This window comes from Saccostrea cucullata, unplaced genomic scaffold (assembly GCF_032062105.1).
Source record: "Saccostrea cucullata isolate Sc308-1 unplaced genomic scaffold, CSIRO_AGI_Scuc_v1 ctg5330, whole genome shotgun sequence".
Taxonomy (NCBI): domain Eukaryota; kingdom Metazoa; phylum Mollusca; class Bivalvia; order Ostreida; family Ostreidae; genus Saccostrea; species Saccostrea cuccullata.
The window spans coordinates 10,510-82,598 of NW_026938554.1; the positions used below are offsets into that span (position 1 = coordinate 10,510).

Sequence of the window (72,089 nt, forward strand, 5' to 3'; positions counted from 1 at the left end):
CCCTCCCACTAATATTGCTTTAGAAGACTCGAAATGGGAAGAATATTACCCCATTTCCAGTACTTTAGATTCCGACACCGCTCCCATCGAATTTGAAATTAAAGGACAAGGAGATCACTATCTGGATTTATCTCAAACTTATCTTCAATTGGTATGTAAATTTACCAAAGACGATGGAAGTAATCTGACTGGGGCTAACAGCACTTCGAGTCCAGTGAATAATATCTTACATTCCATGTTTACGGAAATCGATGTCAGTCTGAATGGAAAAATAGTGACTCCAGGGACGGATACTTATCCTTACAAAGCTTATCTGGAGAAATTATTGTCCTACCAACCCAGAACTTTAAAGACACAGGCGAGGGCCTGTAGTCTGTGGGAAAAAGATACGGCAGGACACATGGACGAAGTGGGGTTAGAGGACCTTGGTGTAGCTCAAAATAAGACCTTTGATGTAACTAAAGGCACAAGTGGTGCGGCTGACACGGTGACCATTAACGAACCCATCCTCACAGCGTTACCAGCCAATTCTAAAAACGAAGGATTCCGAAAAAGACACCAAGCTATTGCTGACAGTAAGAAAATCAGTTTGCTGGATCGTTTACATCTGGATTTGTTTCAACAAGATCGATTTCTACCTAATGGAGTGGACGTCCGTTTGCGATTTAATCGAGCTAGACCTGCTTTCTACATGATGATCAAAGGAGGAAGTACAGGAAAAGTGAAAATTTTGAGTATGGTCTTGTGGGTGAGAAAAGTCAAACCCACACCAGTCATGATGAATGCCATTAATCAGAGTTTGAATACCCACAGAGCCAAATATCCCTTGAGAAGAGTGGAAGTGAAAACCTTTACCATCCCCACAGGAACTCAGTCTAAGATTACGGATCATCTGTTTCAAGGTCAGATGCCTAAACGTCTCATTTTAGGCTTTGTGGAGAATGCGGCCTTTAACGGAGATAAAACTAAAAATCCCTTTCATTTCCAAAACTTTGGGATCAAGAAATTAGATGTCAGTATCAACGGAGAGACCATGAGTACTCGTTGTTTTGAGCCTAATTTCAACGACGATTTATATCTGAGATCATATCTCAGTCTGTATCAAGCTCTGGGAAAATTAGGAGAAGATTGGGCTCCGGACATCACCTTAGAAGAGTATAAAAGCGGCTACACTCTATGGGGCTGGGATTTCACTAAAGATCAAGAAGCGCAATCGGATAAATTCCACATCATAGAAACAGGGAATCTGAGAGTAGAAGTGCACTTTACCGGAAATACGGCCGCTAAATTAAATTGTGTGGTGTATGCAGAATTCGATAACCTATTAGAAATTAACAAACAGAGAGAAGTGAGCATTGATTACTAATGGATACGGGACAATTGAGAGAAGTCTTATCCAGAGAATTCAAGAGTTCTTTTGGAGGCGTGTATCCTGTAGATTTATTACCGGATCAATTAAGACCTGGAGAAAAAGCTGTTGTGGTCAATACGGATCCTCAAGATCGACCTGGAGAACATTGGGTGTGTCTGTATGTGAGCAATCCCGTGGTGGAATATTTCGATTCTTATGGATTTCCTCCCTTACAAAAAGAAATTCAAGATTTTATCCAGCGTCATGCTCAACAATGGATATATAATCCGTATCGCTATCAAGACTGGAATACCGATGTGTGTGGACAATATTGCGTGTATTATTTACATCAAAGAGACAAGAAAAGAAAGAAAACCGACGAGTGGCTATTCCCCTTTGACCAGAGTACGGCTTTACAAAGGGACAGATACGTAGCGAATTGGTTTAAAAACACTTATCATAAATTACCTACGGGTCATGGACAAAAGTGTCAATGTTTTTATCAAAATGTATTGTAAATGCATTGTTTGTTGTTTGTTGTTGTTTGTTGTTACAAATAAAATTGAAGAAAAAAATGTGGGTTTTTGTCATTTTTAAAAGTAGGTTATCTCCCTTTAACCATAGATTTTTTTTCTTTCAAAACACAAAACAAAAAGTGTTGAGGGGTTTGATTTTAAAGATTGGTAAAAAATAGATACAATTTTAAAAGAAGTATAAAATAGTAAACATGGTACAAACACACTTCAGTTGTTGACTGGCTTTTTTATGGCAATTTATCTATTGTTGTGTATGACAGAATATGAAAGATATGAAGGGGAGAGCATTTGAACTTTTTTTCTCCCTTCATCATAGTTTAAAATATATATTATACTGGTCTTTATCTAAGTAGTGAATATAGGATTTTTACAGAAACCCTAGGTATTACATAGTAATAGTCATATAAACACCCTTGAACATTGTACATTTGATTAACATTTCAATCCTTTCCTAAGAATTTGCACCTAATTTTTATAAGTTTAAAGTCTATAAATTATCACACAATGTTTAAGTTAATGCATGACAGGACTCAAATCAGTAATCTCAGTAAGTAACTAACTTTTACCCAGGAGTAAATGATCCAAAAAATCTATAGAAATATCTTATTGATTCTTCATCTGTGTACTTATGATGTGAAGTTTGTAAGTTACAAATTATTGTCAAAGGTAGTTATCTCAATAATCTTATGCTTTGACCTTGACAAAGTGCCCTAAACAACAAAGTGTATTCCTACAACCATTCTATATGTAATTAGTATGATGAAAATGGTATGATAAAGATATTCAAGATATTATTAAACCACAGATTATGGGACACTTGCATCTTTATTGGGGGTCTGATTGAGACCAATTTTAAATTCAGAATTAAACATGATACATACACAAACAAAATATATTTACCATTCCAGGAAAGTTAAATAATAATATTAAATCCAGCATCTGAATATCTGTGTTATTTCTAGGGGGTTATAGAAATAATATGAAAAATAAAAGGTTTAAATGTATACTTCTCATACATAACATCAGTCTTCAGTAGGAATTGGTAAAAATAAAAGTCACATTCAGATACTTTGAGGTCTGTGAGAATTAATTTTTAAAGAGTTCATGCTATCAGAAAATCATATTTTCAATACAATTGTACTTGATTTGACTAGATCTCAGTTTAATAAATGGGTACATCTTATCCATAGTCAGTGTCTGACAGTAAAAAGATACAATCCTGGGTCCTTTCTTTGTCATCCTGTAAACCACAGTCTATGATAATACTGGTTAAATTCGTTGGAAATCATATTTATCTATGGGCTTCTTGAGTCCTCCATCCATCTCCGGTTTTATTTTCTTGTATCAGTGTTCTAGGAGAGGATATACTGTATTCTGTAAGTCTTTGCATAATCTGATAGTCTTTCACCATTCTAAGAGTAGACATAGATCATTTCCATAAGCCCTCACTAGAGAATCCTGAAAAATTAAAAAAAAAAGTCTTAGTTGATAAAAAAATGTCAAGGTATTTGTGTTCAAAGAGCTGAAGAAACTGATCTATGATTTTGGAAGCATACATATTATTGAGGTTAAAGGAGATATAATACTTGAATTCATCACTACATTATTAAAAAGAAAGAAAGAACACAAACTCAGAGAAATTATATTGAACGTACCTTAAATGAATAAAGTGTCATGCTCCAAGGTATATTTTTATAAACAGGAGAAGGTTTACAGCAGTCCCTATGGATTCATAAGAAGATGTTGGGTAGTAGAAGCACCAGGGAATTTTAATTCAACACAATCAGATCATTCTTACATCAGTTATAAGGTACAATCTTTATACATAGTTAAGAGGGTCATTAAGATTTCTTTTCTGGTCATCCTAATGAGCCACATTATAGTATTCTTTCCCTGTGATATAATGTTAATATTAAATGGAAAAATCAGAATTCATCAGCAATTGAAGTCAAAACTTCCTATCTTTACTAACTATGCTATTAAGGAAGTTGGGGGTTAACAAATTAGCCATATTTAACTTATTCTATAGATATGCTATTTTCAGCTGTTAACTAATCATTTGGCAAAAAAAACTTTCATACATTTTAGTTTCAAAATTTGATCATGCATTTTTATATGTTTTTATATGGAGCTCTTCTTCTTCTAAAGGAGATCAATATAGTTTAAACATGACCATGACCACCAAGCCCTCTTAATTTAAAAAATCATATATCATTTACTTATCAATTCAAAAATATAAACATGCATATGTAAAATAAATAAATAAAAATTACAATTGTATCTCATTGAATCTTTACCTTCAAGTTTGTGTGTTTCTGTGTTGATTTCCAAAGGAAGGGCAGACAGGCTGAACTTCATAGAGAATGGATTATAGATGGGTAGGAATAAACCATATCTTCCATGTTGAGGACTGCAGAAAATAAAAATCATTTGGTATTATGACACAGTACTGCATGAAACATTGCATGTTTAAATACAGAGCCAAAAAGTTCATGAAAATAGCTCATCATGTTATCTTTAGATAACAAAAGAAGCACAGTTACTGTATTAATATCAAAAATACAAAATGATTATTAGCGTAAATTTTAGACACTTACAGACTTTCTCTTAACAGCATATTCAATTATGTTTAATACCTGTCAGTACAGCATTCAAAAAGACATATACAACATGTAGTCCTACATTTTTTGAAAAGCTCATTACCAAGAAACAAAAGTGAAAATGAAATGATTATGTATGCCATATATAGCACATATTTAGAATCAAAACAAGGATAAACCTTTTGTAGATTCTTACTTTTTCTTTTATTACATTCCTTATAGATCACAATTTATTAAGTCTGAATTTCAAGGGTAACAGACATAATGAATTATGACATTATATCATAATTTATGCAAAACGACTTATTTACATTATGAAGTTTCCTTAGTATATTTTAGACAAAATAAAACTGTGCTTATATGAATGTTAGAGATATGAGATCACATAAGAATTACACAGTAATTAAATTAAACATATAATCATAATTAAATGCAAAGATGACCTTCATAGGAAATGTAAACAAAACAAACACAAACTTACCAGAATTATCCAATTATATGCCCAACTAAATAATCCAGTGAAACAACATCTTAGCTGATCCTGAAAAAAAAGCATACAATATTCAGTGATACTCAATTTAATCTTATTTTACAAAGGAAGTAAAGCAACAATTGACAGACAAACAGGACAGAAATGTAAAAGATACCAGATGTATTTTACTAAAATTTAGTAAACAATTTTTTTCTGATTTAAATTCAATCATGGAATGACCCATCATAGTAATATTAAATACACTCTGGGTTACATGCAAATTATACCTTACATGAACTGAGAATAAATACCCCATTTACATTCATATAAAGTGAATTTTACATAACTAATTACTCTTTTAACTGATGTCACCTTAAGTATGTCAGAATATTCAGGGTGTACAAATCATGCATATTCACTTTTAAAGTACTCAATATATATTTTACATGTTGATGTTTGAAATCACTGACTAAATAAAATACATACATGTATATACATGAAGGTTTAAAAAAAAAGGGGGGGCACACATGTTTATAGATTTACAGAGATGCTCAGACTGAGTTTTTCCCACTTTCATTGGGCCACTGTTGCACCAGAATGTAAAAATATGAGTGACAAATAAGGCAAAAGATTCTGTATATTTCATTAAAAAAGATTTGAGATAAAATATTTATTGGCATAATATGATCTGATTGATTATCTCCATATCCGTCTTTTGGTCACTGTGATTAAAGATTCATAGAAATATTAGAAATAACAACTGAGAATATCACTTTAGTTGTTTTAAAAGCATGTATCAGTATTTTATAAGATATGCTACGAGTCTCCTCATAAGAATTTTTAGAATACTGATCCGATAAAAGGTATGTGAGACAATATGATAATAACTCATGCAAAAAAGATTTATAAGCATTTTGAGGATCTTTTAGTGTCCTAGTGTATTTCAGGGTAAACAATGATAGTGTTTATATGAATGTTCTAAACATTAGGTATATAGCACAGTAATATTGGATCAATACAAAGATGACCTTCATAGAAAATGTATAAAGAAAAGTTTGTTAAAACTTACCATGTAACCAGGTACCTCAGTATAGTAATATTCATTAAATAATCCAGTGAACTGATATCTAAGCTGATTCAGGATTCAGCTGTTCAGAACTTTCTTGGAAGAAAAAGGGTAGAAAATCAGTTTTGGTACTGAAATCCATAGGACCATACTGTTATTACATGAAGTCTTAAGCGCTGTGAAAGTCTGTGTTATTGTGTCAAAATAAGCAGCCATCGCGGCTTGTGAAGGACTAACATGACGTTGCTGCCAAGTTTATGACGTCACAATGCATAGGTAAGTTTATCGTATTTTTTTGCACACGGCACTTACAGATGATGCAACAGGTATATAAGAAAATGTAGGTAAAAGGTATATTTCTTTGCACACGACCCTAATTTTTTGCACACGGCACTTTACAGATGATGCAACAGGTATAAAAAGATGATGCAACAGGTAAAAAAAGATGATGCAACAAATAAAATTGCCTTGTTATTGTGTGTTAGTGTTATTGTTTTTCAGTAAAAAAAAAATCCAGGTTGTTATTGTTTTCAGAAAATCCAGTTTGAACCGGTTAGGCTGTCTAGACTGTGAATGAATGCGTGACGTCATAATGACATTCTTTTGAGTCGCTGCCAAAAATCGTAGTACCAACGTATAGTATAATGTAAACACAATGTTAATACCCTGTATTTAGGGGCTATATGTAATGAATTGACCCACCTATCCCCCACCCCAAGGATTGTACTGAGTTGACCCCCTTATCCTCCCACCCAATCAGAATACGCCATTTTTTGACCTCATTTGCATAATGTCCTAGATATTGACCAGGCTATGCAGCCTGCTTCCGGCTAGGGAGATTTATGGATAAAAAACCACTTCCGCTTCCGCTAGGGCCCACTTCCGCTTCCGCTAGACCACTTAAGGTTAAACCACTTCCGCTTCGGCTAGGGCCCACTTCCAACCACGTCCGGTTAGCCCACTTCCGGCCATTTCCGGTTAACCCACTTCCGGCCACTTCCGGTTATGACGTCACTTCCGCCTTAGCCAGACTCCTTATACTACTTTCATGGCATATTTTGGCACGGTTTCATTACTTGCAATTACAAGATCACATACTTAGTATAATTTATTATATATTTTTTACAGTTATGCATATAATAATTACAAGTAACGCATCATAAAAATTCATTCCAAAAAAATGCATAAATGTTAATTAATTAAAACACAATGCAATGATTTACAAGAAAGAGAAGGCGAAATTTATTCATATTACATGTATTTATATTCTTTTTTTTAAGAAAAACAATTTCAGTCAGCGCCGATAAAATGATTTTTTTTTTCGGGAAGGGGGGAGGGGGTCCGCTCAAAAAGAAAAAAAAAATAATCCCGCTCCTACTTCCTTTTACAGCAATATATAAAACAATCGTTGAGGCTCCTCGTGTCTTGACAAATTGCTATTAGATTCTTATAGACAACAGGGTTTGAAATTTATTGAGGGTTAAGGGTCAAAGATAAATTGATATCACAGCACTTTTTTTCTTTATATTAAATTTGATTATTCTGAAAATTAAAAAAAAGGGGGGCTCCGGACACTCTAGCCCCCAGTGGATTGTACATCTACCTTGCAGGTTATTTTGTTATTATCAGTACATTTTATAGAAAAAATACACCTTTTGCTTTTAGAATGTATTCTGTAATCACAGGTACAAAGCAAGTACAAAGCAAGCAATATACAAGTATGAAAACACAGTTATCAAAGTTCTGCAGTGCTGCATGGGCAGGCGGGACGAAAGTCTCTGTCTATAATTTAATTATAGAATCGGGAAAATCCCTTAGTACATAAGCTCTTTCGTTACTACAATATTTCCCATAAACCTTATCAGAAGACTGTGATCAACTAAATTCAATATGTTAATATTTTTTATTCAGGTAAATTAATATATATTAAAATCATTTTCCCCATTAAAATTAGGTCATGATCCAGTCTGGTACAATTGTACAACCGAAGAAATGAGAGCCTATCTGGGCTTGCTGATTAATATGGGTATCAACAAGTTACCCGACTATAAACTCCACTGGAGCAAGAAGAAGTTTCTTGCGAATTCTGGATTTATTGAAGTTATGCCTGTAAGAAGATACGAAAAGTTAACTCAGTATTTGCACCGTGATTCTGTGGATACCGATGACCCCTTGTGTAAAGTTCGTCCCATCATGAAACTGGTATCAGAGAACATCTTAAAAAGCTACAAACCACGACAACACCAGACAATCGATGAAGGCATAATCGCCTATAAAGGACAACATAAGATACATCTTTTAGCATATACATGAAATATGTATACAATGTAGGTATAAATTGAGGCAATTGAAATAGTCCTTCCCTCATCATTCATCACGGAAAAAATCGAATAAGTTTGACTAGACAAAGAATCATGAAAAATAAAGATAGATTGAAATTCGCTTCTTTACGTGTTTAAAAAGATCTCTTTCTATTCATACAGTGCATATTCTGCAATTTGAGATTTTGCCCATGTCAAAATGCATTCAGTATCATCATATTAGAAAAGGGCGTAGGGAACATCTAAATCTCAAACATACAATGCCATAATTGGTTATATTTATAGAAAAGCATCTTCAGTTAGTGCAGATTCAGTTTGTTCGAATCATGATCCCCGGGGTAGCTTTGGACAACAATGGGCAATCAAACTTCAACATAGAATTATGGAAAAAATCATTTGAAAAATCTTCTTCTCGAGAACAGCAAAGCCATTGTTACTCTTATTATTTAAGTTTTTTTAAATCATGACACCTGTGACGGCACCTTTTGTCGTTCTGTACATATTGTCATTTAAAAATTACTGTGATGCCATTACTATGTCTTTGCAGGTTAAATATTTTCCTTTGGCAGTCTAATATTAGTGAGCAGTCTGATATTAATTGTAATATCAGGCTGTCACAGTACTGATATCCTTCAAAACTGGACTGTTACTGAAGAAAAGAAATTAAAACACGATAATTTAGCAAAAGGCAATGTTGATCTGTATTTGTATATACTTATTTTAAAACAGAATATTATTTACTTATACGTCATACAGATTTGGAATGTTTACAAAAAGTCATACTGAAATTAGAAGTGATAAAATAAAACGATTCAAATACGAGCTCCGTTTTGCTTTTTAAAAGGTTTTGAAGCTTCTCTTTTAAAACCGTTGCCATAGGCCTGTTAGATTATTCTGAATGCCAGTTCCCGCTTAGTGGTAGGGCGTTCGCTTTGTGATCGGAGGTCCGGGTTTGGATCTATTCGTCGAGGCGCGTCAAACCTAAGACGTAAACATATATAAATGACTAATGCTGCTCCTGGTTTTTTGGGGCGAGATCTTGAAACTAAGGTCCCTTGTCACGATAGGCGTTGGCACGATAAAAAAAACCTTACTTCTCAATGGCCCTGAGAGTCGAGTATAGGTCTAAGTTTGAGCCCTTAACGGGTATATGATGACATCTCCATAGTCTTGAATGGGACCTTGAATACAATCAATCAAATTATGACCCTGGGTCTAGGGTGGGACCACAATGGGCGATTGAAGTCTTACATAGGAATGTATGGGAAAATTTAACATTTTCTAATGAAATGCAACGCAATGATTACTTACATTTATATGGAAGCATTGTCATGAATTGTTTTGTGACTCGTACCGATAGACGAGTAGGTACATACTGTCGCCAGCGACGATATTAACAGGACGACAATATGTATCATCACAATGGCGCTGCACGAATTAGCATACAAGGCATGTCAATGTGATTTAAACATCGATTACATTCTGTAAATTCACAAAACCACAACAACAACAAAAACAATAAAATCTTTAAGCAACAATATCTGTGGGGTGACAATAGGTGCAGTGAAGTAAGGTAACATGTCTCCAGTGACAATATGCACATGCGTAACTTTTCAGTCGGTGACAATATGTACCGATGGGCGGTAAAATATGCAGTAAAAGTAGGTACATATTGTCGATGACGGCAATATGTCCAAAACAACAAAATGTACCGTCGCAACCCTTGGGGTTAGGGCGAGATCACAATAGAAAATTAAACTTATAGTAAAAAAATCTTTTAAAATCTTCTAAAGGCCATGATTAATCAAAGAAATATGGAAGCAATATTAATACCAGGGGGTTTTGGTTCAAATTTGTACAAATCATGAACACAGGGAGTAGTTGGAGGCACTTACATCTCCAGACTTTTAAATATTGAAACTGATTTCTGTTTTTTTTTTAGCTAAAGTGCTCAGGTGAGCGATGTGGTCCTTGGACCTCTTATTACACATGTATCCACATTATTTTACTTCATTATTTTCACGCAAAAACCATTGTGATGTCACGACAATGGTATATAAAAATATCTATTGAGTGATATCTATGTTAAAGTCACGTATAAAAAGATTGAGGGGCAGTATGAAAACCATCTACTCTTCTGTGTTCAGTAATCCAGAAGCGAAAAAAGAATTACATAGATTACATGATCAGTGCGTACTGGTACCTGCCGACAAAGCAGGCGACAATATTGTCTTTGTTTGTAAGGTTTGTTATATAAATTGTATTTTAGAAAAACTTGGATTTAATTCTACAAGTGGTAATCCTACTTATACTCATACTTAATATCTTAATATTCCACAGAGCCAAACGGAATTTGAATTACCCTATATCAATATTGGATTCCGAAACTTCATAAAAAATCTTTACAAACAAAGATACATTGTGGGTTCCAGTAAATGTTCAACCAAGCCTCTTTCGTTACTCCCCAATAAGATATTGACAGTAGTGAAAGAAAAACTTCAGTAGTACTGTGCAACAATATATTCAAGAAGTGGTGTGAATCTGATGTGGATACTCAAAAATCCCAAAGAACTTTTTGAAAATTTGAAAAAATCAAGATTTTACCACAATCAACAGTTTAAATACGACTTTTCAACTTTATATACAACCATTCCCTACGATAAATTAAAGCCAAGGCTTTTTGATATCATTGACAGCTGCTTTTTCAATAAAAACGGAACTCGTAAATTTACTTACCCGTCATTGGTCATTTGTAAAATTATTTTATTAAAACACATTCTGAATGCACACACAAGTACTCTGAAGTTGACATCAAAGAGATGCTTGAGTTTCTGATTGACAATATCTATGTAGATTTTGGAGACCAGGTATTCCAACAATCTATTAGAAATTCCATGGATACCAATTGCGCTCTGTTTTCAGCGGACCTATTTTTATATTCATATGAAGCATATTTTGTGCAAAATCGTACGCATGAAAAGAAGAAAACACTTGCTGTTGCCTTCAACTCAACATTTAGATATGCCGACGACGTATAGTCAATTAACAATAGTAATTTCCATTCCTACGTCGATACGATATATCCTGGAGAGCTTGAAGATAAAAGATACCACAGGGTCTTACAGATCTGTTTCATACTTGGATATTTTACTGTAATAAGACGTTATTGGTAATCTATCAATCAAGCTATATGATAAACGTGATGACTATAACTTTTCTATCGTCAGCCCCCCTTACTTATGCAGCAATATACCTTCATCACCTGCATACATAGTTTATACATCTCAGTTGATTCGATACGCAAGAGCTTGCTCTACGTATGAACAATTTCTAAAACGAGGTAAATTACTGACAAACAAATTAATGAAAGAAGAGTATCACCAGTCTCGTTTAAAGTCATCATTTCGTAAGTTCTATGGTCGATACAATGACCTTCTCAGCAAATAAAATTTATCAATGAGCCAAATGCTGACAGACGTTTTTCATACCAATTGTTAGTCCATTATTTATACACTGAATTGACGACGGATTTTTCCGTTATTTCCTAACGATGACAAGGAACACACAGCGGGTGTGACCTGTCAGCAGGGGATGCTCACTCCTCCATAACAACTGATCCGACCGCTGATATATCGGAGGTCCTTCTTTGCTCTGCTCCTGTTTTGTATTGTTTTATGGACTTTGATATTGAATACTGTTCGTTATCTCCATTTCCTTCTTCATACACAGGATAAAGGATTAATCATGTGATAAAAGAAGACACTCAATAGAATGCCTCTGTTATTGCTTTTTAAATTAAATTCTTTTTATAACGTGGGAGGGATTCAGGAAGGTCCATATTTTTACGGATTCGGCTATAATTTTACACATCAATATAAAATTATGATTATCACTTGTCTATTGAAATAAAATCTTTTTGGATGACTGAAACTAATTTTCAAATATATATTTGTTTATTATAGTGTCATTGTGCATCTAAAGCATTTAACATAGATTATTTTTGGAAATTAACACTTTGCACTCTGTCCAAAGGATCTACATGTAATTTAGTACATACACGGACACAAAATTTTCAATTGCTTGATTTCTATTGATTTTAGACTATATCATCATTTTAAATTTTACTTTTTGTCTGTCGTCGTCGTCGTTGTCGTCGTTTTCATCTTCTTCTCAAGAACCACTGGGCCAATTTCAACCAAACTTGCTACAAAGTATCCTAGGGTAAAGGGGATTCAAGTTTGTTCAAATGAAGGGCCATGCCATTTTTCAAGGGAAGATAATTATGAATTAATAAAAAAAATAATGGCATTTTTAAAAAATCTTCTTCTCAAGAACCACTGGGACAGTAAAGATGAAACTCATGTGGAATCATCCTCAGGTTGCGTAGATACAAGTTTGTTCAAATCAGGATCCCCATGGGTAGGGTGGGGCCAAATTGGCCGATCAAAGTTTAACATAGGAGTATATAGGAAAAATCTTTAAATATCTTCTTCTCCAGAACCATCGAGACAAGGAAGATGAAACTCATGTGAAATATCATCAGGTAATGTAGATTTAAGTTTGTTTAAATCATGACACCCGGGGCTAGGGTGGGGCCAAAATTTTACGTAGGAATATATAGGGGATACTTTTTAAAATCTTCTTTTCAAGTACTTCAAATCCATGATTAGTAATATTTATATGGAATCATCCTAAGATAGTGAAGATTCTAGTTCGTTCAAATCATGATCCCCTGGAGGGTTAAAATTCAAGCCCCCCTGCTAACCTCTGTAAACTTTCAGTTCTGATCTGATATGTGCTTTTTCCAGCTGTTGTGCTCAGGTGAGCGCTGTGGCCCCTGGGCCTCTTGTTGCTAACTTTTGATAAACTTCTTAATAGTTGTAAAGAAAAAGATGGTATATAAACATTTAAGATTTTGATAATTATAAAAAATATAAATATTTTGAGATTTTTTCCTGAAAGACTTAGATGGATTCAACATCAATTTGTAATGTTATCTAATAAATATTTCAAATATTTTCATTTTGTGTGAAAATTAACCGTATTAGTTAATTTTTTACTTGTTCAAGGTATTCAAATTAAAAATGTATCAGTACTACAGAAAAATTTGAAAGAACGGATCTACCTTAAAGGAAGTGAAAGTCATATTATAGATTACCTAGATTAAGTGAAATGAATCATCGCTTCACAAACTTTATTTACAAACAACAAAAACATGATTAGGATTCCTTTATATATTTACATAGAAGATTGTCATAGGAACCAGATAATTTCTCCATTTCTTTTGAGAAAAACAAAAACACATTTCAATAACATACTAAAAATGAAAAAGAAATTTATAGTGAGGAAAAGAGGGAGATCAGAGTTTTTTCTCTTTTACTCAACTCAAACAAAACTTCTGAAGTGCTGATCTCCGACAGGTAACAATCATGATAATTAATTATTTCTTATTTATATGCATGAGTCCCATGATTTCCTGTATTCTTATCAATGTAGCACTTTGTATATTGTTGTATGTCACTTGTTTGAGAGATTGTTGGTAGGAGTACAGAGCAGCTTGATGGTTTCCTGTAACCTGTTGACAGATCCCCAGAATCTCCCAGTATATGTTTCTGTAATTTACAGGTACATATTTCCCCTGTTCATGGTGGACAAGGTCTTGTAAGACATCTAGTGCTGTTTGTGCTTTCACTGGGTCTACATGTCTGTAACACAAGATCTCTAACATGTGTAACAGAACATACAGTGGGATTTCTAACAAAGAGTATCCAAACTGGTACCCAGACTGTTGTTCTGGCACTAATTCATTTATGTAACAGACTGCATTGCACAGATTAATATTCCATGCTACAGCATGTCTCATCTTTGTAGACAAAGACTGTCCCCTTTTGAAATTACTCAACATGTTCCTGTCTAGTTGTATGTTATCTTGTGAGACATACATTACGTGTGGTTGAGCTAACTTGACCTTTGTCATTTCTACAACTGATAGGGCTTCTTCATATCTAAATGACTTGTAATAAAACATTGCAATGTACAACATATCAGAAATACATCCAAACTTTTCTGCCATTTTCAGCATATAAGTAGATATTTTATTAGCCAGATATGCCCATTTGTTTACAACAGAGCTAGTACAGACATCGGGTGGTGCAAAAACTTATAAACAGTTGTATAACATAAAAGCTATGTTCTGGAGTACAGTGACTGTAAATTTCCGTAGTATGAGAATCTGGTTCTTAGTCAGGTGTGAACTTATCAACTTCTCTAGAGCATTGAAGAACCTCATACATCGGTGCAGGTTAAATGCCGGTAGATTTTTGACAAACAACTCATGGAATAGAGTTACTTCCAATAAAACCCTAGAGGTCAGAATGTGTACATCTGTGGCAACAAATTGTCTGGGATTTAGATGGACACTTGGAAAACTGGACCTGATAGATGGAATACGAAGCAATGATGTTATACCCTTCTCATAAAATTCATGAAGGTGAATGAATAAATTCTTTTGTGCTTCACCATGGATATTACTCAGAAACATGTTGTTTTCTGGAATAAAAAAGTTTGGACATACCCCTTCATACACCCATTTAAGGATAAGCTTAAAACAGACCCAAAAACTCTCCAGGAGATTTTGTGGATGCCAATGAGGTATTGTGTTTTGTTGAATCACCCAGAAAACTGCTGTCTTCATGTGATAGGAACATAATAATTTATCCTCGTCACTGAATTTTTTATCAAAATCTTTTAAAAACAATTTAAGCAGACATAGGTTAAGAATTGACAATGATTCATTGAGTAGACAAGTTTTTGTTCTGCCAAAGAGAACGAAATTCTCCATTCTTTGTCTGCGTTTTTTCCTAATTTGTGTCCTATTGCCACAAAGTGGCAACCATTTCTGACTATGTCATCAACAATATAAGACGGGGGCCATGACTGACATCTGTCTATCCATTGGGATGCAGGAGGAGGCCAAAAATCACAGGCAAGACAGTGGGCATGGTCATACTCTGTTCCCCATTTAACACCACTACTACATGGACCATGCTCCTTAGAATTGGGCACATCTTTTGAACATGTAATCTGTCTATATTTTGAACTCGATACATAGAGTCTACTGTTTATTCTTATACATGCATTTCCTAAATATTTCCTATGTGTTGGTGTCAGTAATTCAAGTAAAGAAAATCCTGGTGGGCTATCAGAACAATCACAGATAATCAATGTTTTTCTACTTAAGTCGTAATTCTGAGCCTGGTTTAACTCCCATATTACCATGTGGTCATTTGGCCAGCGCATAACGTCTACATCTGATTCTTTTAGCCTGAATCCTTCTCTGCTACTACCACTGGCCATCATCCTGTCTTCGTCTCTTGAAAGTGTCATTTGGTTTCTCAATATCTGATCGATGTCCACGATCTCCCTCCTCATAATCACTTGTTGTGGGAACCCAAGTTTGTAACACAGTCTCACAAACACAGACTCTGAAGCATGCTGTATACCGACTTTCCTGTAGAAAAAATGAAAATGTAATTGTGTCAAAATATAAGTGTTAGAAATGCATTTGAAGTTTCATCATAAATACGTACAAGTTATATCAAGTTATGTAATGTATCTAGACTAAAATCTTAATGTCATTATTTGAATGGCCCAACACTCAACAGATTGCGTAGTGGTTATTTGTAGAATATGAAAATATGTACCATTGTGCATTTATTATATATAGAATATGTTCAAGTATGCACTCAATATGCATAACCTGTGACATCAATAATACAATTCTGTGTTTGATATGAAATATAGCTAATTTGGGTTTTTTATGTTCTAGGATTGCCACAAGCACACAACAGTAGTTAAATACAGATCTTTGACATAGTTAAGATTAACTAACATTAGGGCCTCTTTCAACACTCTTTCAACTACTCGTATCTATAGCCTACTGTAAACTTCCTACAAAGGAAATCTCCTAAAATATTTTTAACCTGTAGAATAACACAAGGTATCTAGCTCCAAAAGACAGGGTGTAACCCCTACCCAGTCATTCACTGACAGAAAAAAATGCATTGGAAAACTATAACAAATTACCATTCTCTCCTACAAGAATTTATCTGCAAAACCTCATATGGCATGCTTGTCTTAATTTTTGTATACCCGAAAACAGCATTAAAATTCATGCCGACTAGAAAAATTCACGTCATACCATGACGTGGTATGTACTGATCTCGTAAGAGAGAGAGCAAAATTGGAAAAATCATTGGCTTTAACAATTCAATTTCAATGTTAAAATATTGCAGTAAATAAAAAGAATTAAAAATTTTATTTCCATCAAGAAATAACGATATTTTTTTCCGGTGTAACAAACTTGTTTCGTTAAAAACAAACTTGATCAATTCAAATCAAGAATCAAAGTATTCCACTCGAGCTTAGTGCATACTACATCGCATGGTGAGAAAATATTCCACCAGTGCTTAGTAAAAGCAAAGCCCGTTATGCATAAATTATCCCAAGTTTCCAACTATCGTGAAAGAGTTTATGTCCCTGGCATACCAAACAAACTAGACAGTGGTTTCTTATATTTATATTTATAAGTGAGATAAGGCTGTAAATATAAATTGAAAAGTGTTGTCTAACAGATTCAAAATACAGTAGGCCTCCCTAAATTCAATTGTCTCCGCCCATGGACTGCAGATACAAAGACAGCCGCATGAGATGCATAATAGGCTCCCGACCTTTCAACTGGCGAAATTAACATTCAGATTGAATTATCAAGAGACAATTTACTCACGCAACTTTCAAAGAGTTTTTAAAGAGAAAACATTAAGAAATGGAAATATTACGAGGGGCATTTCGAAAGTTCTGAGAACTGTTTAATAAAAAATTAACCGTTTCACGGAAATTATCGAGGTGATATCATTGGAAAGATCAGAAAAATATACACTTATTGTGACGTCACTTTGTTATTTTTATGACGTAATAACTCCGAAAATGACGTCATAATTCCGTATGCTCACGATACTGGCCATACAAATGACGTAACAAAAGACACAATTTGATCAAATCAAAATTAAAAAAAAAAACTTTTGCTCATTACTCGGGCGCAAGCTATCGGACGCAAATGCCAGTTGGTGGAATGTTTACATAGACTACAATCTATCATTTGGTGTTCTATATCGCCGATCTTCTTGTTCTGAAATTGTTTAAGCGATTGTCAAACATCGCATGTTTTTATCGAATCTCGCTCAAAATATTGCGTAAAACAGACCTAACTGTGAGAAAAAAGCAAAGTTGACAATCAAAGAAAAATAGACGATCGTGTTACAAACGTTGATGGCATCAATTCGTCAGGTGTTTTAACGAGATTTGAGGGATTGATGAAGGCTCAAGAGAAGTTAAGTTTGTTGTGCCCCATATTTTCTCGTAAAATCCAAAATGGCGCAGGCGCAGTTGTAACCCCGCCGTACCTCCACATATTCGCAAAATTTAATTCATGGAAATTGAATAAGATTTTACATGTTAAAGTAACTTATAAACCATTTTTTGGAGTCAAAAGTCAAAAGCAGTAGTGAGTTCTTGGGCGCCGATTTTAATTCAATTAGAAACAATACGCAAAGAAACAAGTCAGAGGCAAGACTTTTGAACATTTTATTTGAAAACGGTAAGAGTGCTGTTACTCAAAATATATTTGTTGAAAACTGCATTAATATACTTCAGTTTTATACAAAAAATGTATAATTTCATACAGTGGAGAGCTTCATAAACGACCGAAAATCCAGTCGTATCATGTAACTTAAAATCCTAAATGAATGCCGATGATAGCATAACCGGGCATAAACCGTACTAGTAAACAAACCATACAATGAAATATGGATTTCTTGATAAACGGTACCATAGTCCTACTCTACTTCTTTGCAAATAAAAGTTTTCTTTGAAATATTTTTTCTAATAAGCCTTTGGCAAAACTTTTAAAATTGTTTAATGTGGATAAAAACGGGACTTTTCAGTATGCTAAGCATTCTAAACTATGACGTCATTTTCGCAGATATTACGTCATAAAAATTACAAAACGACGTGAAACGGTTAATTTTTTATTACACAGTTCGCAGGACTTTGAAAATGCCCCTCGTATGATATATACCGAGCATATTCACTCCTAAGAACAACATTCAATGTCTCTAAGAAAAGACCCTACATATCCGGAATATTTTTGTAATTTATTACTGTTCCTTTTCAATTCCGAAATTTGAATTCGATTAGAATTCATAATGCAACCATCATAGAATGTAAAAGTCCTTGACTATTATGATTTATTGATGATAAGATATTTTCAATTATAAAATTGCATATTGATTAATTTTCATTTATTGTCACACTGTATTTTAACTGCTTATAAGTGTGAATGTTCTATACACATTGGAGAAATTAAGACAGCATAATAAATTGAGATGATTGCATGTTTCGATAAATGTTAGATATAGATGGATTTTTTCGTAATTTATGCTGTTTTTTGTCAGTACCGAAATTTGCACTGGATTAAACATTCTTATTGCTACAATTATAGAATTTAACTAGAGCAAAGCTCGTTGCAAAGCAACGAGTAGGTCTTCCGTCCTGTTTGACCGGAAGTAACTAAAGAGAAATGACGTCTCTTATGATTTAAATCTTCCAAATCTATGTTGAAAATTGCAAAAGTAAGCCATTTTTGCTACTTCCTGTTTGATCGGAAGTGACGTCGATGGACGGAAAATTAAGTTTTATGATTCCAGTAACAAATATTTCCCCAAAACATGTCAAAAACGGCAAAAATATGCAGTTTAGGACTACTTCCGGTTTGACCGGAAGTGACGTCACATGACGTATTTTGTTGTCATCAGTAGATTTTACCCAAGATTTTCAACAACTTTGCTTCTTTGATTGCTTCTTTGATGTATAACAAATTCTTAATACTTTTTGAGATATCTGGAAAAAACTTTTGGCCCTTCTAGATCCCTTAATTTAGGGGTCAGCCCTTTTTCCGAGATATCATTTGAAAGATCGTCTAATTTTGCAGAAATTATGTTCTATACATTTTAACAAAATATTTTTAGTTAGGAAGATAAAAAGCAAAATATGAGTAATTTTTGGCTCTTTTAAGCGTTCTAATTTTTGACCCCTATGTAGCGCCATTTTGAATAGAGAAATTGAAAAACAAAAACCGATGTGCACAACTTCAATTCTTTTATTATCTTAAATCAATAAAATTTCTGCTCCAGCTTTAGCCGTCTCTGAGCCTTTGTCTGGAAACGAAAGCCTATAAACTTTCGTTTAAAGGGCAATAACTCAAAACCGGAAGTGACTTTTTGAAATTTTAGACAGCATTCTGATAGAGTTTAGTAACTTCTACTACCTCTGAAAATTTGAGCGGAATCAATTGAGAAATGGATGAGATATGAGGCTTCAAAGTTAGCGTCTAGGAAGTAGAAGAAAAAAAAGAGGAATAATCTTTACCATCAGAATCAGTAGAAGGTCTTCCGTTTGAAAATATTTAAAAGAAGAAAAACAGAGGTGGGATCAGGTACTATAAAAGTGTCCCCTGCCGACCGGTTACACTCACCAAGTGTGCTTCTTGTCATGATCGGGGAAACGGAAAAAATCCGTCGTCAATTAAGTGTGAAGATAATGGCCTTACAATTTGTATGAAAAATGTCAGTCAACATTTGACAATAATAGATTGTATATGTTGACAAAGTCATTTTATAGTATTTGCGAAATGTTGACTTCAAGCGAGTCTTTTGATATTCTTGTTTGATCAACTTATTTCGATAGCATGCCTCGTTGAAGACACTGTTCTTACATAGAACATGCTCTTGCATTTCGAATCAACTGGCAGACATTAACCCCATATGCAGATGATAATGTTATGTTGCTACATAAATAATGGATGTTGACGATAGAAAAGTTGAAATTATCGTGTTTATTATACAGTTTTGTCTTAAGGTCATCATTAGCGTCTTTTTTTTGTAAATATGCAAATTAGAAACAGGCGTTCAGAGTCTTGGTATCTTTAATTTCCGGCCAAAATGGATATATCGAATAGTATGAATGAAAATTAATATTGTTAATTAATAAACGTCGTCGATATATCTAAATGTTGAATTGAAGCCTTATCAAGAGACTCTTTCTTTTCATGTACAAGTTTCTTAGAATACATCATATAACTATACAAAAGAGGTCTGCTATTACCGGGGCGCAATTAGTGTCTATGGGTATTCTGACAGTTGTTGGAAGACCTGGTTTCCAAAACCTACATAGATATTGCCAATCAGAATCTCAAGCCCCTTTTAGATATCAACTTTGGAGTACTTTTGAGTACATTCAGAATGCTTTTTAATAATAATATAATTTGTTAAGGATCGATGACAAGGTTAGCAAATTTATGTGTTTCATTTTTATTTTAAATAGCTGTCTCTGATGTCAAAAAGCTTGGGACTATTTGATCCATACTGAGGGATGGTTGTATAAAGTGTTGAAATAGGCAGAGGTTTTGATATCATCAATTTTGATAGAATTTTTCTAAAAGATCCTAGGAAATTATAAGTATCTACGTCTGAATAACACTACTCTACTTTTCAAATATATTGTACAGTATTTCTGAAGTTTCTCCTTTACCACTGCTAATATTTAAGGGACGTGTATAGAAAAAGCCTTGGTAGAATATTTATTAGAACCGCCATGCATCACTGTTTGTGAAGATTAATACGTAATTTATGAATCCGGTATAGGTATTATAAATCAAAAATAAGTTTGATTAGTGGGAACATTTAAAATATTTAAGGCTCACATGTGATTTTGAAGACTTCCTGCTTAGAAAGGGAACAATAATTATAAGTTGGATAACTATTTGCAGAATTCAATTTAAGTCCCTCTAAGATACAATTTAAATATTGAGCTTTACAAACGAAGACAATGTTGTAAAGAGCTTTGTCATCTGATTGATTGATTGATTGATTGATTGTATATATTCCCTCTAGAGAATTTTTAACGCATATGGAGACGTCACCGTATGCCGGTGAAGGGCTTCAAATTTTTACCTTTACTCGCAACTCAGGGCCATTGAGCAGTGAGGGATCTTTATCGTGACAACGCCTGTCGCTGACACGGGACCTTGGTTTTTAAGTTCTCATCCGAAGGACCGGCAACTTTCACTTCAAAGTGCCGAGCGCATGGCGAAGGAACAGTTTCTACCCATTTTTTATCGACTTAGGTCAGTCGCGGCCGAGATTCGAACTCACGACCTTCCGATCACGGAGCGAGCGCTCTACCGACTGAGCTACCGTGAACGGTCCTTTGTCATCTGATATCAGTACATATTGTTGGTGTAAACTATCTAATTCATTTTTCACATATTAAATTCAATAAAGAAAGATATAAGAATAATTGATTTTTATATTGCTTATAGTCGTTCAACATTCATCTCAATATCTCTCTTTTGATTCGATCCGAAAGAGCGTGCTCTGCTTATGAACAATTTCTAAATCAAGGGTTTTTAAAAAAGTTACTGAAAAAAGTATCAGCAGTTTTGTTTAACTCATCATTTCATAAGTTCTTTGGTCGATACACTGACCTTAAGCTCGTTAGTAAATACGTGTACATTAAGTCAATTGCTGAATACTTATTGTTAGTCCATTATTTACATACTGAATTGACGACCGATTTTCCCGTTATTTCCCATTGATGATGTGAATTGTCAGCAGGTGATGCTCACTCCATGGCACCTGATCCCTCCACTACTGTTCAAGAGGTCCTTCTCTGCTTTGCTCCAAATTATGTATTGTTTAATAGACTTTTGAACTTTTGAAGTTGGGTACTGTTCGTTATCTCCATATCTTTCATTTCATCCAATTTGGTAAAATATCAAGGTCTTCTTTTTTATGCTTCATTTATTGCCTAGAATTAATTTTATTAAAATCTTATACTATTATGATGCCAGATGAAAAAAAAAATTAGGCTTCCAAAATGTTGGCCCTTTTAAGATAGGAATTTAGGGTCCTCATTTTTAACTATACTCAACAAAAAAAAGAAAAAAAGAAACGCATATTCAGATTTATAAGTTTTCAGTTTAAACCTTTTATTTAGTGATTTTAGAGTGTGTTGTGATACAAATCAAACATGTTCTATGTTGCAAATTGAAAAGACAAGTTGATGTAATTGTTGTCGCCCCCAAAGTCAAGCGACATAACAATATGTACTGTGCGACGTCTCAACGCTAGTGGATTTCCAATGTACGGATTCGTGTACGAACACCATTTCCTATCAGTCTTTCGAGAACAATTTGTGCATTTTTATGCTGATTTCTTCAATCAGCAATTGTAGCAGCAGTTTTTGCTACAGTTCTAAATCGATTGATGAAGGTGGATTTGACGGTCCTTTCTGAGTGTGGCAACCCGTTGAGGGCCAGTTTTTGGTCTGTTATTCGTGTTCTTAACTGTTGGAGACGTACATTAAACCGCTGCAAAGCCGACTGATGTACACTTAATGCAGTTGCTACTTCCTGTTGCGTAGCTCCGGTTGTCATCATAGTTAGCCCGTGTTGCATTCACCTTTGTTAAGGCGTGAAAATGCAGCATCAACATTGTTACAAAATCTTAAATATGGGTTTAATAGGAGTGTTTATTGTTTCTCTAAATCCAAAGTATAAATGAAAATAGACCCCCTATTTACGAGAAATCATGACAAACCTATTTTCATAAACATGATTATTCAAGGGAAATAATTCAACACTTGGATTTTTAAACACCATTTAAACACCATGTTGTCCTTTAAATAGATCACAAGTATCCAATTATGAAAAAGGTAGTTTTTCCTCATACTTTCTCAAAATGTCTTTGCTGAGTAAAACAATATGCGTTTCTTTTTTGTTGAGTATATATTTAGATCATTAGTAATGACGTATCCAGCAGGACTATAGCTGTACGGTGAAGAAGAACATGAAAATATAGCATGATTTTATCTGGGCATTGTAGAGTTTTATTGTAATTAAAAAAGATTGGAAGCAAATTACGATGTATCTTTGTAAAAAATACAAATTTTAAGTGTGGACATCAACTTGAATCAATACAAAGGAATACAAGTCTTGGTCCTTTTGTGATCAGGAATAATATTAATATTTACTGTGCAAAATTCTTTGCTGGCAAATTGAAGTTTAAGGAACAAACGAGTTGCTTGAGGAGTGTTTTTAACCCAAAACGTGGCAGTTGAAGAAGTCTGAGATTTTCAATATTTATATGCATCTCAATAATTACACATTTGTTATTTGTAAAATATGGATAAATAATTGCTTGTCTATAAACAACATATTGAGAACGCTCTCTACGCTGCACACTAAAGAGTTCTGATACTTTGGTATTTTCTGAGGTTAGGGTGATCTGCCCTTCGATGTAAATTCTAAAATTTACAGTGTATTACTCTATTTTTATCAATTTAAGCTTTCTTAACATTGTAAAATGCCAAGATAAATTATTCAAACATGTTATTTTAATGTATTGTCTCTATGGAAGTAAATAACATTGATTTCTGTTCGCTGGTTTTATGTTATGTTTAAACCTTTTTCCTGTGGGTAAATGACACGTATCATTTAATGAAAATTGAATAGATAAACTCAATTTTATCACTTTTATAAAATATGTTTTTCTTAATGTCAAACAATTATTTTACTGTACTTTATAGAGGGTCCTTAATGTACAAGTATTGTTTCTACTTACAACCAAGTGGGGGAAGCCATGCCCAAATATTTGCTGTGAATACGATGGTTCTATGAAAAAGAAAGACAAATCTCTTTAGCAGATGCAATTTTGTAAATAGTAAAACTTGTTGTATTTTGTATATAGATACATTGTTTAATATGATGATTAGAAGTGAGCCTAGGTATAATTGAATTGCACCTATATTCAAATCCGTTTCAACTGTAACTATCTTCAGTTTAGTTGTACCTATCTTAAAATCATCTGTATCTACCTTTAAATAAAATTTACCTATGTTTTAGTCATTTCTTCCTATCTTAAAATTAATTGGAGATAGGTATAATTCAATTGAACCTATTTTTAGTTTTAATTATTTAGAGAAAGACATTATTATATATACCTACCTTTTATCTATTCAGACCAATCTTTGATTCAATTGTACCTATCTTTAATTCATTTGGAGATAGATTCATTATAATCTTGAAGAGTTCTAGAGGTCATTAGTGGATGACTATATAAACTTTATATCTAAAAGAGAATACCTATCATTGGAACACATAGCCTACCTTAAACGTTGTTCCAAACCATACTGCAGTACCTTATGGTTCGTCTAAGAACGAGCTGAGAATGAACAGTTTGGTTACATTTTGTCCCCTTTTATTCTAGAGGCTTGCCAAAAATAAACTTCTAAAAGTAGCATGTAGTAAGCTAATTTAATGACATGTTTATAATCTTAAAATATCACACTTCAAAAAATGATGCCTTTTAAGGAAATTATAGATTTTCTTTTCTTGGTACTTTTTAAAAAAATAAAAAGTTTCTATGAAACAATATTTCTTTTTTTAAAATTAAAAATTAGATTATGAAGGCATAATTCACAATCGAGAGTACATGTACATGTAGATATACCGTAATGATCACCCGAGTCTCATGGGTTTCACAGGCTCTGAGCATTATGGTCCCTCTAGGAACTAGTCTGGGCCTTAGTGACTCGAATGGTACCATTTGGTGAGGATTCTATAATCATTATGATAGTAAAAATTACACTGTTTACTAAATTTTAAGAAATGGCCAACATATTTCCTTTGTAGATAGCAAACTGCTAACTATACCCTGTCAACAATCTGCCTTCTAGTTGTCCATGAGTAAAGAAAAAGGTTTAAGCTGCAATGTATTTAATTTAATAGCCAATCTAGCTTAACCCCGGGGCATGTCCGTTGGACCCGAGAAGCATCTTTTCATTCAATGTGGTAAACGATAGAGTACTTATATTTATAATTATAAGATCAAAGGAGGTAAATTTCACAACCTTTTCTACACAATAATCTATAAGTCCTAAATATGCTTAATAAATATACCACAATTTGTTATAGAAAAGAAAGTGAAAAGGTGACACATAACGACAGACAAAAACAGCAGTGTGATGTTAGAAATACAATGTATATAATGAAGGTATTAAGTGAGTATATATTGACTAAGACGGCAATGCGTTGACCGATTTCTTTTCACATCTTTTTCAGAACCCAGTTTAGCTAAAATAAAAAAATAAACCAAAAAATAAATAAATGGAAAAAATTTATCTAAACCAATAATATTTAAAAAATAAAATTATTGGTTTAGAATTAAAATATTTTCTAATTTTAAATATTTTTTTTCTATTTTAATTGTATGATTTATCCCTTTGAGAAAGAGAGATCACCAAGTAGTCATAATCCTTTAAAAATATGAATGTTATGCTGAAGATATTTTTCAGGCTTGTGAACACCGATTTACTTTTTTGTCTTTTGTTTTTAGTTTTTAAAATGATATGGTTGTCAGAAGATAAACCTAAATTAAAAACACTTATAGAAAAAAGGCAAAAATGGAAAAATACTTAACTTTATCTTTTTTCCCACGTCCGACAAACCTTGGATTTACCAAGATAAGTACAGGGAAGAAGGCAGAGGGAAAAACGCTGAAAATTTAAAAATAGAAATACATGTTTTGACCAAATGGTTTTTCATTTTCAGCGTTTGCTTGTGTTTATCAATAAATGAACTTTTTTTTATCAATATATGACAATAGTATATACCAAGGTTATTATACAACCCGCTTGAAAAGTAATAGGGTATAGAGTGATTGGGGTGTCTGAACATCTGTCTAGCTGTATTTCCGTCCCTTACTTTTTTGGTACCTATATCTTATCTGCAACTCCTATCATACCGTTGAATGAAATTTCATGACACTTTCGCAGAATCTTTGTTACATATTCCCAGAGCAAAACATAGACTTTGCCATTATAATCATATGAGAGGCGTTGTGGGGTGGGGGTATCATGTAGTGAGCTTAGTGCTAACGGTACTTCTAGTTTGAATTCGGGTGAGAAAGATAAAATAATCTAAAGATATTATGCAAAGAATTGTAAAATCAAAATTAATACAAGATTTGAAGTTAAACATTGTTCAACCTCATTACGACATTTTGGAATAAAATTTGCATGGGTATATAACCCCGTTCTATGAAAACCAATATATTCAGAATTGTACCCTGACTGTCATCGTACATCTACATACATCCACAGAAGAAATCAATTTCAACTTACAAGAAAGTGAAGTTGCTTTTGGATGAAAACACAGATCTCTCCGGAAAGGATACCAGAAAAGAAGCTAGTGAAATTATGTTGTCCAGAGACAGAACTTTGCTTCTTAAAAATATGATCGGATTCTCAAAATACCAAAGAAATTAAGTGGCAAACATAATCGGGATATGAGAGAACTAAAGCTTTTTCACTTGTTAGCATTAATCGGATTTTGATCAGTTACTGGGACCAAAGAAGAACATCTTCAGAACGATTCCCAGGAAGATGTTACCACTTGAGAAGTCCCCACTATATCCCCACAAATAAGCAGTTTTATAGCACTGAAACAAAACAAATAAACATGTCCACTACTTAGATTAAAGACATTATGTAAACAGTACATGATTAAAATGTGTCAAAAACATTAACCATCTATTGAAAATAATCGATTCAATTATCATACATGTACAATATAAATTGTAATATATTGAATATATTGAAAGCATTTTTTTTAAATTTTATAATTCTATTTATAAAGCGCTAAAGAAAACAACACTGTATATCCTAAGTGTTGAATCTACAAAGTAGACACAAGGTCATGGGTGGGGATTTATATAAAGCTCTAAAATGACCAAAGACACGAACAATAAAAATGGTCAATTTTTAGGAACGACATGTGCCTTTCTCCGCACAAAGAAAAAAAAAGATAAGAAGTCATATATACAAAGGAAAAAAGAAACAAAAAACAACTAGCACTACTACAAAACTACTACACACTAAATATTTAGAGTGTAATATGTTTAATTTGAAGTTTCTAATCAGTTGTCGATTGTCGAGAAAGATATTTGAAGCTGTGGGAAATGCATCTGATCTATCGGGTGTATTCTTGTAAACTCGGATCTACACGCTGCCACATATTCACAATCGTAAAATTTCTTCTGGCTATATTGTAAGTGATGCAGGTACTAGGAAAACTTTGTGTTGTTAACTTAAATGGAAAACATAGGTTAGAGCAAGTTCAATACAGTGCATGTATCATTCATGCAAAATTGGTCAACATAAGGCTTATACTTACATAAGATTGAATGCTCCAAGAATTTGAATTAGTCACTCATTCACGAAACGTAAGTCAAATCCAACTTCTGAATCAGCTTGAGAGTATTCGTCCCTTGTATCATCCAGGCAAGTTTTTTTTATCCGCCCGGATCGATAGATCCGAGGCGTATATTGTTTTTGTCCTGTCTGTTTGTCTGTCTGTCTGTTGTAAACTTTAATCTTCGCCATAACTTTTGAACCATGAGAGATAGAGTCTTCATATTTGGAATGCTTTCTCCACTAATTAAGGTCTTTAAAATGACACCATGATCAATGATCTTTTGACCTTGACTGTGACCCATATGCTAAAAATAGCTTTTTCAAACTTTCTCCATAATTTTTTAACCATTAAAGATAGAGACGTCATATGAGTATGCCTACTCAACAAATCAAGTTCTTTCAAATGGCACCAAGGTCAATGACCTTCTGGCTTTGACTGTAACCTGTATGCTAAAAATATATTTTTTAAACTTTCGCCATATCTTTTGAATAATAGATAATGGAGACTTCGTATTTGGTATGCAGACTCCACTAATTAAGTTCTTTTAAATGACACCAAGGTCAATTACCTTTTGACCTTGACTGTGACCTATATGCTAAAAATAGCTTAATTCAAATTACACTTACAATTGGAATGAGGAGTTTGACGTCATTTTGTAGGAATTTGAGGATAAGTAAACTGGATACTGTAAAAAAAATCAGTGTGTAAAATCTGTTCTAAAGAAAGATTCTGATTTTTTAAACTCTGTATAAAAGCGTTCAGTGAATGAATAGAACTACAATGTCTGGGTTCCTGTTCATTATTGTGGTAGGCTGGATAATGAGAAATACCAACAATGAGAAGAAAGGTATACGTTGGAAATTTATATCCACTTAAGAAGACCTGGACAAATTTATTTACAAACAACAAACTCAATTAAAAACAAAAAAATTAAATTAAAACAAACATGATAAGAATTTCTTTACAATAATATACATAGTGGTATGTCATTGGATAAAAAAAATCCCCATTTCTTTTGATAATAGGGAATAGCAATATCAATACCTAGATGCAAGTCTGTAGCTCACTGGTCAGAAAAAATTGGGATGGACAACCAGATCTACAGTGCCAACCATAGAAAAAAGTGTATATTTATTGCGCACAAAAAGTGCATTGTTTCTCAATTTTTTTCTCAGTATATTCTATAACTGCCATATGAAAATATTACAAACCGTGTGTTCCAAAGATTTTTTTCACTACTTCCACAACAAAACATTTCCCAAAACTGCAAGTCAATTCAGTCCGACGCATTTCATACATGACTTGTATATAGAGTTTTATTGTGGGAGTAATAAAAGAATATGTTAGGAACACACAGTTAGGAATATTTTAATTCATTATATAATTGCATAATGCCTATCATTCTGATTGGCTGAGATCCAACTATGAAGCAAAAATACTACGTTATATTAACCTGCATGCAACGTTCCAGGTGTATACAAGGATTGATTTTCTCTACATTTATCTAAAAATATATTGGGAAATTCCGAATTGATACAAATAGTTTTGGAGCGCTATTACCCCTGCTGCCGACTTTTACTCATGCTAAAAATGGAGGAAAAGGAAATTTCAAGGGGGAGAAGGGGTGAGAGTTTCTGTGAAGTGCTGAACTCTGACAGGTAAGAAACATGGTTATCATTGATTTCTGTGCATGAGTGCCATGACTTCCTGTATTCTCATTGATGTTGCAGGTTGTAGGTTATTTGATATATGTCTGAGAGATTGTTGGTAGGAGTACAATGCAGCTTGATGGTTTCCTTTTATCTGTTGACAGATCCCAAGAATCTGCCAGGATATGTCTCTTTTATTTACAGATATATATTTCCCTTTATCATGGTGGACTAGTACCTGTAGGTCATTAAGAGATGTTTGTGCTCTCAGTGGGTCAACATATCTGCAACACAAGACCTCTAACATGTGTAACAGAACATAGAGGGGGATAGGTAATTCAGAGTATTTACTATTTACACTGTAACATAGAATGTTGTTCTGGCACTAATTCATTTATGTAACAGACTGCATTAACAAGATTAATAGTCCATGTTACAGTATGTTTCATTTTTGCAGATCAGAAGTGACAAATCACGTATAATACTGCATTTATAGATAAATGATGGATATATGGCCATGGCTGTGCTAACATTTGGTTTGGCATTGCTAGAACTGATAAGGCTTCTTTATATCTAAGTGTCTTGTAGTAAAACATAGCAATGTACAACATATCAGAAATACACCCATATTTAGCTGCTTGTTTTAGCATATAATTTGATTTTTTGTAGCCATATACACTTGCTTGTTTACAACTGAGCTAGTATATCCCTTGAACGGTGCAAAAACAGTTGAAGAGTTGTATAACATAAAGCAGTGCTCTGGAGTATGTAGACTGTAATTGTCTGTAACATGAGAACCTGGTACTGGGTCAGGGGTAAATTTATCAACATTTCTACAGCATTGAAAAACCTCATACATTCAAGTAGGTCTCGTACTGGTATTTAATTTGAATACAATTCATAAAGAAGTGTTGTATCAACAAAACCTTGGATCTCAGAATCTCTTCACCAGTAACAACAGATTGTCGGGGATTTTGAAGGACACTTGTAACACTGGACCTGATCGATGGACAATGAAGCAGTGAAACTATACCATTTTCATACAATTTAAAAAGCCTAACAAATAAATCCTTTTGTGCTTCACCATGGATATTACTCAAAAACATGTTGTTTTCTGGAATAAAGAAGTTGGGACATATTCCCTCATACACCCATTTAAGGATAAGGTTAAAACAGACCCAGAAACACTGAAGAAGATTTTGTGGTTGCCAGTGAAGAATCATGTTTTGTTGAATCGCCCAGAAAACTGCTGTCTTCATGTGATATGAACACAGTAATCTATTCTTATCACTTAAATTATCATTAATAGACTCTTTTAAGAACAATTTAAGCAGTCCATAGGTTAAGAATTGGCAATGATTCATTGAGTAAGTTTTTGTTCTGCTAAAGAAAACGAAATTCTCCATTCCTTGTCTGCGTATTTTCCTAATTTGTGTCCTATTGCTACAAAATGACATCCATTTCTGACTATGTCATCAACAACATACTACTTGGGCCATAAGTGATATCTGTTGATCCATTTGGAGGCAGGAGGAGGCCAAAAATCACAGGGAAAACATTGGGCATTGTCATACGCTCTTCCTCCCATCATAACACCACTGCCACACGGACCATGCTCTGTGGAATTAGAGAAAACGTCTGAACATGTGATCTGTCTGTATTTGGAACTGGATACATAAAGTCTGTCATTTATTTTTATACAAGAATTCCTTACACTTTCTCTATGTGTTGGTGTCAGTAGTTCAAGTAAAGCAAATCCTTATGGGCTCGCTGTAAAATCACAGAAAATCAAGTTGTTCCATTTAAGCCATAATTCTCAGCCTGATCTAAGTCCCATACTGTGGTTTCATCAATTTTCGTTGGCATCAATTTTCGTGGATTTTGTAAAAAAGACGTTTTCGAGGATACGTAATTTCGTGGAAAAAAGCATTGCCAATACAAATGAATGTCATATTTCGTATTTCAATAAACATTTGAATTCGTGGATTTGCTCAACAACGAAATCCACGAAAATTGGTGCTCAACGAATATTGATGAAACCACAGTATAACGATGTGGTCATTTGGCCAAAACATTGCTTCCACATCTGATCCCTGTAGCCTGAATCCTTCTCTGAAACCCCCACTAAACATCATCCTGTCTACTTTTCTTGTTTTTATTACTTGTTCTGACATCATGTCCCTGAAGTCCACAATCTCTCTCCTCATGATCACCATCTGTGAGGTACCCACTTTATGACACAGTTCCATAAACACAGACTCTGATAAATGCTGTATACCCAAGTTCCTGGACAAAATATAAAAATGTGTAAAAAATAGTTTTTTTTTAAATTCCCCACGACAAATTAAAATCCATACTTTTTGATATCATTGACAGCTGCTTCTTCAATAAAAATGGAACTTGTAAATTTAATTACTTCATCATTGGTCATTTGCAGATTATTTCGTTAAAACAGATTCTGATTGCAAACATAAGTACTCTGAAGTTGACATCAAGATGATGCTTGAGTTTCTGATTGACAACATGTATGTGGTTTTTGAAAACCAGGTATTCCAACAATGTATTGGAATACCCATGGGTACAAATTACGCTTCGTTATTAACACCTTATATTAATATTCATTTGAAACAGAATTTATGCAAATTCATGTGCGTGAAAAGAGGAAAAAACTTGTTGTCGCCTTCAACACGACATTTAGATATATCGACGACGTATTGTCACTGAATAATGGTAATTTACATTCCTACGTCGATTTGATATATCCTGGTGAGTTTGACATAAAATATACCACAAAGTCCGACACTTCTGTTTCATACTTGGATATTGTACTTGAAAAAGACACAAATGGCAATCTAACAACCAAGCTATATGATAAACGTGATGACTTTATATATATATATATATATATATATATATATATATATATATATATATATATATATATATATATAGAAAGCACAAAGAAATTCACTTTTACATGGATACCCACTTCCGCCCCAGCCCGGGGTTGAACTCTCGACCTTCGGAATCTGTCTCCTAGCAGTGCAGGAACAGCGCGCTAGACCGCTCGGCTATCTAGGCAAGTCAAAAAACTTGCTTTCGATGCCGATGGAATTCTCGCGGCGCTGCCCTACACTACACGGTCATTGAGAATAGAAGTGAGATACAGTTATTTGGACATTAGTTTTAACAGAGGATTGTTACCAATACATGTTGTAATGAAATTAATTATTATTTATAAAGCACATTTTACAACAACTCTTAAACTAACATAACTGCCCTAAGTGAAGAAATATTAATATAGAAAGCACAAAGAAATTCACTTTTACATGGATACCCACTTCCGCCCCAGCCCGGGGTTGAACTCTCGACCTTCGGAATCTGTCTCCTAGCAGTGCAGGAACAGCGCGCTAGACCGCTCGGCTATCTAGGCAAGTCAAAAAACTTGCTTTCGATGCCGATGGAATTCTCGCGGCGCTGCCCTACACTACACGGTCATTGAGAATAGAAGTGAGATACAGTTATTTGGACATTAGTTTTAACAGAGGATTGTTACCAATACATGTTGTAATGAAATTAATTATTATTTATAAAGCACATTTTACAACAACTCTTAAACTAACATAACTGCCCTAAGTGAAGAAATATTAATATAGAAAGCACAAAGAAATTCACTTTTACATGGATACCCACTTCCGCCCCAGCCCGGGGTTGAACTCTCGACCTTCGGAATCTGTCTCCTAGCAGTGCAGGAACAGCGCGCTAGACCGCTCGGCTATCTAGGCAAGTCAAAAAACTTGCTTTCGATGCCGATGGAATTCTCGCGGCGCTGCCCTACACTACACGGTCATTGAGAATAGAAGTGAGATACAGTTATTTGGACATTAGTTTTAACAGAGGATTGTTACCAATACATGTTGTAATGAAATTAATTATTATTTATAAAGCACATTTTACAACAACTCTTAAACTAACATAACTGCCCTAAGTGAAGAAATATTAATATAGAAAGCACAAAGAAATTCACTTTTACATGGATACCCACTTCCGCCCCAGCCCGGGGTTGAACTCTCGACCTTCGGAATCTGTCTCCTAGCAGTGCAGGAACAGCGCGCTAGACCGCTCGGCTATCTAGGCAAGTCAAAAAACTTGCTTTCGATGCCGATGGAATTCTCGCGGCGCTGCCCTACACTACACGGTCATTGAGAATAGAAGTGAGATACAGTTATTTGGACATTAGTTTTAACAGAGGATTGTTACCAATACATGTTGTAATGAAATTAATTATTATTTATAAAGCACATTTTACAACAACTCTTAAACTAACATAACTGCCCTAAGTGAAGAAATATTAATATAGAAAGCACAAAGAAATTCACTTTTACATGGATACCCTAGATATATATATATATATATATATACCTCCATTACCTGCATATATCTTAGTTAATTCGATACTCTAAAACGAGGTAAACTATTGAAAAGCAAATTGATGAAACAAGAATATCAACAGGCTCGTTTAAAGTCATTATTTCGCAAGTTATTATTTTTCTTAGAAGGATCATTCATTGTTGACAATATAGTAATATTCTTTTTTCCTCCAGTACTTTTTAAGAAATAAGTTAAAATACAATCTACGGCTGTTTTGTACAACCTTAGATGATCAGGAGAGAGGATTAAAACAAAGCATAGCCAGTTAAAGCAGTGTAAACAGTGAGGTGTCTAATATATTCTCCAATTAGCTACAGTACTCGAGCTTCAGTAACTACTCTTCAACAGTAAGTACTGATACGTCGTACAAGATCTCGATACTAGATCTACAGTAAGTACTCATACATCGTACAAGATCTCAGTTCTAGGTTTACATTAATTACTTATACGTCGTACAAGATCTAAGTACTAGGTCAACAGTAAGTACTCATACATCGTACAAGATCTCTGAATTAGATCTACAGTAAGTACTCATACATTGTACAAGATCTTTATACTAGATGAAGAAGGATATGGAGATAACGAACAGTATTCAATCTCAAAGTCCATAAAAAACATAACAATAGCAAAGCAAACACGGACCTCCGAAACATCAGAGGTGGGATCAGGTGCCATGAAGGAGTGAGCATCCTCTGCTAAATGGTCACACCAGCTGTGTGCTCATTGTCATGATCGTGAAATAACGGAAAAACCTGTCGTCAATTCAGTGTATAAATAATGGACTAACAATTGATATGAAAAACGTCAGTAAGTATTTGACTCAATGATAAATTGTATTTGCTGACAAGGTCATTGTATCGACCATAGAACTTACGAAATGATGACTTTAAACGAGACTGCTAATATTTTTGTTTCAGTAATTTGTCTGTCAATAATTTACATTGTTTTAGAAATTGTACATACGTAGAGCATGCTCTTGCGTATCAAATCAAGTGAGATATAAACACTCCGTATGCAGGTGATGAAGGTATATTGCTGCATAAGTAAGGGAAGTTGACGATAGAAAATTTAAAGTCATCACGTTTATCATATAAATTGCTTGTTAGGTTACCATTAACGTATTTTTCAATTAAAATATCTAAGTATGAAACAGACGTGTCAGACTCTGTGGTATATTTTATCTCAAGCTCTCCTGGATATATCGTATCAACGTAGGAATGGAAATTACTGTTGTTAATTGACAATACGTCGTCGATATATCTGAAGGTCGAGTTGAAGGCCACAGCAAGTGTTTTTTTTCTTTTCCCAAAGATTGTTGGAAGACCTGGTCTCCAAAAACTACATAGATATTGTCAATCAGAAACTCAAGTATCTTCTTGATGCCAACTTCAGAGTACTTGTGTGTGCAATTAGAATCTTTTTTGACAAAATAATTTTGCAAATGACCAATGACAAGGTTAGTAAATTTAAGTTCCATTTTTATTGAAGAAGCAGCTGTCAATCATATCAAAAAGCCTGGATTTTAATTTACCGTGGGGAATGGTTGTGTATAAAGTTAAAAAGTCGTAAGTACTAATACATTGTACAAGATCTCGGTACTATATCTATAGTAAGTACTCATACATCGTACGTCATACAAAATTTCAGTTTAAGATCTACAGTTAGTACTTATACATTTTATAAGATCTCGATACTAGATCTACAGTAAGTACTAATACATCGTACAAGATCTCAGGACTAGATCTACAGTAAGTACTCATACATCGTACAAGATCTCTGTATTAGATCTACAGTAAGTACTCATACATTGTACAAGATCTCAGGAATAGATCTACAGTAAGTACTGATACGTCGTACAAGATCTCAGGACTAGATCTACAGTAAGTACTCATACATTGTACAAGGTCTACAGTAGTTCATACATCGTTCAAGATTTTGGTACTAGATCGACAGTAAGTACTAATACATTTTATAAGATTTCAGTACTAGATCTTCATTAAGTACTCATACATCGTACATCGTACAAGCTCTCAGTACTAGATCTAGATTTTGTTTGAAACACATTTGTATAAATACTAGTAGTAATTTTTAAAAAAATAATTCCAATTAATAATTCATTTGAGGATTAGAGATCCATGTTTTATTTCACTGCCAGATTCCTTCGAAGTGTTAAACTATGCATGGATGCCATTTTTTCCTATCATTCAAGTGCCTGAACTATCATGCTAATAGTAAATTCTTAGATTTATTTACATATTTAATAAAGTTACAAAACAACATTTCCTTAGTACATGATTCACACCTCGAAGAAGGATATGGAGATAACGAATAGCATTCAATCTCAAAGTCCACAAAACAATACGAAATAAGAGCAGAGCAAACACGGACCCCCGAAACATCAGAGGTGGGATCAGGTGTCATGGAGGAGTGAGCATCCCTTGCCGACCGGTCACACCCGCTGTGTGCTCCTTTTCCTTTTTACCAAATCACTTGGTACACCCCAAGCGCAAGCTTCATGGTTGGGTGGCTCTGCCATTGTGTGCATAACTATTGAGCAAATCATTACCAATGATTGGTAATTACAATCATGGACACAGGGCAAGGTCATCAGAAAATGAATAATGGACCTGATGTAATACATAGTCAAAACATCTACATAGTTAAATAAATTAGTTCAGGAAGAAAGATCTCTATTTCTTCCTCTGCCTTTCTTCCTGAATTATTCAACCCAAATCAAATCATGAAAAATTAAATAAAAATTGAAATTAGAATATATAATTATCTCATCTAGGCTTGTACAAAATGGCAACAGTCAGGGTCAAACTATCGTTATCTTGATTAAATGATATGAAACACACAAAGATTTATTATTAAATATACAGAAACACAAAGAGCTTAATTTATCGTGTGAAGCATGTACTAAGTATGTTGTTAAACTTTTCCCTTGCCATTCGATTTGGTCCCTTGCTTCGCTCGGCACCAAATCTCATGGTACTCGGGAAAAGTTTACCAACATATACTTGGAAAGCTCTGGTTCCAATAAACATCCAGATTAGAAGTATGTGTATCTGACGCTTGGTATCTTTTATTCTTGGTTCTTTGCCTGGCGTTATCTTCCACAAAATGCTTATTATTAATGAGATAAAGTAGAATATTTCTGAGCAATCGCTATGCATTTTTGTTGGGAAGATCTTTATGTAGTTAAGGAATCCAGTATATGTATAGTAGTGACAGATACGGAGAAAACGAACAATATTCAAGATCAAAAGTCCATCAAACGTTAGAAAATAGGATCAGAGCAAACACGGATCTTCCAATATATTTGAGGCGGGATTCAATTTTTAAAGACAGAGAGATACATGTAGCTGGTTTTTATATTGCCCATTAGTCATTACTTTATCCATTTGATTCTTTTCATCCATTTTAACAATCAAGGTCTTTTTCATGTCTGGCTCATCGCCTGGCGTAATCTTCCAAAAATGCTTATTATTTTTAACAATGAGTTTTCAGATGAAAGAATGAAATTCCCTAAATATTTATGTATTTGCTCTTTTTAATCAAGGGATTTGAGTTCCAAACATTTAACTATATTTAGATCATGTGTAATGTGGTGTCTAACAGGACTAATGTTGTAGAGTCAAGAAGAACATGAACACGATGGAGGATTACATATGAGATGTTTGATAAATATTCGATGTAATAAATAAGAAATACAAAGCTTAGACTTCAACTAAAGATGTTGGAATACATGACTGGGGCCATCTGTGATTTTGTATAATATAAATATTTACTGTGTCATTGCCTTTGATGGCAAATTGTAGTTGAAGGAACAGACGTGTTGCTTGAGGGAAAGTTTAACAAGTCTATGATTTGCAATATTTATTAGCATCTGAATAGTTACATATTTCATTACTAGATACCAAACGAACCAATAACAAACCTTATTACAATAATAACATAATTTTGTAAATTGTAGAATATTGACAAATACTTCCAAGTTCCTTTGAACAACTCATCAGTTTACACAAGTATAAGTATTGTTTCTACTTACTGCCAAGTGTGGGTAGCCATGATCAATTATTTCTAATACGTAAACAAATCATTTGAACTTTTTCAGTTTTGTAAATATTAAAATTCAACTTATATTGCATATGAACACAAACATTTGGTTCACAATATCCTTATGTAACAATGTACTAAAACATAAAATGCAAATCTACATATGTGGTGGCGCTGTGATAAGACAAAGTAATCCTCGGAATAAACATGTTTGACCCTCCTATTAATGCATCATTTAGAAAGCCTACCTTAAATTTAGCTCCAAAGCATACTGCCGTACTTTATGATTCTATAAATATCTATGGTTCTATGGTTATAGTTCAAAGAAAGATGTCTCATAAGGAAGTCATTGGTATTTTTTGGGTTATAAAGGATGCTTAAAAACATTACTTCTTTTAAAAACAATAATAAAAATAGGTTCTTAATATAGGAAACCCCGATTCTTCAACTTTCGTGGGAATTTCAGACGTTTTATGGATTCCGTTTAAGATTACCTCAAGCGCTAGACAAGATATGAAAAAGAAGACATTGACACTTTGTCCAGATGGATTAAATGTATCAGATCTATTGGGTATTAAAAGATTGAGGGGCATAGTAAAAAAAATCAACTAGATAGATTACATGATCAGTACGTATTGGTACCTGCTGACAAAGCAGGTAACAACATTGTCTTTGTTTGTAAGGCTCATTTTTTAAATTGTATTTTAGAAGAACTAAGATTTAAGAGTTTTTGTCTCTAACGTATTCGCCGCTTAAGAGCTTGCTCTGTGTAAGATCAATTTGTGAAGCGAGGCAGGCTATTTACTAATAAGTTAATATGACAGGGATTTGCATATTTTGTAATTTTTTTGTAGTCGTTATAATTAAATTTTTAGCAAATATAACCTATCTTTGGGTTATGTTTTGGTTTGTTTCATGCCAATTTTGTATTTATACTGAATTGACATAGGGTTCATGGAGTGTGTGACCAGTAAACAGGAGATGCTTACTTTTCCGAGGCACCTGATCCCACCTGTGGAATTACCAGGGATCCGTGTTTTGTGTCCTCTTCACATATTTAAACTGTTTAAAGAGTTATGAAATCGATCATTGTTAGTGGTCGTCACCTTTTACATGACAAAAAAAAAAAAAAAACACGTATCACGTTTACCAGAGTATTTTATGTTCCAATAAACATAATATGTATATATTTCGTGTAAAGTTTAGAATTATCGTGGTTTCTTCCCTGTGCGTCCAATTATAAAGGAAAGTGCATTTAGAGGTAGACAATTAAGTGCGGGTATTGGTTGGTTGGTTTGAACATATTTTATTGTATAAATACTATACAAATGGTTTGAACACAAGTTGTAACAACTTACTAGGTTCTCACCAGTGCGGGTATTACTGTCTCATGAGAGCAATTAGTAATGAATATATTCATATATAAGCATATAAATTCACTTTTTCTACAAGATCCAGTCTATAACAACTGAAATGAAGTTCAAACCAATTTATAACAACTGGAATACATGTTAATCTATGACAGACTATAATAGTGTTGTAAAAAAATTGTAGGGTGGTTTCGCGCCGATTTCGTGTTCGCGCTGGTATCGTGCCGGGTGGTTTGGCCCTATTTATCTACATGTTAGATATGGGTAGTATACAGTATGGCTTCCCCCGATTACCTGTAATTATATAACTTAGTGGCTTGTAATTATTAAACCCTTAGCGTTAATGTCGTGTTTAATGTCGGATAATTATCCCATTTTGTATTAATTCTTATACATGTAGTGAGGCCATTTTTAGCCAAATTATGACTATATATTCGAACATTTTTGATCGTCTAATTTGGAATAATTTAAGATTGGATGTTAAAATAAATATTTATTTCACAAATCTCGTTGACTTTTCAATGAAGGTTGTCATTGTTTTTCATTTGATTTACGATATTAAATTATGTAGAACAGGGATTCTTCTGCATGAAGTCGATTATACTTATAGACTTCCCATTTCATTGCAATTACCTTTTCTTTATAATATTTTAATACATATATTAATAAAACGACTATCCGATAAGCGATATATACAGTAGAAACGAACTGGGGCGAATTCACGCGGCTCGAACAACTGCTCGGAGCGAAACCACTCGGCGCGAACACGTAATTGGAGCGAAACCACTCGCATTGTAAAAAATTAAGAGCATAGAAAAACCATCTAGTAATAAAAAAGTATCAATTATATTACCGTTTTCTGTTTATTTTGATTAATATCTTTTTTTATTACAAGTAAATCATCTTTGGATGTACAAGTATCGAATTAACCAATGAAAAGATAACATGTAACAGGTGTCCTAAAAATACAAAGAAAAATAAACATTTCTTTATGAAACAACAAAAAGGTTTAAAGCTAATTATGGGTCTCATTTTACAGATGCTGATCAACTCTAAGCTTCCTATAGAGGTTCTGGGTAAAATCTGGGACCTCAGTGACATTGACAAAGACAGCTTTCTGAACAAAGAGTTCTTTGTGTTCAGTATTATACGAGGGGGTATCAAAAAAGTTTGTGGACTAACCCCATAAAATTAAAAATGCTTTAGGTATTAAAATCTTAAAATTTTAATACTTTCTGGCAGAAATGGGTTGTTATACTATAATTAATTTACCTTCTTTGTAATTATTATCATCAGTTCTTTTTTCAATTTTTTAAATATTAATTATTAGAAAATCCCTCAAAACTGCACTGCACTAGTCTTTCTTTAGCTTCCCCCTTTTTCTTTCTTTTTTTTTAATTTCATATGGTAAGCTTAAAGAAAACTGATTATGTTTTAGGGCACAATATGTAATGCTTACCTGCCTCTCTCCCCCTCTCTCTTTCTCTCTCTCTTCATAAACTTTTACACTAATTTTGTATGTTCCAACCATAATTAGTCTTGTTTGATTTTGATTGTTCATATATCCATACAGAAGTTTGTAATGTTTGTAATATGTGTGAAAGTTTCAATAAAAAAATAAAAAAAGAATGCTTTAGGTACATCAATGAATTTTAAAATATTTAGCTAGCATCATCTTTTCTATCTATGGAATAAACCACAAATCAGTAGTAGTATTTTTTAATAAAATGCTAATATTTTTGTAAGCAATGGTAGGTCAAGGCGTTGCAACTTTGAACACAACAGATTTGTTTGAGTGAAACTGAGAAAAACACTTGAGCACTTGACTTCCCAAATTCCTGTTTATTTAGGCATATGATGAGACACAATAATATTGTTCTACAAAATGAAAATTTATTGCAAATTATAAGGAATGTGTTACTGTAATCAACATTAACTGTGCATCACTCATCTCTCCGAATCTTAGCATTTGAAAACAAGTACTCTGGATGAATCTTATTTCTCTGTAGCCAGTTTAAATATTCCATAGGTTTATAAAAGTTTTTTCAGGGGCAAAACTTTACAAATGTTGAAAAAAATCCCTCCCCCCTTTCGCAGACCTGTTTACTCTTACAATTTCGCCGTTTTTTGTTCGGATTTTTAGCCTAAAATACGTCTCATGTTTTGCTATTATGAAAATACGGAAAGAAGAGATACACTTGTTTTCAATCGAGAAGTTAGTTTTCGTTATGATCTGTCTCAGTATCATACTTTGTTAATTGCAAAAAAAACAACCTCAAATTAAAATTGATGGAAAGTGAAATCTTACTGGCAAATGCCAAATCTCACGGACAAATCTAATAAAAAATACTGAGAGACAAGGATATAGGTAAACAGGTCTGCTTTCGACATCATATTCAAGCTGTTCATTGTTTATTCATTCCTTATAAAATATGTGATAAATTTTCATAGAACTTTTTGTTGTTTTATTTAGATCAGTTAACACATTTTGATTTCTTTTCAGTGCGTGCATTTGGTTTACAAAGCCCTTGACAAGAACCCAGTACCCAAATCTTTGCCACCTCAGTTAGTCCCACCCTCAAAGCGGACTAAATCGGCCCCCATTGGAGGAGTGCCTGTCCTGCCACCATGGGGAGCCAGGGGATCGCCGATCCTGAGGACAGACTCCCCCGCAGTAAGTTAAAGTTAAAGATAGTAAGTTAAAGGGTGTCAGTTCTTAATGTAAAGATGACTAATTCTAACTTAAAACAAGAAGTGTTTGAGCAGCATTATATTTCCCCTATGTGGCAGTATGACCCCTGTATATTTTATAATTCTTCTGCTAACAGCTGACCCTTCAGTGGGTCGTGAACCCTGTGGACAAGATGAAGTATGACCAGATGTTTAAGGCGGCTGATGCTGACATGGATAGTTTTGTGTCAGAGGAGGAAATCTGCAGTATATTTCTACAGAGTGGTCTCTCCAACACAACACTGCTGGCCCACATCTGGTGAGTGAGAGATGCTATTTCTTAGTGTATCAGTTGGGAATTGCAATATATTGCGATTTTTCAACTGTATTGCAATATGTATTGCATTTTTTTAAAATAAAAGTTAAAATGCTGTTATCTTACTTTATTAAAACCCATTCATAAGCAGAGTGTACAAAACTTTTATAAATACATTATACAGGTAAGTCTTGATGACACGAATTTCGGTCTCCGGTTCCAATTTTTTTCCTAATATAACTTTAAAATTTTACTCTTGATGTCTCGAAAATCTTGATCCCTCAAAGTCAAAATGTAGTCCCGCTTTACATATTCTGCTGGAATTTACCCTCGATACCTCAAAGTTGTTTTGTGTATACAAGGTTATATAATTGCAACATTACGTGAACATTTAAATAGCTCCAGGCAGAAGATGTGGGTCTTGAAAAACGGGAAGTTTATTCAGCTGACACTTATATTGCAAGGTGATAATTAATTTATAATTAATCTTATGTTTTAAAATAATTGTCATCGACTGTCTTACTATAATTTATAGAAGCAGTGTAAATAAAAAATAGTTATTGATTACAAGACGACATACAAAATATTTTTTTTATTTCTAGGCAGTTTCGAAGTTTAACGAAATGTGAAGATGTAGAAACCTCAGTGTCAATATGACAACTATTGTAGGACAAATACTTAGAAAACTTCGTTAAATGATCATGTTTGGAATACTCAATACTATGTACGACTTTGTAAAATGTCGTTTTCAAATGAATTATGTGTAGTACGATGTCCGTATTACAAAGAATAAATAAATAAACATGAAATGACGATGTAGATTTTTTTACTTTACTCAGTTTAATATTCATCTAAAATAGGAAAACAAATCGTTGTTTTATAAAAACCAGATGTAAAAGGTAAGTACTGCATGAAAATATAACATCCTGTAAGACTAATTGTAAAACCAGTCAACAAACCCATAGGCAAGTTGAAAGTGTGTGTGTGTGGCGGGGGGGGGGGTGCTAAACAAGCAAAAAAAAAAAAGAAAAATCAAATTATTTTCAATGCCTATATTTTGTATATATTTGCAAAAAAAAGTGGTTCCGACGCCCATGAACCCAGAAAATTCCAGACTCTTGAAAACTCAAACTCTTGATATCACAAAGTTTTTCCAGCATCCTGCGGACTTCGAGGCATTCATGCTTGTGTATTGATTGTGACAAAATCTTTCAACTGGTATAAATATTTTTGACCTTGACCTAAGAGTTTTACCCACTTTTAAAAAAATGCTAACCTTGCCTATGACTTTTGGACAGGTTGAATTAGGGCTTTCATACTTCACATGTGTATTCCATGTGACAAGACCTTTCTTTGGATACCAACAATTTTGACTTTTTGACCTTGGGGTTTTGCTTGCATTTTAGAAACTTCAACCTTTTCCATAAGCTGCCATACAGGGGCATCAGTGTTTCACAAACACATCTTGTTGGAGAATAAAATTCTATTTATCATGTGTGAGATTAAAGGAAATGAAAGTAATAATATACCTGAATTTACTGAAATAAAAAATCCCTTCACCAATTTTATTTACAAGCAGCAAACTCAATTAAAAACAACAAATTTAATTTACAATACAACGTTAAGATTTTCTTTACAATAATATACACAGTGGGTTATCATAGGAATAAAAAAATCCCCATTTCTTTTGAAAATAGGCAAAAACAATATTAATACCTAGCTGCAGGTCTGTAGCTCGCTGGCACAAAAAAGTGCTCTGTTTCTCGATTTTTTTCTCAATATATTTAAGCTGCCATCTTTAAAATATTACAAACTGTGTGTTCCCCAGATATTTTTTCACTACTTCCACAACAAAAATTTCCAAAAATCACAAGTAAATTCAGTCCAATACATTTCGTACATGACTTGTACAAAGAGTTTAATTGTGGAAGAAGTAGAAGAATATGCTAGGAACACACAGTTAGGAATATTTTTATATAATATAATTTGTGGTGGGGTTGTAAGTGGGGCTTCCAGGAACAGCCTCCCCTCCCTCCTCCCTCCCTCAGATACTTTTTCTAAACAAACTTTTTGACTTTTTTAAGGCTGTCAGTTCTTCCTGATAATCCTTCATTACCAAATAAAAAAAGAGCTTGACATTTGTTTTTCTTGCATGGTAACAAAAATAGATTTAAAATATTTCAAATTAATACGACGGTTGAGGTTTAATTACATTGTAACTCTGCTTCTCTCTTTATTGTTGGTTAGGACCTCTACAAATGCAAACAAGTAATGAATTGTATCATTTAATCAATGAATCATATGATGAAACACTACTGTTTTTTTTTCAGTCAATAAGATGATTGAACCACCTTCGAAGTACAATATTGACCGTGCCCTTTGGGCTCGGTGAACATTATACTCGTCAGGTGGCTTAATCATCTTATTGACCTCAAAAACAGCAATAATTGTATAAATTTTCAAAAAAATAAATTGAGAAACAGTGCACTTTTTATGCACAATAAAACAAACTTATTTCAATAGGTGTCACTGTAGAACTCTGATTGTCCATCCCAAATTTTTCAGACCTGCAGCTATATCAATACCATAGTAAAAATGAAAACAAGAAGAAATTCCAAGAGCGGGAAGGGGATGAGAGTTTCTTTCTCTGAAGTGCTGAACTCTGGTAGATAACAATCATCATGATAATTATTGATTTATGTGCATGAGTCCCTTGATTTCTTGTATTCTCATTAATGTAGCAGTTTGTATATTGTGAACTGTTTCTTGTCTGAGAGATTGTTGGTAGGAGTACAGAGCATCCCGGAGGTTCCCTGTCACCTGTTGACAGATCCCTAGAATATGCCAGGATATGTCTCTTTGATATACATTTATATACTTCTCCTGATCATGGTGGACCAGTACCTGTAGATCATATAGAACTGATTGTGCTTTCATTGGGTCTACATGTCTGTAACACAAGACCTCTAGCATGTGTAACAGAACATAGAGTGGGATACATGTATCTAATACAGGGTGTTCACACTGTAACCCAGACTGCTGTTCTGACACTAATTCATCTAAATAACTGATTTTATTTTCAAGAATAAAATCCCATGCCACAGCATGTCTCATTTTAGCAGACAAGGACTGTCCCCACAAGGACATGAACCATTCTGCATCTAGAGATAAATGATGGATATACAATATGTACGGCTGTGCTAACTTTACTTTTGCCATCTCTATAACTGATATAGCTTCTTTATATCTATGTGTTTTGTAGTAAAACATTGCAATATACAACATATCAGAAATACACCCAAACTTTGCTGCTAATTTCAGCATATAAATGGATGTTTTATTAGTCGAATACACCTGTTTGTTTACAACTGAGCTAGAATATACCTTGAATGGTGCAAAAAAGGTTAAAAGCTTGTATGATATAAACGCGGTGTACTGGAGTACATTTGCAGTAAGTGTCTGTAACATGAGAACCTGGTTTTCGGTCAGGGGTAAAATTATCAACTTTTCTACAGCATTGAGGATCTTCATACAAATAAGGTCTGATAGTGGCATTTTGCAAAAAATCAATTCATAAAATAGATGTTTTTCAAACAAAATCCTGGAGATCAACCTGTGTATATCTGTATCAATAGATTGTCTGGGATTTTGAAGGACACTAATAACACTGGACCTGATAGATGGAATATGAAGCAGTGACACTAAACCCTTCTCATACAATTTATGAAGCCTAATGAATAATTTCTTTTGTGCTTCACCATGAATTTTGCTCAGAAACATGTTGTTTTCTGGAATAAAGAAGTTGGGACAGACCCCCACATACACCCATTTAAGGATAAGTTTAAAACAGACCCAGAAACACTGAAGAAAATTTTGTGGAATCCAATGAGGAATTGTGTTTTGTTGAATCGCCCAGAAAACTGCTGTCTTCATGTGATAGGAACACAGCAATTTATCCTCATCACTTAATCCATCATCAAAAGACTCTTTTAAGAACAATTTAAGCAGCCCATAGGTTAAGAATTGGCAATGGTTCATTGAGTAAACAAGTTTTTGTTCTGCCAAAGAGAAGGAAATTCTCCACTCTTTGTCTGCGTGTTTTCCTAGTTTGTGTCCTATTGCTACAAAGTGACATCCATTTCTGACTACGTCATCAGCAATATAAGACGGAGGCCATGAGTGACATCTGTCTATCCATTTGGAGGCAGGTGGGGGCCAAAATTCACAGACAAAACATTGGGCAGTGTCGTACTCTCCTCCCACTGCAACAACACTACCACACGGGCCATGTTCCTTAGAATTAGGTATAACTGCTGAACATGTAATCTGTCTGTATTTGGAACTGGATATATAGAGTCTGTCATTTATTCTCATACATGCATTCTTTACACTTTCCCTGTGTGTTGGTATTAGTAATTCAAGTAAAGCAAATCCTGGTGGACTATCAGAACAATCACAGAGAATCAATTTTTTTCTACTTAAGTCATAATTCTGAGCCTGATCTAAGTCCCATATAACAATGTGGTCATCTGGCCAATACATTGTGTCCACATCTGATCCCTTCAGCCTGAATCCTTCTCTTTGACTCCCACTAGTCATCATCCTGTCTTCTTTTGTTTTCATTACTTGATTTCTCATCATTTCCATGAAGTCCCTCATCTCTCTCCTCATGATCACCGTCTGTAAGGACCCCACTTTGAGACTCAGTCTCATAAACACAGACTCTGATAAATGCTGTATACCCAAGTCCCTGTACAAAACATGAATATGTGTATTGTGTAAACAAAATTTTTCAAGATGATTAAGTTGTATAAACCCAATTTAAGTTATATTGAGTTTCGTGATGTTATTACGGTCAAAATCTTGCAGACTATTGTTTTTTTTGTATAACACCTCAATAAATACATGATTCTATGATAATTTTTAGAATTTTAAGAAATTTGTATTAATTAAATAAAGATATAAGTTTGACTTTTTTACTTTCAGGCCTTTGTAGGAAGTCATTTTTATTATTTTATAGTTCCTGTCACTTTAGAGACTATAATTAGAAGTGGAAAATTCCTATTGTATTTTAATCAGTTACTTTAATTAAAGGTGGAAAATCCCTTTTGTAATTTTCAGTTTATAAATAAAATAAATGTGACTGTATGAATTCAATATTAATAGTTTTATTATACATGTATCTTTGTGATTGATATTTGTATGAAATATTAGATATCTTGCACTCGTATGATCCTTGAGACATGAACACAGGCAATAGTTATGTATTAAAACACATCTAAGACATATATAGTTAAAATTAGGGTACTCCAATCCCGAGGTTCTGAAAATCAAGCATTGACTAAATGAAAATGTCTCTGAATTTTCAAAGTAGGTGTTTTTACCCATGATAATTCTTCAAACTTCATCTTTCAAGTTAATCATATTATACCAGGCGTGGATCCAGGAATTGAAGTTAGAGACGGCGCCAAAAACAGTCAGGGGGTCTTGGGGCTGCCTTGAGGCCCCCAGTGGGTCCTGGATTCTAGAGATTTTGTTGGATAAAAAAGAGGTCTACCAAGTTGACATATTTACATTTTCTAGACGAAACTGTGATTTACGCTAACTTTGATAATTTTAGGGGTAGGCGCGTGCCTGGTGGTCCCCCCTTAAATCCGCCACAGTATACAGAGAAAATTAGTAAATCTCAAATATTTTCAGGAATTGCCAATAAAATCACCTGCATTATGCATTTTCCAATTCAAATTTGATCAATTAACAGAATTCAAAAATAAATATCATAGGTACCCAGGCTTTTGAAGAAATTCCCCAATTTTTATGCAAATAATGTACTTTAACTTTTTTTATTTACCTCTATCATTTTACACTTCAAAGTGTATAAAGATTCCCCTGTCAATGCAAAACTCGATAAATCATTTCTTATTTCATATCAGGTTAATAAACATTGGTATGATCTATGGTTAAATCAAAATGAACATGTAATTTTAAAATGCTTTTATGGGGTAAAAAATTGGACGTTTAATTATACCTTTCTGAGAACTTCAAAGAACCTTGAAACACATTGAGAGATATATTAAAAAATTATTGCATAAAAGATTTAATTTTCAAGCTTCATTTTGAGACTTTTTGAATTAAGTTATAATTTAAAGAGTTGTCCTTCCTGGCTGAGGATCGGAGACCCTTAATTTCAAAGTGCAACCCTGAAAGCCTATTGTAAACTTCATACTAATTCATAACTATCTTTCAAGGTTGACGTTAGGGCAGGTTATGCTAATAAAAACGAATGTATTTTTTTAGCAATGTATAAACATGAAGCTCATGGATATATGTCAAAGTGATTGGAAATCCTCACCTACTTATTCTGTATATTGCAAGTACGGTACTCACAGTATCTTGAATCCTATGATATTTCAGAGTTTTTGGCTCATCTGAGCTGAAAGCTCAAGTGAGTTTTTCTGATCACCTGTTGTCCATTTTCCATCCAAATAGTTGTGTCTTTCCGTTCATTTGTAAACTTTTCATATGCTGACACGCAAAAGAAACGCAACAAGCAGTAATCTACAAATGTTTTTTTTTATCTTATAATTTTCAAAAGCGAATAAAGCAAGGCTAAACTCACTTTTCAGAACATCAGAGATTTGATAAAAATGTTAAATGTTTATCTGTTTACTTGACTAAGTAAAATATGAGTACCAAAACACCCCCCTCCCAGCCATTCAAGTAAAACATGCAATACTTCCCTAAACAACAATTGCAGCTTAATTCCTACGATACAATAGGTTCATTAATATCGAGATCTGAGCGAAGGAATAATTCTCTTGCATTTTTAAATGCCCATTTTCAAATGTTTAGATCGAATTTTCTCTAACTTAGAGCAGTGTAGTGACCCTTGGACTTCTTGTACAAGGTCTGTCCTTAATGCATATGATACGTAAGACCCTGTTGATGCGTAATGTCATGAAATTTTGCATCAGCAACTCTCCATCATCTTCACACTGAAATTTTCCAGCTAAAGCAATGGAAATACGTACATAAGCCATTTTCAAGTAAGCTTAGCATCGTTACGGGAAACGAAAGGAGAGTTTATTTTTTGAAATATTGCTGCATTACTTATGATAAACAGTAAAAAACCCTTAAAACTCCATAGTATTGCCAAATGTTTTGTTAAACATACAATTTTTTATTTCTGTTAAGCAGACTAAAACTTGACGTCCGGTTATGGTATGGAAATTGTTCAACTGTTAAATTACCGATGTTTACCAAATTAAAGATATTCATAATTTTAAGATGCAAATTTTTTTTTTACTTTACATAATTATTTACCCCTAAAGTAGGGTGTTGCGTTTCTTTTGCGTGTCAGTATACTTTTCAAGTACCTCTGGGATGATTCAATCAAAATTGGCACTAAGTATCCCTGGGTGAAGGAGATTCTTAATTGTTAAAACAAAGGGCCATTTTAGCTCCCTTCCAAGGGGAGTTTTTCAAGGGCCATTTGGCCAGAAAACCTGAAATTTTTGTGGAAGCATTTTTGAGTAAAAATATAAATTTGTCAAATCATGACCGGGGGCAATAGGGAATCAAAGCTTTAAATTCAAATATAATTGATTTTTTTCACAAAGCTTAAACGAATGAGGAAACTTCCTGTTATAAATATTAAATAATGAGGTTTAACTATACACTGTACAGTAGTTAGAAAAAATTAAAATGTTTGTTCAGCTATTTTTTTTCTGAAGAACAAAAAAAAAAAGATTTGTCGGAGTTAGCTGATGCAGTATGTTTTTAAAAAAGAATCTGTACAATATTCATGTGACCTTAAAAACTTGTTTAATACTAACAAAGTTCACTTTTGGCTTTTTCTGACCCTGTGAATTTCTGAAAAAATCAAAAGTGCTCAGTTTTAGTTGAATATATGTTCAATTTTACTTGGACCTTAGGTTACTTCATATCAATTAAAATGGCATCATTTTCTTTCTTTTATGACATATGAAATGAATTCCATCATTTTTTTCAAATTATGAAAAATTCTTTAGAGTGGCCAAAAGGTAAGCTGTTTTCAATATTTTACATTGTCCCCAACCTCTGATCTGATATGTTTAATTAAATCAATAAAAGAATCTTATCCATGACTTTTTTTATGTATCGGGGTGTGGGCTCACATTTTTAAAAGTTAAAAATTAAAATTATTAGCTGAAGATGCTCAACTTCACCCATCATCTGCAAATTTCAAGAATATTACAATTTCACAAAGCCTAGTTTGCAATACCTGAACTCTCAAAGGAAACTGTTTTATAGGAAATGAAAGCACTGTTTTTACTTTATTCTTATGTTTAAAATAGAACATTGTGACTTTGTCAGTAAATAGGTATAGGGACATGGTCATTTTGTGATGTTAGTGAACCTAGCTCATTCTGTTAAAGAAGAGCCTCTTTTATTTATTTTGTAAATCTGTCTTTTAGGACCCAGTGGGGAAGATAAACATAGAACAGTTCTCCCTGGCCATGTACCTAGTACAACAGAAACTAAAGGGGGTAGATCCTCCAGTCACTCTCACCCCAGAGATGATACCCCCTCCATGCGACCCAAGGGTAGTGCCGACGCCACACAGTTTGGTGTTACGGTGAGTATAGGCTTGTTAATTTACATTTAAATTTCAAATGTTTTAAGTAGTTCATTGTAGGTCTAAAAATTGTAATATTTTTGCATTTCAAATGGAATGCTTGCATTATTTAATTCTAACAAATCTTACATCTATTAAAAGATAATAAAAATCTAGTGTCATGTACAAGAAGTAATTATTAACTTTGCTGGTTGATTTTACAGGATGGCGTAAGTGCTGGACCCTATGGACATATGGCCGATTCTTCAGCCATTAAAAAACTAAACATCATCTCTAAGGAAATAGAGGACATGAAAAGGTAACTTTAATTTAGAACATTGCCAGAGAGCTACAGATCCATACATTGTGATAACTATTTCTTGTATTATATGTTCATATGTATTCTCATGTTTAAATTAAGGTATTTGTTAAATAATAATAAATTTTACTCCTATTTCCATTTCCCAATGCTTTACTTAATTTTAGAGTGTCTGAAACCGTGTACTTTTGGTATACACTGATTTATATCTGGAAGAATTCTATCTGAGAGTTTTATTGACAGGGAGTAGTTACAGTTGGAGAGAGACAATGTCCAGACAGAGGCAGACATTAAGATTTGTAATGGTGAGGTGGCCATGTTACAAAAAGAAATGGACGCCATTACAGCCACACTACAACAGCTAGAGAATCAGAAAGAACAGGCTCAGAAATGTCTGGATGAACTCGACGAAAAGGTAAAACATTAAATAGAACCAGAAAGAACAGGTTCAAAAATGTCTAGACAAATTTGACGAAAAGGAAAAAAAAATAATAAGAAGAAGGAGACAAGCTCAAAACTATATGGACGAACTCGAGCGAAAGGTAACACATTAAATAGAAGTAGAAAAGACAGGCTCAGAAATGTCTGGATGAACTCGACGGAAAGGTAAATCATAAATAAGAAATATAAAGTGTACGAAAGCCCAGAAGGCTCATTCGAGATTCAAGTTTCGAAATACGAGATTCAAAATTCGAGATTCGAAATTCGAGTTTCGAGATTCAAGATCCAGATTAACCAATCAAAAGGCTCATTCGAGATTCGAGGTTCGAAATATGAGATTCGAAATTCGAGTTTCGAGATTCAAAATCCAGATTAACCAATCAAATGCGGGTTCAACATTTGATTACTCCCCTTTATTATGTTTAATCTATCACATAGGCGTAGTCACAGGGGGGGGGGGCACTAGCCCTCCCACTTTCAGATCGGGGGGGGGGGGCAAGAGTATGTCTGTGCCCCCCCCCCCCCCCCCCCACTTTTTAATGAAGAAGAAAATCACAGCTTTTTTGAAATAATATTAAACCTCATTTTATGGCATTTTTTTAATGTTCAACAAATGAGTAAGCATTTCTCTTGAAGTAATAGTTGTATTATATAGTTATGTAATATAGTAATTAAATCGTCAAGACCTGCTCCCCACTTTTTTTCCCCAACATTACCTTTACTATAGGAAATGTTCATTGAAAGGATAGAAGCCCCCCCCCCCTTTTGACCATAGTATAGTGATATCGAAGAATTGTGGGAAAAAAATTGGAATTGAAAGTGACGTGCCTTTGAAAAAGTTGGCCACTTACCCCCCCCACCCCCCCCAAAAAAATAGGATTTTCGAGTTTGGGGAACTCTCAATCCTGGTTTCTTTTTATTTCCTTGTCAAAGAATTTCTGGAGTTGAGCCCCACTTTTAAGTTTGTGACTACGCCTCTGTATCAATAAATCGAACGATATATTTATAATAAATGAGTCATTTGAATAAATTACAATCCAAGAAAGAGTGCTATATATATTAGAAGGAAAGTTAAATAATCATTTGATTTTTGATCAGCAAGATATACTTCAATTAAAATTATGACTTCTTAAATATTAAATAGAATACATATATCAGGAAAATATATATTTTTGCATTGTCTACTTTATATAAAGGGTTGTTGACATAATAATAAAGTTATAAATAGTGACAAAATAGTGACAAAATCCTTGTAGCCTTGATAAATAAAAACCGAGTATATTTTAGTCTTTGACCATAACGCTATGGCCAGAGACAAAAATATAAAACCATAACGCTATTTTTTTGCAGCTCATTTAGACTAATCTACTGTTTAATATCAGATAAAATGAATGCTGCATTTATTCTACTTCATATTTGCAATCTGTATTGTATATATAATTGTTAATTAGTCCAAGAAATCAAAGCCTTAGATGAAGATAAGTAATTGAAAACTTTATTTTTATGTATTCCCTTTATTAGGAAAACGAGCGCGGTTTTTATTTATCAAGGCTACATTGCCTTTCAACTTTTTAAAGTAACATTTTCAGTGTCGGGAAAAATTGGCAGGTGTTGCAGGTAGGGTTGGGGATTTTGTTAATCTTTAGACACTATTTATAACTGTATAATTATATCAGCAACCCTTTATATACAGTAGACAATGCAAAACTATATATATATTCCTGATATATGTATTCTATTTAATATTTAAGAAGTCATAATATACGTAAATTGAAATATATCTTGCTGATCAAAAATCAAATGATTATTTAACTTTCCTTCGTATATAACACTCTTTCTTGCATTGTAATTTATTCAAATGACTCATTTGTTATAAATATATTAAACGATTTATTGATAGATTAAACTTAATAAAGGGGAGTAATCAAATGTTGAACCCGCATTTGATTGGTTAATTTGGAGTTTGAATCTCGAAACTCGAATTTCGAATCTCGTATTTCGAACCTCGAATCTCGAACGAGCCTTTTGATTGGTTAATTTGGATCTTGAATCTCGAAACTCGAATTTCGAATCTCGAATTTTGAATCTCGTATTTCGAAACTTGAATCTCGAATGAGCCTTCTGGGCTTTCGTAAAATTGTCTGGATGAATTCGACCAAAAGGTAAAACACTAATTAGAACCAGGCCTGGGGCAATAAATTTTAGACGAGCTTACTTCTGGTCTCAATCTCACTTTTACCAAAGGAATATATAAAGTGAGTCTGAAATCAAAAGTGGAAAAGTGAGTCTGAAATCAAATATAAGCTCGTAAGTTTTACGGCCCCTAGTAGAGAAGGGACAGGCTAAAAATGTCTGGATAAACTGAACAAAAAGGTTAAGCACCTGATCCCACCTCTGATGTTTCGGGGGTCCGTGTTTGCTCTGCTCTTTTTTTTTTGTATTGTTTTATCGACTTTGAGACTGAATACTTTTCCGTATCTCCATGTCCTTCCTTAAACATAAATTCAAATATTACTTCAAAAATATTTTAACAAATCGGACAAATGTACTAATTTGAATATGAAAAAAATATGCTGAAAAATTTCAGTCACAAATAGAGAACAGGCTTGAAAATGTTTTTAGGAAATAATGCTTTGATATAGTTTTCTGTCCAATGGTTTATGTTTATAAAAATAATCTTAAAATTGAATGATGCTGATCAGATTCCTAACAGTAAAGGTACATCTTTAATATTTGTAATTTAAAGCTTCAGGAGTTGGAATATTTAAGTTATTAGAAATGTAATAGTGCTTCAGTCTTGTGACAGACTGTGGATTCTTTCTCTATTGTGATTTATTAAAAGAATGTTTTTAAGTTTTGTGTGAGTTATTGGTGTGTGAATCACACAGGCTTGTCATGTGGTCATATTTCATGAAGCGCGAAATACATGTAGTTTATAATATTGAATGATACAAGATGATGGCGTAGATATATTATGGCAAGTCAAACGTTGCAATATTCTATCTTTTCCATTTGTATTGTAAAATTTTTATTTGAACTGTAAAATTTTTATTTGTATTGTAAAATTTATGCAGTTTCTTGTCAGTGACAAAATTTATATGGATTAAAATTCTTAATGCTATAATTATAGAATGGATAAGTATTTGCCTGTTATGATATATTGATGTTAAAATAAAATTTTCAATTATAAAATTGCATACTGTAAATTCCTATTTATATTTCAGGAATTAATTATCGCGTAATTTCGCGAGAAGCATCATTTGCGAAACAAAATTTCTCGCTTTTATTTTTATGGCCCTGAAAATGATTGACATTCTGTTTATCGCCGAAATATGGCTGAAATATTGCCGACTCGGCGTTAAAAATAATTATCAATCAATCAACTGTTAGTTTGCAAATTATTATATTTTTTTTGAGATTTGATATTTAAGAGTCATTTAAGTATTGAATTATTTTTTTGGATTTCTTCGGTCCTATAACACACCTGGCCGTGTCGAAAAATTGAATACCACGCGTTAGTGTGGTATGATAATTTGTCGGCACGGCAAGGTGTGTTATAGGATCGAAGACATTCAAAAATATTAATTCATTGCTATATTTACACTCTCAATTTTTTCCTATTCTTTTTAGCGCCTTTCGCTGAAAGAAACTTTCGCTAAATGAAGTACACCGCTAAGTGACTAAGAAATGCCCTTAATCAAATCTATGTTAACTTGTTGAAAAACCAATGATACAGTAATCGTTTATTTCGGTATTCTTTTATGTGAATTTAGCGCCCTTCGAAACTGGTGTACTTTATAGACGTAAGAGCCGTTTGTGACGTCGCAAAGTTAAACAACGCAAACGAAAATTTGCGAGGAAAAAACAATTGACAAACTAGTTTTAAACGCACATTTGTTGTATTTTTACGTTAATATAACAAGGTTATTATTTTTTTTTAAATTGTGTCAAAACAATGTACATTTTGGTGTTCCAAGAGTATTAACAAGTTTATCTTTTAGAAATGATAGGTGACCTCGCGCCGTAGCAATTTTTGAACACAGAAAGGAGGATTTGTGATCAAGTGATTTATTTTGATGAATTCTTTAATTTTTCTCGAGGATGGATGGTAATAAAGTTATAATTGTTTTGTGAAGTGTATTTTATATACTGTAAATTCCTAAATATACGTGTGGAATTTTATCGCGTAATTCGCGAGAAGCACCACACGCGAAATTAAATTACTCGCCTTTATTTTTATGGTGCTGAAATCTATGTTAAAACTCTTGATCAACTGTCCATTCTCGAATACTTATTCTCGCGATTTGCTGTTGAAGAGTCCATTTGCGATAAAAAGTACTCGCGAAAAAGAAGGAATTTACAATACACATAAGTAAAGAAGGGGTGTGTGTGTTGAGCTATTGGAGTTTTGGCACAACAGAACATTTATGACCTTTACTGAGAGGGGGGACCTCTATATAATATGGAAAAAATGCCAACTATAGCATTGTATGAGCTGGTTTACGAATAGGATTTCTTGGCAATGTAGCAAAGAAAATACAGGGTAGTTGCTAGCGCTCGAGAGCACTAGCAAAAAGGCACATAGTTCCTACTGTGTATTCTAACGCGTGGTGACAGGTTTCGCGTGTGTCCTAGAGAGTTGAACGTCGTTGATTTCTAATGGATTTTATAAATTACACAATTACAAAATTACACTGAATGTTAATATTTTGCGATAAAGGAACTCGCGAAAAATAAGGAATTTACAGGTTGGATTTATTCTCATTTTTGCCACACGATATTTTAACTGCGTATTAATAAAATGTGAATTTTCTTTACAAATCGGAGAAACTAAGCAGGCATAATATACCAAGATGCATGCTAAAGTATTTTGTTCAATTTTAGATATAACTGAACCTTTTGTAAATTATGCTTTGTCTCGTCAGTACGTACTGAAATTGTCAATTGATTGAAAATTCTTAACACTATGATTAAAGAATCTAACAGTACTTAAAACAACTGAGGTGGGATCACGTAATATGGAAAATCCAGAGTAAGCATTCCCTTCTGACTGGTCACACCTTTGTGCTCCTTTTCATGATCGGACTTACAGAAAAAACCGTAGAAAATTGAGTGAAACTAATGGCTGAACATTTTGTATGAAAAACATCAGTATGCATTTAATTTATTGTCATTGTATTGAACAAAGAATTTTCCAAATGTCGACTTTAAGCAAGACTGTTGATATTCTTGTTTAATTCATATAATTATTTTGATAGTTGGCCTCGTTTTGAATATTGTTCGTACATAGAACATATTCTTGTATACCTAATAACCTAGGAGACATTAACTCCATATGCAGGGGAAGAGGTTGACGATAGAAAAGTAGAAGTCATTCACATTTATCATAAAGTTTTGTCGTTAGGTTATCAATAACGTCTTTTTGTGTCTCCTGCAGAGCAGAGCGGCACTTAGATCACACTACCCAGTGTCTGTCTTTCTGTCCGACCGTCTGACACACCCTATATCTCGAGAACTGCAAAAGGTATGCTTTTAATATTTTACACAAATGTTGCTAGGCACTATGGCTTTCGTATTTTACCATGGTTGCTGACTCAGTTATCCTTGAACATGTTGCCCATTAGTCATTTCTTCATCCATCTGATTCTTTTCATCCATTTTAACAATCAAGGTCTTCTTTTTCATGCCTGGCTCATCACCTGGCGTAGTCGTCCACAAAATGCTTTTTATTTATAATAATGTGTTTTTAGATGAAAGAATGAATTCCCAAAATTTTCATGAGGTCCTCATATTTAACTATATTTAGATCATTTGTAATGAGGTGTCTAGCAGGACTATAGGTGTAGAGTCAAGAAGAACATGAAAATGTAGGACGATTATATTTGAGATGTTTGATAAATATTCGATATATATTAGTAAGAAATACAAAGCTTAGATTTCAACTAAAGATGTTGGAATACATGACTGGGGCCTTCTGTGATTATGTATAATATAAATATTTACTGTGCCATTACCTTTGATGGCAAATTGGAGTTGAAGGAACAAACATGTTCCCTGAGGAATAGTTTAACAAGTTTAGCAATATTAATGAGCATCTGAATAATTACATATTTATTACTTGATACCAAACAAACCAATGACAAATCTTGTTACAATGTATAAAGATATAATAAGCATCTCAATAATAACATAATTTTGTAATTTGTAGAATATAGACAAATACTTGCAAGTTCTTTTAAACAACGCATCAATTTACAAAAGTATAAGTATTGTTTCTACTTACTGCCAAGTGGGGATAGCCATGATCAATTATTTCTAATACGTAGATTCTACTGAAAGGAAAACAAATCATTTGAACTGAAAATTGAAATATCAAAATTCAACTTATATTGTATATGAAGTCCATTGAACACAAACATTTGGTTTACAATATCCTTATGTAACACTGTACTAAAGCATAAAATACAAATCTACCTATGTGGTGGCGCTGTGATAAGAGAAAGTGACCCTCGGTTTGAGTCGGGTTAGGTCTCTAAGACTCTATTTAATCAAGAAAAATTATTTCTCACTAATATTGCACCTTATCAACCCAGGGAATAAATTTGTACCTGACACATGAGCTAGCTAGAAATAAAGCATTAGTGCGGTACAGGGGCTAAATTGTAGAAGTTGTACGTGGAAGACTATAAACTGTATATCTAAAAAGGGGAATAAACAATTTTGACCCTCCTTTTAATGCATGATTTAGAAAGCCTACCTTAAATTTAGCTTCAAACCATACTGCAGTACTTTATGGTTCTATGAGTGAAGAGTTATCAGTATGGATACATTTTCTCCACTTATATTCTAGAGGATTGTCAAAAATAAACTTTGAAAAGTAGCATGAAGTAGGCTATTTTTATATGTTTTTAATTTTAAATATCACATTTCAAAGAAAGATGTCTCATAAGGAAGTCATTGATATCTTTGGGTTTAAAAGGATGCTTGAAAACATTACTTCTTTTAAAAACAAAAATAAAAATATGTTCTTAATAAAGGGAACCCTGATTCTTCAACTTTCGTGAGAATTTCATGCATTTTATGGATTCCTTTTAAGATTACGTCAAGCGATGGACCACATATGAAAAAAGAAGACGTTGACACTTTGTCATAATGGATTACATGTATCAGATCCATTGGGTATTAAAAGATTGAGGGGCAATATCATAGTAATAAAAAACAACTAGATAGATCACATGATCAGTACGTACTGGTCCCTGCTGACAAAAGTATCAACATTGTCTTTGTTTGTAAGGCTCATTGTATAAATTGAATTTTAGAAGAACTAAGATTTAATTCTAAAACAATGTTTTATGCATGTAGTTTTTTGTCTCCCAAAGTATTCGCCGCTTAAGAGCTTGCTCTGTGTAAGATCAATTTGTGAAGCGAGGCAGGCTATTTACCCATACGTTAATGTGACAGGGATTTGCATATTTTGTAACTTTTTGTAGTCGGTATAATTACATTTTTAGCAGATATAACCCATCTTTGGGTTTGGTTTTGGTAAGGTTGTTTCATGCCAATTTTTAGATTTTTGTTTTTATACTGAATTGACATAGGGTTCATGGTGCGTGTGACCGGTAAACAGGAGAAACTTACTTCTCCGAGGCACCTGATCCCACCCTTGGAATCACCAGGGATCCGTGTTTTATGTCCTCTTCACATATTTATATTGTTTATAGAGTTTTGAGACCTATCATTGTTATCGCCATCTTTTACATCATAAAAGAACGTATCAATTTACCTGAGCATTTTATGTTCCAATTAACATATATATATATATATATATATATATATATATATATATATATATATATATATATATATATATATATATATATATATATATATATATATATATATATATATATATATATATATATAATACTGATTATCTCATTTGTCACATTTCTTATAAATTTAGAAGTGATTCTCTTTTAGGTTTGTCCAAGAGGTAATTTTTACCTATGCTCTGACCCTGTACATCTTCCGTGCGGGAATCCGACGAAACAATTCTGAGGCTATATTTGCTGCTCGGCTTAAATTTTCACCTCTTTTCTTTGGAATGAACAAAACAAATTATCAGAGAATTGAACTTCTAGATCTTGCCATGAGACTTAGTGCCCAGAAAGAAATCCAAGATTTCTTAGTAAAACACGAAACTTTTTCGCGTAAGTCGTTTCGTTTTCGTTGTTTGGTATATTATCACTGTAGAAGTTTAATACATACTAAATTTGAAATTAATAATTTCATTGTTTATGTTAAAATAAACAAATCTTACCTAATGCCACTTTCTTTACCTTTTTTCATGTAGCTGAGAATTTAAGCAGACGACTTTTTACAATGGTGCGTTCGAAATTGAACGCTCGTATTCGGAAACAAACTTCTTACATTTTTTTATAGCTTTTGTTATAAGAGAATATTTCTTTTCTGCATAAAAATATAAATTATCAGTTTAATAAATACGTATTGTTAATATTTAGATATTTGTTTTATTTTCATTCCTACTTTCTTTTAATATAGAGTCAGGTCATCCCAGTAAAGGGAAGGGCTGTGATTTCATTTTGGAGGCAAAGAATAAATTAATTTAGAGGTGGCTTCCCCCTGGTGCTCCTCAAGATAAACACTGGCGACAGACGTGTTGTAATTTACATAAACTAGAGAAGGTTATTTTTTTATATGTATTTTCAAAGAACATTCTAATAAATTTTCGCACATATTCCATTTTAATGGTCGCATGTATATGCACAAATATAATATTCAATAATTTGCATAATTTTACCACATTGAAAATAAAAAGACTAACAAATGCTATTTTAGAAATACTTTTATATTTTATTTACTTCATGTGTTTTGGGCATAGAAACTTGACTTTTTTAACAAGTTTCTTAGTTTTAAAGTTGAAACCTAAGCAACTGTCATGGACCCAATATTCACATTTATTTCCGCGATGGGAACATCCTATCAACTGGCCGTTGTCCTCCTTTCCTAAGCAAACATTACACTGGTTATTAACTTCAGCATCGAAAGCCTCCGTTTGTGTGGATTTATTTTGGACACTCCTTTTTTTCTTCAAACCCTTTTCTGATGTTGTTGTAGCATTTGTTGATGGCGTACTTCTTTTCCGTTTATTAGATTTAGGTGAATTTTCTGGGTCGGATTGGGTGCAAGAAATTGAGAAAGAAAAAGAGGTAGATGGTTGGGGGGAAGGATAGCTGAAAGAAGAATTTACAGTGATGGAATTTGTATCGGGAAGGGTGGGTTCTTTATCGGGAAGGGTGGGTTCTTGATCAGGAGAGGTCTTTTCACAAAGAGAAGAGTTAGATGGGGTTGGAAGTGACATGCAGGGTGGTGCTGGAGTTATGTTAGAGGTTGTAACGGAATTCAAATCCTCAAAGGCCTATTTAAAATAAATTTTTATTTATCATTTCATGTGCATGAAATAAAAGAAAAAGATGTAATTAAAATAAATCCTCATAAAATAAAGAGAACTAAATGTACCTATTGAAAATGAGGGGTGTACCAGTGTAGATTTTGGCCACACGGTGTTCTTATCATAATCAGTACATCACAGTTAGTTGTGATGTTCAACTCTTTGGCCTATAATATATAATTAATGAAATACTAATTCTAGATACATGTATTTTACATATTTATGACGTATAACGAATTCGTATTAACATATAGCGAATTCGCAATATGCATGTTTTCCTTCAAGTGCTACTAGCAAATATGTTAGTGAAGCAAATATTTCAAAACTTACTTTTAATAACTAATGTCTTATCATGAATTGAATTTTGCAGGATACGCAGAAAAACTTCGCTATATCCGTGAACTCGCTATATTCGTGTTCGTACTAAACGAGTTTTACTGTACTATTTAAATTATATCAAAGTGTTTGCATGATATATCTTCATAATGTGTAAAATATTATATTACTTAAAAACATATAAAGAAAACTAGGTATTTTAGATTTAATGTCTTTATTTTTTTTTTTTAAGTTTTCTCAAATCAATTTTTATTTATGATATATGAAAGATATGTATATATTGTTTAGATTACCAAGAACCTTCATAATTGTATGTACGCATCTACAGACAAAGACGATGCACATGACTCTGCTATTTACCATACGAATTTACAGAAAGAAATGTTGCATTGGAGAGCAGAGTTAAGGGACGCGGAGTACCTGCTAACCCCCAAAAGACAAATTTCTCCATGTAGCCTGTCTAATAAAGTGCTAGATCCAGATTTCGCACATTTCTCCCAAAAATGCAAAGACAATCTTTTTATTTCTCAATGTTCCAAAGTAAATTCAGTAAACACCTGTAAATTAGAACCTGTTTTCATACTTCCCGATGATAGAAAAAGTTTTAATTCCATAGAGAGGAAGAATAAACAAGAAATTACTCAGCTAATTCTACAAGACTTGGACAGGGTCGAGGATCAAGACTTTGAAATGGGTAAAATTTTAACACCCCCCCCCTCCAAAAAATAACTCATTATAAAAATTCATATTAAATTACAATATTTTAAATTACATCTTTCCAAAATACAAATTAAAATTAAATATTTTGTGCATTTATTTAGGTTTGCAACAGAATCGTCTGTGGAAGGAGGTTAAGAATGAGAAAAGAGCCATATTAATTAAGTTTTGCAAAGATTTGCGCAGCATAATTGAACACATGGACAGCAGACAAACTACAGAAGATGAAAGTGAAGGTGATAGATTTTGAAAGTTATTGATCGTGAATCTTTATATACAATTATATATAAATTAAATACCAACTTTATTGAAAAGGGTTTTTTTCCTCTGGTAGAGGGCCTGCTTTCTCTTTTCTCCATTTTCAATGAAATACATATCCACAGGGCCGCTTCTGGCTTTCCCCCGTTTTTTCTGACCTTTAAGATTTCTCCCTCTATTTAGTTTTACTCCTTCGAAAGAATGTTCTTTGCTCTCCTTTCCAATCCAAGAGAATATATATATATATATATATATATATATATATATATATATATATATATATATATATATATATATATATATATATATATATATATATATATATATATATATATATATATATATATATATATATATATATATATATATATATTTATATATATATATATTTCGTGTAAAGTTTAGAATTTGATTCTTCCCTGTGTGTCCAATTATACGGGATTTAGAGGTAGACAATTAAGTGCGGGTATTACTGTCTCATAAAAGCATCTAGTTATGAATATATTCATATACCCCTTTGGCCAATGACAATTATATATAATCAAAAAGTGGCCGGTATGATGAGGGGAAACTTCCTATGTTTTTTAACTTTTGTTCTTGGAAAAGTGGCCGGTGTCCGGTTTTTAAGGGGTGGCCGGTTTTATGAGAGTTTATGTGTTAAGAAATGTTGTGAATTTTGCCGGGACTTATAAATTCGGCCGATATTCAGGGAGAACTGGTTTCCAGGGTGGGGGGAGTTGAAGAAGTTTCACTGTATAAGCATATAAATTCACTTTTCCTACAAGACATATACAATTATTTTCAATGATATGTTTTATCAGAGAGAGAGAGAGAGAGATTACTGATCACCAAGATGTTATGATCCTTAAAAATATGAAATTAACGGTTTTGTTATCCTATTGACTTGAATATACTGGGTTATTTTCTAAATACTGAGATAATTTTCAGAAAATGAATCAAAAGATACTAGTAGTACGTATGAATGTTAGAATTATGGAGAAGTGGAAAACACTGATAAAAAATTTAATCTTAAAAGGAAGAAAAACGACAAAAATAGAGATACACTTAACGATATCTTTTTCATAACGTCCGCCAAACCATGGACAAACCCAAGATAAGTGTAAAGGGAAGAAAAAATTGGAAATATACTTTATTCGAATATCTTTTTCAAATTTCCAGTGTTTGCTTTTGTTGATCATTAAATATTGTATTTTTTATCAAATTTACCAAACAAGTATACACCAAGAACATTATGTCGAAGCATATATGATACATACATGAAATATATATTTCTGGAATTTATACATAAAATTACAAATCAGTGTAAAAATTATTTAAAATACGCTTTTTTGGTGTTAGATATGTATATATCTTTCGGGAATGAAAAGGAAGATAATTTTCAAAAAATCAACAGAAATAAGAATGGAAGAAGGTCTTCCTCGATTCCTTAAGTGACGACTTCTGAAGAAAGTAATTAATAAGATTAAATATACAATTTCTGTGAGTTAATCTTATATTAATTGCATTGCAAAATTTATAGTAGCATTATCTATCTTTGATGCAAACGTTGTTTAACAAAATAACTTTATAGTTAATAACAGTCCTTAAAAGTTCATTCCATTTTAAAGAAGTAGGTATATAGCCACTGCTTGGGGTGAGAGTTGTGGGTCATTTGGATGAGACCTTAAAAACCAAAGACCCCTGTCAAGACAGGCGTTGCTATGATGATAAAGACCCTTACCTGCTCAATGGTTGTGAGTGCGGAATAAAGGTTTTAATTTGAAGCCCTTTACTCGTATATTGCGACGTCTTTATGAGTAAAATAAAATCTCAAACGAGACGTAAAATACTACACAATAAATAAATCAATCAACCCAAAACGCTAACAAAATTTAGAATCACTTTCAGCTCTTTCAGTTTCTTTAATTCCTTAATCATTTTAATGATTACAAATAAATGAAATAAAGATTGAATTAAAGCTAATAACTTGTGAACTTTTTATAAATAAGTTTTAAAAACCTGACCAAAAATTGATAATGTTAGCATCAAGATTATCAAACATATCATTGAAATTCTGAAATTATTTTATTTGTGCGTTTTAAGATAAAATATCAAAATGTAAAAAAATAACGAAAGGTAATCATGCTGAAAGTCTAAATGAACAATACAATCTGAGAGAAGAGCATAGATAAATCAGAAACCATGGTGTAGTAAACATTCCGTCTCATCAGCTGTAAGCCCAATGGCTCGATTCAGTTGAAGATGAGGATCAATATAGTCGTGATGATAAGCTTCTGGGTGTACCTTTTTTTACTGTCGAAATATTGTTCGTTTTGCTAAAATATAATTATTGAATTGGTGTTGGTGTTACCTTTCTTCTTTGTATACACATTGCATTCTGACTCCACTTATAGATACTCTCAATCTTTATTTAGATATGGTTTGGAAATCGTAGGTCTTCTAAAAATCATTTTGTAATTCCCTTTTGCAGCAAATGTGCTTTTTTTACATATATAAAATAACATTTTTTTCTTTTCAAACAATTCATTTACATCTAGTTCGAAACATTTAAAGGGGGTTTGGGGTTCTGGCCATTTTTAGAATATTTCGACCTTCTTTTGAAGAAGAACTCCATATAAAGATATACAAAAATGATCAAACTTTAAAACTAAAATGTATGAATTTTTGTCTTTGCCAAATAATAGTTGACAGCTTAAGCTACCGTATTTAAAATATAAGTTAAATCTGGTGGTTAATTTGTTGACACCCTTGCCTCCTTAAGTAAAATATGCCCCTTTTATAATAGAGTTTACAGCAACGAAAATCAGCATGTCAGTATCTTCCTGGCTTTAAACGTCAATTGTACATAGAACATGTCCTCATATAAAAAAATATTTAAACTTTAATCAAAAAAGTAGTTACATTCAGAGTAGAAGTGCTCGAAAGCAAAACCCCTTCACAAGTATCATCATTCCGCGCAAAGTGTTTTGTACAGATTTTAGCACATTGAGCACACCAATGAAAAGTACACAGTTCTTGTAAACAGGACACAAGCTCTGTTATTGTGTAGGTTTATGCTTAGTTCACATTTAAGCCGATGGTCTGGCGATTAAATTTTCTGGTCATGTCGGCTGAAAGAACATGACCGGCCGAAACATGTATTAGGGAGACACGGAGCAGTCACATTAATTCCTAGAAACACCGATGACTTGGATAAATGACACAAAATATCTCTTTTCTTAAGAAATCATCAATATTTTTTTCATAGATCTATATTCAAATCGGTGACGTTAGTAATGTTTGAAAGGCAAAGTGGCAGAATTTTATAAGATTGCGACTCTATGTTAAAATGTGTTCAAAATTGTGTATAGAACTGCATAAAACAACATATCTAAGCAGCAGATAATACGTAAGATTTCTTTATATCTTACGGATCAATTATTTATGTTATTTCCGTTCAAAAATATTTATCAATCCATGCACAAAAATTTTGTTTGTGTTATGCATCCTTAATAGGTAAAATATTCACAAGTCGACCAATTGTCGCCCGATCATCGAGCTTTGAACTACAGTTTGATTTTAACCGTCGGCCGAAAATTTGAACACCCTTATTGTCGAACGACGGACGACCGACTTAACAAACTAACTGCCGATAGTCGGACAATGATGGAAGGTTGGTCGACAGATAACTTCAATTGAAGAAATCGGCCACCGATGCAGAAAAAATTATAACTTTGACCGGTGGACAAAAAATTGATCGGCCGACAAAAAAGTGGTCAAAATCGGTCAAGACAACGTCCAATGAACTGCCGACTGTCACCCGAAGAAACCCATTTTTGCTTCAAAACCCGTCGGCCGTTGGTCGTTTTTGGAAATGTGACTGGGGTTTTACGATTCACCGGATGTGTTCAATTGTTGATGTCTGCTAACCACAACTAACAATATACCGTGTGTATGTTTTGCTCTCAAAAATTTCTTACTCTGAATTTTCTGGATTATAGTTTTAATATTTTTCATTAATACACAACAAGATTGCCACTTTTCCTAAGTATTAAGAATAACATTAAAATTTGTGAAAGTGTGCAAGGATGTGTCAATCAAACATGTCCAAAAATTTGAAGTTTCAATAACTTTCAGATGTAATAAGATTCTTAATATATCTTCATGTGAAATGCTATTGCAATATTCAAGACGTGATATTATACAGAAAATTTAAGAAAATCTTAACTTTAAACCTGTGTCTATGCACCGCTAATGAGACAAAGTCACGAACCCCTGAAAACATTAGAGGTGGCTACAGAAAATCATTTTTATTATGAATCCTGTTAAAGATTATGCCAGAAGTAGGACTAAATATGAAAGAAAGACAGTTTTATCAAATCAATGTTTTTTTTTAAATTCTCAATGCATTTCCTATGTAAAATGTTGATAAAAAGAACCTATATTATTTTAAACCTTTAGATTTTTCCAAAACCCATTTATTTCATGTTTAGTTTATGAATAAAGTACATTTTTATATTTTCTCATATCCGATGACAACTAGATATCTTGGCTGAAAAAGCAAATATTGAAACAAGCCACAAAAATATCAACACTGTTCTTTAGGCCTAATTTTGAGTTACTTTCCTTCACATCTAATTATTCATAATGGCCGGTCGAGAGACTGGTTGAATATTTCTATCATATAATATATTTTTAAAAATATTGAAATGGAGTAATTAAAACTTTTGTGCGTAGTTATTTTATGGTGCCTAATTCACATGATAAAGAGAACCATTCTCATGTGGTCTACTTAGCTATCACCACTTTCAGCATGTATCACATTTTGCCCTTCCCAGCCCTTCCCAGCATATATGTACCTATTCTGAATAAAACCTGTTGACCGTTTGTCCCCTTAACATCATGTACAACAAAGCCATCACTGCTTTTCTTTTTTTTTTTTTTTTTTTTTGCTTTAAATTTTAATCTATCCTTTTAAAAGACACACGTGCTTTTGTTTACCTCATTCTGTAACATGCGCTTTATTTTCCCAATGACTGTTTTTCTAAGCGAAAAAAATCGGCGCAATTAGTTTGATATATGGTTTCTTTGTAAATATATGTGTTCATCAAGGTTTATGTCCAAACATGTACTGGTCCTGTCGTAAAGAAGGATGACAAATCTTTCAGGTTCGCATAATTTTGCATGATATCCCTGTTGGTGCACAAATTAATTTTAGAAGTGCATCGGTAAGCTGAGGTATGGTGTTTTTTTGCATTTTTGCCATGCCCAATAAAGCTAGACACATCCATAGAGCAGAAAGCATGCTAAAGAGCTCAACTTTAGTCGTATGTGCCTTAGCATCAAGAATAATGCCACGTTGTTCCATTCTGGACATGGACAGTTATGCAATATTACACATATAATAACTAATGCAGTTTTTTTTCATCCTGAACGATTTCCTCAATGTGCACCATTTTGTAAGCAAAAATAATGCCTTACTTTATTTTATTTTTGTCAACATCCTTGTGCACTTTATTCTTTGCTGTTCTCATTCAGTTGTACGCACCCACTTTTTAATTTGTATTTTGCCTCCAGGGCCATCATGTCCCAAGGGCTTAACACTTGAACATTTGAAAACATTGCTCAAATTTTCACTCTTATTGGCTGTTATTGGCTATTGTAGTGATCCCTTTTGGGCGCTTTTAACTTTGTATTGATGTTACTGAGTTTGATGATTGATGGTTACTGCACTGATTTTAATTATTATTTCTTTAATTCTACCCTCTTCATGTAATTTTTCTAAATGAAAGACAGTTGCCAAATGTTTTGAAATTCCAACACATTTTTGGTCATTGAAATGTTGCCGCCGCTGCTGAGGTTCTCCCTCTTTGATTGTATTGGAATAGTTGGTTTCTTTGATGTAGAAGGCAAACAAATTTCAAATCTGTAGAAAATGTTACCAAAATGTTATGAATTTATTTGCTTTATGCGTACGGCTAACAACTTCAGTATAATTATATGCCAGCTAGTATTTTTACTAGTATAACTTTTGAATTGTTAGATGTTTAGAACAATATTGTTAATTAGTTAATTAATCAAATAAATGTTACTGGGTATTTTTGATTTAATCAGCATTATTCTAAAGGAAAAGACATATGAATACATTTAATAACATTGCAGAGTGGTGTTTGATAAAATGGAGGAGAAGTCTGCCTGTAAATACTGTTGTTCCTCAGCCATTATGTAAATTGATTAGTAAGTAAATAGCAAATAAAGCTGCACAATATCCAAACATGTTTGCAATATACTACTACATGTATACTGAAATACACCATTTTACGTTCTTATCACAAAATACAAATATTAAAAAAAATCAAGGTATGCTGCATGACTAAAAGATTGTAAAAGAAATTTAGACTGGCTGCTAATTATTTTATAATCCTTCTGCTATCAGCTGGCCCCTGATTTTTGTATAATTCCTGAGATATAAGCCGGCCCCTAATCATAGTATACCCTCTCTACCATCAGCTGATCCCTAAATATTGTAAAAGGATATGGAGATAACGAACAGTATTCAATCTCAAAGTCCATTAAACAATGAAGATTAGGAGCAGAGGAAACACGGACCTCCGAAACATCAGAGGTGGGATCAGGTGCCATGGAGGAGTGAGCAATCCTTGCTGACCGGTCAGGCCCGCCATGTGCTCCTTATCAGAAACGAAACAATCCGTTGTCTATTCAGTGTATAAATAAAGGACTAACAATTGGTATGAAAAACGTCCGTCAGCATTTGACTCAATGAAAAATTGTGCCTGCTGACAAAGTCATTGTATCGACCATAGAACTTACGAAATGATAACTTTCAACGAGATTGCTTATATTCTTGATTCATCAACTTGCTTGTCAATAATTTACCTCGTTTTAGAAATTGTTCATACGTAGAGCATGCTCTTGCGAATCAAATCAGCTGAGATATATATGCTCTGTATGCAGGTGATGAAGGTATCTTGCTGCATAAGTAAGGGAATTTGACGATAGAAAAGTTAAAGTCATCACGTTTATCATATAGCTTGGTTGTTAGATTACCATTAGTGTCTTTTTAAGTAAAATATCCAAATATGAAAAAGATGTGTCAGACTCTGTGGTATCTTTAATCTCAAGCTCTAGGATATATCGTATCGACGTAGGAATGGAAATTACCATTGTTAACTGGCAATACGTCGTCGATGTATATAACTGTCGAGTTGAAGGCCACATCAAGTGTTTTCTTCTTTTCACACATAAGATTTTGCACAAATTCTGCTTCATATGAATATAAAAATAGGTCTTCTAATACTGAAGCACAATTGGAACCCATGGAATTCCAATAGATTGTTGGAATACCTGTTCTCCAAAAAACCACATAGATATTGTCAATAAGAAACTCAAGCATTTCTTAGATGTCAACTTCAGAGTACTTGTGTGTGCAATCAGAATGTGTTTTAACAAAATAATTTTACAAATGGCCAATGACCAGGTAAGTTAATTTACGAGTTCCATTTTTATTGAAAAAGCAGTATAATATAATTCAGTATTGTATAATTCCTCTACTATCGGCTGACTCCTAATAATTGTATAATTCCACTGCTATCAGCTGGCCTCTAATTATTTATTTTTATACAACAGGCTACAACAATTCTTACAATTATTAATTTCTGAATGATATTGCCCTGGTTAATGTATCAACAATTTTTTTTTAATTCCTTCGGAAGATTACTACAGTTTTGGGCAAATTCTGGTACATTTGTGAGGTAAAATACAGGATAAATCCTTTTCAATTTTAATTCTTATTTAAAAAAAAAGAGTTAGTTATTCCATTGTTTTGTGTTGCAATGGTAAAGTTAATAAAGATTAGGAAGTCTAACGCGCATTCGTGTTCTCGGTCAGATTTTGTCTTCACGCAGCTTCCTCCATGGTTAAATTTTCAAATGTGGAGAACCCTGTTTTATATAATTCCTCTGCTATCAGCTGCCCCTCAATTATTGTATAATTACTCTGCCATCAGCTGGCCTCTAATTATTGTATAATTCCTCTGCTATCAGCTGACTACTAATTATTGTATAATTCCTCTGCTTTCAGCTGACGATTATTTATTGTATAATTCTTCTGCGATCAGTTGTCCCTTAATGTTTGTGTAATTCCTCTGCTATCAGTTGACCCCTAATTATTGAATAATACCGCTGCTATCAGCGGACCCCTAATTATTGTATAATTTCTTTACTATCAGCTGAATATTATTTATTGTAGAATATCTCTGCTATCAGTTGACCCCTAATGATTGTATAAATCCTCTGCTATCATTGACCACTATTATTGTATAATTCGTCTGCAATCAGTTGAACCCTAATTGTTGTATAATGCTTCTTCTATCGGCTGTTACCTAATTATTGTATAATTCCTCTGCTATCAGTTGACCCCTATTTATTGTTTAATTCCTCTGCTATCGACTGAGTCCTGATTATTGTATAATTCCTCTCCTATCAGTTGACCACTAATTATTGTATAATTCCTCTGCCAGGAGCTGTTCCCTAATTATTGTATAATTCTTCTACTATCATTTGACCCCTAATTATTGTATAATTCCTCTGCTATCAGTTGACCCCTACTTATTGTATAATGCTTCTATCGGCTGGCCTCTAATTATTGTATAATTCCTCTGATATTACCTGCCCCTAATTATTGTATAATCCCTGCTATCAATTGAACCCTTCTTATTGTATAATTCCTCTGTATGCTATCAGCTGATCTCTAATAATTGTATAATTCCTCTGCTATCAGTTGACCACTAATTATTGTATAATTCTCTGCTATCAGCTGATTCCTTATTATTGTATAATTTCTCTGATGTCAACTGTCCCATAATTATTATATAATTCCTCTGCTATCAGATGACCACTAATTATTGTATAATTCCTCTGCTATGAGCTGTCCAATAATTATTGTATGATTCCTTTGTTATCATCTGGTCCACAATCATGCTATAATTCTATAATTTTTGTTATGAGCTGACCTCTAATTATTGTATAATTCCTCTGCTATCAGCTGACCTCTAATTGTATAATTCCTCTTCTAACAGCATCCCCTTAATTATTGTATAATCCATCTGCTATCAACTGATTCCTAATTATTGTATCATTCTTCTGCTATCAGCTGAGCCCTAATTATTGTATAATTCCTCTGCTATCAGCTGACCTCTAATTATTGTATAATTCCTCTGTTATTAGCTTCCCCCTAATTATTGTATAATTCCTTTGCTTTCAGCTGACCAATAATTATTGTATAATTCCTCTGCTATTAGCTTCCCCCTAATTATTGTATAATTCCTCTGCTATCAGCTGACCTCTAATTGTATAATTCCTCTACTAACAGCATCCCCTTAATTATTGTATAATCCATCTGCTATCAACTGATTCCTAATTATTGTATCATTCTTCTGCTATCAGCTGAGCCCTAATTATTGTATAATTCCTCTGCTATCAGCTGACCTCTAATTATTGTATAATTCCTCTGTTATTAGCTTCCCCCTAATTATTGTATAATTCCTTTGCTTTCAGCTGACTACTAATTATTGTATAATTCCTTTGCTTTCAGCTGACCACTAAATATTGTATAATTCCTCTGCTATTAGCTTCCCCTTAAGTATTGTATAATTCTTCTGCTATCAGCTGACCTCTAATTGTATAATTCCTCTACTAACAGCATCTCCTTAATTATTGTAT

At 33.3% G+C, this 72,089-nt stretch overlaps 3 protein-coding genes and 1 pseudogene across 3 annotated transcripts in view; 3 read left to right on the top strand and 1 right to left on the bottom strand.

Moving 5' to 3' along the window:
• LOC134250604 (uncharacterized protein F54H12.2-like) overlaps positions 1-1,366 on the top strand; it is a 1,422-nt gene extending 56 nt beyond the window's left edge. The window contains exon 1 of the mRNA XM_062732966.1: positions 1-1,366. This exon is cut by the window's left edge and continues 56 nt beyond it. Within this exon, the coding sequence (XP_062588950.1) occupies positions 1-1,366 (1,366 nt within the window).
• Positions 1,367-14,506: 13,140 nt separating this feature from the next.
• Positions 14,507-17,815, bottom strand: LOC134250605 (uncharacterized). Its single transcript, XM_062732967.1, has 3 exons — positions 17,808-17,815; positions 15,288-15,856; positions 14,507-15,090 (listed from the first exon to the last, which is right to left on the bottom strand). Exons 1-3 carry the CDS (start codon positions 17,813-17,815, stop codon positions 14,507-14,509), a joined length of 1,161 nt encoding a protein of 386 aa, XP_062588951.1.
• Positions 17,816-29,305: 11,490 nt separating this feature from the next.
• LOC134250606 (epidermal growth factor receptor substrate 15-like 1) lies at positions 29,306-51,552 on the top strand (annotated as a pseudogene).
• Positions 51,553-61,550: 9,998 nt separating this feature from the next.
• On the top strand, positions 61,551-62,512 carry LOC134250607 (uncharacterized). The gene is made up of 2 exons (XM_062732968.1): positions 61,551-62,068; positions 62,196-62,512. Exons 1-2 carry the CDS (start codon positions 61,687-61,689, stop codon positions 62,339-62,341), a joined length of 528 nt encoding a protein of 175 aa, XP_062588952.1. The 5' UTR covers positions 61,551-61,686; the 3' UTR covers positions 62,342-62,512.
• Positions 62,513-72,089: the final 9,577 nt, after the last annotated feature.

Bases quoted from the DNA above. Each gene is read 5' to 3' on its own strand.
- LOC134250605 (XM_062732967.1), bottom strand. The intron at 15,091-15,287 runs GTCAGTCATGGC...TGTTTTTAAAAG, and splicing joins ATCCCAATGGATAGACAGAT to ATTTTGATAAAAAATTCAGT.
- LOC134250607 (XM_062732968.1), top strand. From the start codon at position 61,687: ATGTACGCATCTACAGACAAAGACGATGCACATGACTCTGCTATTTAC. The intron at 62,069-62,195 runs GTAAAATTTTAA...GCATTTATTTAG, and splicing joins GGATCAAGACTTTGAAATGG to GTTTGCAACAGAATCGTCTG.